This window comes from Lolium perenne, chromosome 4 (genome assembly GCF_019359855.2).
Source record: "Lolium perenne isolate Kyuss_39 chromosome 4, Kyuss_2.0, whole genome shotgun sequence".
Classification (NCBI taxonomy): domain Eukaryota; kingdom Viridiplantae; phylum Streptophyta; class Magnoliopsida; order Poales; family Poaceae; genus Lolium; species Lolium perenne.
The window spans coordinates 171,957,106-172,028,272 of NC_067247.2; the positions used below are offsets into that span (position 1 = coordinate 171,957,106).

The 71,167-nt window shown below is 43.6% G+C and overlaps 4 protein-coding genes and 1 long non-coding RNA gene across 7 annotated transcripts; 3 read left to right on the forward strand and 2 right to left on the reverse strand.

The window, feature by feature from the left end:
- The first annotated feature begins 17,239 nt into the window (after nucleotides 1-17,239).
- On the forward strand, nucleotides 17,240-18,308 carry LOC127294687 (uncharacterized). Its single transcript, XR_007846910.1, has 2 exons — nucleotides 17,240-17,544; nucleotides 17,611-18,308. It is a non-coding gene; the product is annotated as an uncharacterized lncRNA (long non-coding RNA).
- Nucleotides 18,309-28,727: 10,419 nt separating this feature from the next.
- LOC127294685 (aquaporin SIP1-2) lies at nucleotides 28,728-30,654 on the forward strand. The gene is made up of 3 exons (XM_051324554.2): nucleotides 28,728-29,131; nucleotides 29,224-29,496; nucleotides 30,343-30,654. Exons 1-3 carry the CDS (start codon nucleotides 28,826-28,828, stop codon nucleotides 30,496-30,498), a joined length of 735 nt encoding a protein of 244 aa, XP_051180514.1. The 5' UTR covers nucleotides 28,728-28,825; the 3' UTR covers nucleotides 30,499-30,654.
- Nucleotides 30,655-31,173: 519 nt separating this feature from the next.
- On the forward strand, nucleotides 31,174-35,958 carry LOC127294684 (probable staphylococcal-like nuclease CAN3). Its single transcript, XM_051324553.2, has 9 exons — nucleotides 31,174-32,112; nucleotides 32,798-32,853; nucleotides 33,647-33,761; nucleotides 34,027-34,137; nucleotides 34,238-34,425; nucleotides 35,084-35,140; nucleotides 35,230-35,389; nucleotides 35,484-35,552; nucleotides 35,645-35,958. Exons 1-9 carry the CDS (start codon nucleotides 31,918-31,920, stop codon nucleotides 35,753-35,755), a joined length of 1,062 nt encoding a protein of 353 aa, XP_051180513.1. The 5' UTR covers nucleotides 31,174-31,917; the 3' UTR covers nucleotides 35,756-35,958.
- A 201-nt stretch (nucleotides 35,959-36,159) lies between these two features.
- On the reverse strand, nucleotides 36,160-38,569 carry LOC127294683 (double-stranded RNA-binding protein 8). Of its 2 annotated transcripts, none has more exons than XM_051324552.2 (4): nucleotides 38,440-38,569; nucleotides 38,082-38,347; nucleotides 37,421-37,634; nucleotides 36,160-37,295 (listed from the first exon to the last, which is right to left on the reverse strand). In XM_051324552.2, the coding sequence occupies exons 1-4, from the start codon at nucleotides 38,486-38,488 to the stop codon at nucleotides 36,598-36,600; spliced, it is 1,227 nt and encodes a 408-aa protein (XP_051180512.1). In that variant the 5' UTR covers nucleotides 38,489-38,569; the 3' UTR covers nucleotides 36,160-36,597. The 2 variants fall into 2 exon arrangements, with proteins under 2 accessions (XP_051180512.1, XP_051180510.1); XM_051324550.2 differs by having other exon boundaries at nucleotides 37,421-37,646.
- Nucleotides 38,570-42,051: 3,482 nt separating this feature from the next.
- LOC127294682 (uncharacterized) lies at nucleotides 42,052-45,319 on the reverse strand. Of its 2 annotated transcripts, none has more exons than XM_071818900.1 (9): nucleotides 45,137-45,319; nucleotides 44,949-45,024; nucleotides 44,133-44,271; nucleotides 43,828-44,032; nucleotides 43,575-43,703; nucleotides 43,418-43,467; nucleotides 43,245-43,342; nucleotides 42,884-43,171; nucleotides 42,052-42,786 (listed from the first exon to the last, which is right to left on the reverse strand). In XM_071818900.1, the coding sequence occupies exons 2-9, from the start codon at nucleotides 44,988-44,990 to the stop codon at nucleotides 42,307-42,309; spliced, it is 1,431 nt and encodes a 476-aa protein (XP_071675001.1). In that variant the 5' UTR covers nucleotides 44,991-45,024; nucleotides 45,137-45,319; the 3' UTR covers nucleotides 42,052-42,306. The 2 variants fall into 2 exon arrangements, with proteins under 2 accessions (XP_071675001.1, XP_051180509.1); XM_051324549.2 differs by having other exon boundaries at nucleotides 44,949-45,032; nucleotides 45,137-45,268.
- Between the last annotated feature and the right edge of the window lie 25,848 nt (nucleotides 45,320-71,167).

Below are 71,167 nucleotides of genomic sequence, written 5' to 3' on the forward strand. Positions count from 1 at the left end.
ACCAATTGAAATAGAGCATGATTCTCCAAGAGTAACAGAGTATGACGAAGAAACATCACAAAAAGCTCGGGAGGATGATATGGACGCACTCAACGAAGCTCGAGATGAAGTACTTTCACGAGTCACCAAATACCAGCAAGACCTCAAAAACTACCACAGTCGATGGTTAAGGCCAAGATCTTTTCAAGTTGGGGATTTGGTCTTGCGGTTAAATCAAAAAAGTACCGAGAAGCTCGAATCACCATGGTTGGGGCCTTACGTTGTCACGGAAGTCATCGACGGAGGCGCATACAGGATCAAGGACAAGAAGACAGGGGGTCCCGAGAAAAACCCCTGGAACGTGGCGCAGCTCAGGCGGTTCTACGCCTAGAGCTGATATATAGTCCTTTTCTGTAAAAAATACAATGTACTGAAACGCTCGCGAGTTTTCAGACGCACTCTTTTCCTTTTCAGGGCACCGAGTGGGGCCGGAAAGGTTTTTAATGAGGCGGGCTCGCGGTGCTGCAATATAATAAAGATAGTGGAGATATACATCTTATTCTTCGACACGCTCGGGGGCTCAACGCCTTGAAGTCTCAAAATACGTACAATATAGACAAACTAGACTTACCGAAATATTTCGCCTTGGTACACTAATACCTCGCCAAATATAAAAATCGGAAGCTAACAATTATAAATATAGTGTACACGTCAAAAATCTTATTGCTTTGGTCCAAGAACCTCGCAACAAAAATATAGAACTTCGACACTAAGATACTCGAGGGCTTGCAACCCATCAATGAAAAAACAAAGATGTCTTATTACAACAGAAGGAAAAATCTTCGAGATGGAAAAAACAGTACAAACTCTAGCCAGAAGGCTCGGGGGCTCCAACAATATAGAGCACTTTGCAATATACAACAAATTTCTTCGGAAATAAAAAAAAAATCAAAAAAGATAGAAACACAAGGTTTTGCAATATGGTACAAATCAGTCAAAGCCTAAAATACTATCTATGGACAAGCCTCTGGTTGTTTTATGTTCAGCATAGGACCCCTTGACGAAGAATTCTGAGTCCATCCGAAGTAGCTCATCTATCATCGACTCGGCCACAGGAGTCACCATCTCATTGATTGTGTCAATATCATTTTTTCGCCGCGATTTCTTGGCCAGGCAATCAGCAACAATCTTCGTCAGGTCTAATTTTGGATGACAAATATTTATCATAATCATGGCGAACCTTGCTCCAGCAGTCAATTGAGCTCGCACAAAATTATGAATGCGGGGAGCATCTCTGAATATCTCCAGCAATCCAGGAAGAGTTTTGGGAACCTCATTTCGAGGAAACAAAGTCTTGTAAACAAGGGTTAATGTTGTCGTGCAAAAATTGAGAAATTCGCGCACTTGGCAAGCACGATCTTGGAACCTGAAAATTTGCTGGGTTCGTTCAGGGGTGGCCCAGAATAAACAGCCATGGTTAAGGGAAAGAATAAACAGCCATGGTTAAGTATTTCAGAATTATTCTTCCTTCCTCGGGTGTGAAGTATTAGCTTGTACACGAAGGAATACTTCGCTTGTATTCTTCCTTCCTCGCTTGGAAGGAAGAATAATTCCTGAAATACTTCGCTTGTATTAGCTTTGAAATAATTCGACGATCCAAAGCTTTCACAGTGATCAAAGTTATGAACCAATTCGACGATCCAAAGCTTTCACATTGATCAAAGTTATACAAGCGAAGTATTTCAGGCGTTATGCAAAGGTGTGTCACACCCGAGGAAGGAAGAATAATTCTGAAGGATGTACACGAAGGAACATGTGGCCACCACGCAAGTAGTCGAGCTATTGCAGCCAAAGTTTTTCGGGCAGGATTCTATTGGTTGACAACAATCGAGGATGCCAAGGAAATAGTAAGAACTTGCGACGCGTGTCAAAGATTTGCCGCAAAACCTCACTCTCCAGCGGCGGAATTAACACCAATACCATTGTCGTGGCCCTTTGCCCAATGGGGACTTGATATGGTGGGCAAGTTGCACAAAGCTTCGCCAGGAGGGTATGAGTACTTGCTGGTCGCTGTTGATAAATTCACCAAGTGGGTAGAAGCGAAGCCAATAAATTCACCAGATGCAGTATCGGCAATAAAGTTTGTGAAAGGCCTGGTTTTTCGGTTTGGAGTGCCTCATAGCATTGTCACAGATAATGGTTCAAACTTCACATCCAAGGAATTCAAGGAATACTGTGCAGAAGTAGGCATTAAATTGCACTTTGCGTCAGTTGGGCACCCGCAAACTAACGGACAAGTCGAGAAAGCCAATGGAATCATCTGCAACGGCCTCAAAAAGCGCCTGCTAGGACCGCTTGAAAAAGCTCGACATACTTGGCCAGAGGAATTGCCAAGTGTTTTGTGGAGCATCCGAACAACACCAAATACGGCGACACAAGAAACTCCATTTTTTCTCGTCCACGGAGCCGAAGCAGTACTACCAATTGAAATAGAGCATGATTCTCCAAGAGTAACAGAGTATGACGAAGAAACATCACAAAAAGCTCGGGAGGATGATATGGACGCACTCGACGAAGCTCGAGATGAAGTACTTTCACGAGTCACCAAATACCAGCAAGACCTCAAAAACTACCACAGTCGACGGTTAAGGCCAAGATCTTTTCAAGTTGGGGATTTGGTCTTGCGGTTAAATCAAAAAAGTACCGAGAAGCTCGAATCACCATGGTTGGGGCCTTACGTTGTCACGGAAGTCATCGACGGAGGCGCATACAGGATCAAGGACAAGAAGACAGGGGCTCCCGAGAAAAACCCATGGAACGTGGCGCAGCTCAGGCGGTTCTACGCCTAGAGCTGATATATAGTCCTTTTCTGTAAAAATACAATGTACTGAAACGCTCACGAGTTTTCAGACGCACTCTTTTCCTTTTCGGGGCACCGAGTGGGGCCGGAAAGGTTTTTAATGACGCGGGCTTGCGGTGCTGCAATATAATAAAGATAGTGGAGATATACATCTTATTCTTCGACACGCTCGGGGGCTCAACGCCTTGAAGTCTCAAAATACGTACAATATAGACAAACTAGACTTACCGAAATATTTCGCCTTGGTACACTAATACCTCGCCAAATATAAAAATCGTAAGCTAACAATTATAAATATAGTGTACACGTCAAAAATCTTATTGCTTTGGTCCAAGAACCTCGCAACAAAAATATAGAACTTCGACACTAAGATACTCGAGGGCTTGCAACCCATCAATGAAAAAACAAAGATGTCTTATTACAACAGAAGGAAAAATCTTCGAGATGGAAAAAACAGTACAAACTCTAGCCAGAAGGCTCGGGGGCTCCAACAATATAGAGCACTTTGCAATATACAACAAATTTCTTCAGAAATAAAAAAGAAATCAAAAAAGATAGAAACACAAGGTTTTGCAATATGGTACAAATCAGTCAAAGCCTAAAATACTATCTATGGACAAGCCTCTGGTTGTTTTATGTTCAGCATAGGACCCCTTGACGAAGAATTCTGAGTCCATCCGAAGAAGCTCATCTATCATCGACTCGGCCACAGGAGTCACCATCTCATTGATTGTGTCAATATCATTTTTTCGCCGCGATTTCTTGGCCAGGCAATCAGCAACAATCTTCGTTAGGTCTAATTTTGGATGACAAATATTTATCATAATCATGGCGAACCTTGCTCCAGCAGTCAATTGAGCTCGCACAAAATTATGAATGCGGGGAGCATCTCTGAATATCTCCAGCAATTCAGGAAGAGTTTTGGGAACCTCATTTCGAGGAAACAAAGTCTTGTAAATAAGGGTTAATGTTGTCGTGCAAAAATTGAGAAATTCGCGCACTTGGCAAGCACGATCTTGGAACCTGACAATTTGCTGGGTTCGTTCAGGGGTGGCCCAGAATAAACAGCCATGGTTAAGGGAAAGATTGACAAGAAGATTTGTTCTCTCGTTTACTCTTCGATCTTCGGCGGCAGCATCAAGAACCGAGCCTATTAAGCGACAAGGCAAGAAATTTGAAGGGGGGCACAGCAAAATAAAGAGGAGGCATTGTGAGGTTGAAAAAACATACCTAACATATCTGTGCTAGCTTCCAACATTAGCTCGAGCATGCTATTTTCTCGGGTAGTTGCTCCCTTTGCTTCCAATACAGCAGTATCCTTGGCAGCCATAGCCTCTTTGGCTTGTTGGAGAGCAAGTTTTTCTTGTTCGGACGCTTTCCGAGATTGTTCCATCATTGCCAGAGTTTGTTTCTTCATGGATTGAAGTTGTTGTCGAAGTTCTTGCAAATCTTCCGACAAATGTTTGCTTGAAGAACCTTCGAGGGGATTATCATCGACTAGTATTTTCTTCGAGAAGGAAGACACAGGTGAAGCATCGGCAGAGCAAGGGTTGGTCGAATAATTATCAAATATTAACTGGAAAAGAAAGTCCCAGGATCAATGATAGTACCAAGAGGAATTTCATTGATTTCTAGAAAGTTTACACGGACATTACAAAAGAAGTTCTCCAAAGGGACTAACAGGGTAATTGTTGCCAAGGCTAAAATGGCGACAACAGCAAAAGAAATAGAGAAAGCAAAGGAAAGAAAAAGCAAAGGCATTCAACTAGACCTCCGGCCTTGATGAGCTAGGAGTTGAAGATGGCTTGATCCCGAGATAGGCCAGGATTTTCTTCGTGTTGGGCTTGGCTGCCTTGATCAACGACCTCCATTTTGATTGTTCTATCTGCTCGGTGTCGCCTACCTTCATCCAGTCAACAGTTTGTTGACTGTTAGCGACCAAGGCAATAGTATTCTCAACAGCAACCTTCATGTTCTCCTGGCGCATCTTCAGTCCAAGATCCTCTGGTGGATTGAAGTCCTTGGCAAGGGCAAGGAAAGTCTTAGGCTCCTCTTTCTTCGGGAAGAAGTAGGGGAACAACTTCGACAATCCTGCGTCAGCATTCACCACGCCTTCGCGAATTTCTTGGCCATGAAACTCCAGATAAGACAGTGCGTCAAGCAGAGGATCATTGGTGGGATTCTCAAGGTCAAAATCTTGGCTTGTTTGACCTGCCATAGAAATTATATGTTAGTCGACAGCAAGTAAAACCAAAAGAAAGCAAGTCTTAAGAAAAATAGAAGGGATCAACAAAGTTACCGAGGAAGCGACGATTTTGTGTGTTCAAGCGCTTGAGGATTCCCTTTTCACGGGTGTCCTGTGCGGCTTTGTGCTCGTTTAAAGCAGCTTCAGCATCATCAAGTTTCTTCTGCAGTTCTTCGACACTAGCAGCTTTTGCTTTGGCCTCATCAGCCTCTACTTTTGCTTGGCTAGCATCAAGTTCGGCTTTCTTGCGAGCCGTTTCACTTTGCTCCAATTTCTGAGCAAGAGTGTCGGCAAGCCTGTTGGCCTCTGCAAGTTTCTCTGCCAAAATAGAAAAGAACAGTCAAAATTGCGACAAAAATAGGAGCAAGAAGATTAGAAACAATGACAGCAAAAAAGTTGTTACCTTCAGTCCTGCTGGCATATTCACGGTACCCAACGAATTGGGATCCAATGCGAACAAGCTCTTTGATCATGGGCTGTCAAAGAAGAACAGAGAAAGAAAATATCGGTACGAGAAAAATATGAAGGCACAAAAAGAAGTAAACAGAGGAAATATAGATACTAGCAGGAAAGTCAAAAACTTACATCATCTAAGAGCGAATGAGAAGAGCTACCCAATTGAGGGGCAGGCTCGATGATCGTTTCAACCCTTGTCCTTTTTGGTGAAGGAGCAAGGGGGCTTGAAGGAGGAGTGGTGGTGACGACGTTTTGTTGAGGAGGCGAGGATTCTTCTCCTTCAATTGGCGTCTCCGAAGCAAGTAAAGTGTGTGACGCGCTCGTCCGAGGAGCCACGTCACGAGTTGGTACTTCTTCCTCATCATCACTGTGATTAAAGATCGACAGCATAAAAAGCAAGATGAGACAAAAAACTTCGACTACAGAAATAAGGGGAAGTCAAGGTGACTTACGAGCTGACGAGGGATGCGAGATATGGATCATAAGTTGCCTTCTGACGTGAAGGATCAACTTCTTCGGCTTTGGAAGTGCCGGAATCTTCGACGTCATTCTTCTTCCTTTTGCCTTTTGGAGAAACAGCGGGAGGAGGAGATAGTGCCGACGCAGTGCCTTCGGAAGATCCCGCAGATTTTCGAGAATCCACGGGTTCATTCACAAAAGACGGAGCTTCTTGATTGTCATCAGTGACAATGGCCCTTTCTTCGACTTCTCCACCTTCAGGAAGAGGAGGAAGCGAGACAAGGTCTGGATGATTCTGTGCAAAATAAAACAGGGAGAGATGTCAGAAAAGAAATTACAAAAAAGATAGCAAAGCAACAACAAGACAATAGACAAAGATTACCTTGGGAAGTGGATTGGCGGCGCTGAATGGTGTCACACGGCAAGAAGAAGGGACAGCATCTTTTTTGCTGAGAGATGAAATTTTTCGGACAAGTCTTTCTAAATCCTTGACCTCCAAATTCACCGACAGCCGATCTACGTCCTTGTCGCCGGCATATTTCCAGAGAGGATATTTGCGAGCCTGAAGCGGCTACACTCTAGTCCTAAGAAAGTATGCAGTGATTTGGACACTCGATAACTCTTTGCCGCGAGTATTTTGCAACTCGTGGATACGAGCCATCAAGGCTTCTGTCGACGCCCTTTCTTCTTCGGTGGCCTCCGCGTCCCAGGAGCGGCGGCGAAAGATTTTCTCGGCGCCATCAAAAGGAGGGATGTTGTCCTCTGCACATCCATGGTTCTCCTCCTGAATGTACAACCACTTCTTGCGCCATCCCTGAACTGAGTCAGGAAGCTTGACGTCGAAGTAGTCAACAGTGGGCCGAACAGAAATTACAACGCCGCCTATATTATAGGCGACATTGGGCGAGCCATTACGGCGGCAGAAGAAAATGCGCTTCCATAGCGCCCAGTTAGGCTGGATGCCAAGGAAGGCCTCGCAAAGAGTGATGAAAATGGAGATGTGAAGAATGGAGTTTGGCGTGAGGTGGTGGAGATGCAGACCGTAGATAAAAAGAAGTCCACGGAGAAAAGGATGAATGGGGGCGGACAGACCGCGGATGAGGTGATCGACAAAACTTACCCAGTAACCCATTGGAGGGGTTGGGTAGCTCTCCTCACTGGGGAAGCACAATGCCTTGGGTTTCTTGCTGATCCCCAGCTTTTTCAGCATGTTGATGTCTTGAGTGGAAATTTTCGATCTTTCCCACTCCGCCGCCCCAAGATCCACGGCGGCCATGGAGGATTCCGGTGTGCTGTGCCTTGTCAATCGACGCGGTGGCATCAACAATGGCGCAGGGTTTTCATTTTGGAGGTGAGGAGTTCAGGAGGTTGTGGGTCGCAGGAGGAAATTTGCAGATGAGAGAAGGAGGACGGCGCGAGCGGAAGTGCTCAAGGAGGAAGAAGTAGATCTTATATAGGGGTGCGGTGAAACGACGAACCGTTGGATAAGGAAAATGTGTGACAGATGATAGCCACGTGGCAACAAGGGTAAAAAAGTAACTCAACGTTGGGGAAGTTACGGTGCGTGCGCCAGAAAAAGCGGAGGACGTGTGTCCCCCACTTGCACGACGTGTCAAGATAGTGGGTCAATTGGGCCCGCATGGCAGCGAGAAAAGACTTGTCGCAAATTTCTGACTAGCAATTGTGGCTATCGTCAGCAATAACGTCACCTTGGCAGAAAAAAAAAATCAATTGAATAGCTTCATAAAAGGCGACACGGAAAAATAATGCTGAGCCTTTGATCAAATACAAGTTTTTGATCAAATGCTCGGGGGCTACTTTGGGAAAAAGGAAAAGATCTAGAATGACAAGATAGAAATGGCGTGAGCCTATGACCAAATACAAATATTTGTTCATAGCCTCGGGGGCTACTCCCATCGGGAGCGTTGTTCGCGCACCCGAGAAATTATAAAACTTCGGGAGATAAAAGAAGATATAGCGGCATAAGGCGTGGAGCCTACACCCAAGTACAAGTCCTTGGCTGTAGCCTCGGGGGCTACTCCCATCGGGAACGCTGTTCGCGTGCCCGATGAAATTATAAAAAAGAAAGAAAGAAAGAGAAAAAGAAAGATAGAAGAGCAAAAAACTATATTTCGAGTTATAATTAACTCTACATACACTCCCATCGGGAGGGCAATATAAGTCATTTTCGACTCGATAAAATGTGCCATTCCAACAGCTGAAAAAGCACTCGACAATATATTCTCAGAACGCCGAAGTTGCGATCAATTTCTTAATGTCGCAAATTTGCGAAGGTAAGACCCCAGATCCGTTCTGCTGGGCGTGGCATCGCCAAAGACTGCGCTCTGCTACTTTTATCCGTATGAACAGATACGAAGAAAAATCCTAACGGACGCGTTAGGTACCCGATAAATTTTACTGGGACTCGACAGAATGGTAAGACCTTAAGCGGCACCTGTCAAAGTTTACACCAGTATCCCGAGGTCATGTCCAGGAACGTGATCTTGAAGTAGGTTTTTGCGAATTGCCACTAGAGCAGTTAACTAGTACCTGATCCGTCAGATGAACTAGCCCCAACTGCTATCATCCCTGTACAATATAGATGTTTATGAGAAGAAATATAGAAAAAGTCGAAGCTGTCGAATAAAAATAAACAGTAGAGATTTTCCTTGACCCTACGATTCAAGCAAAATCTCGGGGGCTACTGACATAGGCATCCCAAATGGGCCTGCCGAAGATAGTACCCGGGGTTTACTGAAGGCCCATTACCCGAAGAATAAGAAGATTCGGAAGCCCAAGATATTATTAAGGAAAGCTAGAGTTGTAATAGAAAGTCTTATTTGTAATCTTACGGGATGAGTTAGAAACCTTCCCGGACTTTGTAACTTGTACAACACGAATCCCTCGGCTCCGCCTCCTATATAAGGGGAAGTCGAGGGACGCAGAGATCATCGAATCATTGTTTACAAACCCTAGTTTTCATAATCATCGAGTACTTTTCGGCTGAAACCTTCGAGATCTACTTGCCCTCTACTTCCAACTAAACCCTAGCCTTCAATCCATAGGCATTGACAAGTTGATACCTTGTCACTATCCAAGTACAACCAGACCACACTAGCCCTTCTAAGACCATCAGAATATAGACACTTATATGTCTATTTTCATTTCAACATCAATTATACTGGAAGCCATATGACTACCAGTAATATTGCACAGTAGCATACAGAAGAGGTAGGAGCAACCTTTACTAGCACATCAAGCATTGCTAGGGTCACAACAACTACCTAGCCACACAGAAAAGCCAAAAGAGAAGCATATCATCACTCCAAGGAGTTCATGCATCACAGGAGGTGCCAACACATGTTGGTTTCCATCCAGATAGGGCATAGGATGCACCAGTCTACTACAGTATCAAGTAGATCATGTCTATTGTCAGAAATAGGAAGCCAAGCTTCACTGACAAGCATAGATAAATAAAAAACAACCACACATTAAGCCAAGCAATTGTATCATTACTCAGATTGAGTTCAAAGAGGAGCTAGGGTCCCCAACCACTGTTGGCATCCCTCTAGCTCAATCCAACTCATTATAAGAATCATCACTGCAAGCAGTTCATCTCATTTATCCACTTAGTCAAGCAAGACAACACAGATAAATGAATATCCAAGAAATCCACACACCAGAGCCTTGCAGTGGATCCAAGTGATCACAGCAAGCAACAACAATTACCTGAGCCAATCACAGCACACACCAGCACAAGGCATGGTGATGCACAGTCACCAGAATAAGTCCAGAAAGGCATAGGCAGTAAGTAAAGCAAGCAATAATCAAGCAGCTGATGATCACTGGATCACCAGAGCTTGCTAAAGCATGCTAGCACCCAATTCTAGCATCACACTGACCATAGATAATTAAATAACCATACATAATCAACAGTTGCTTCACAGATAATCAAATAGATGATATATGATTGTATCCAGAAGCACATCAAGAGCTTGATGAACCCCTGGATCTTGCTAAACAACTAAAGCACATACCAGCAATCACTGAATCATGCAGTTAAGCCAATAGCAATGCTCAGATAAGCCTGCTCATGAATTTGAGCACAAGAACTAGCCACAGGAGCTCTGGCACTTGCAAATTTGCAAGAATTGCATACTGCAATTAAGCCATTGAAACCATATGAATACACTGGAATGTCAGGCAATCATAGAAACAAGACAGGGGCACAGGGAAGAAGTCTGGCAAGAACTGCAAGCTTAACAGGCGCATAGCTTAGCAAACTAGCACAGCAGCACACGCAGTACATCAGCAGCGCGGCAGCAGCAAGCCAGCCATAGAGCAGCATAGGCACCAGGAACAGCAAGCCATGGCTAGAGCTACTGGAGAGAGGAAGAAGAACAAGCACATGAGAGAGAAGAAGAAGTGGCGAACGTACCAGGGTCGAGCAGGCAGACCACCATGGCGGCCACGGCGGCACACGCCAGGGCGCGGCGGCACCAGGCCAAGCCAGCCAATGGCGACGCCACATCACCACCCCCATCACGGCAGCATAGCCAAGGCGGCGCCATCACGCCAGGAGCTTGGGGAGCCGCGGGATCACGCGGATCCCGCAACCCTAGCCATGGTGAAGCGGGTCGAGGACGAGCGGGAGCGGCGTCAGCTCCAGATCGACGCAGATGGAACGGATCGCCGTCGCCTGGCGGTTCGATTGCGCCCCATGGCGAGGGCCATGGCGGCCGGAGACCGCCGGAATCGGGCGGCGACGGTGAGGGCGACACAGATCGCCAGAGAACGAAAGGGGAATTAGGGTTAGGTCGAAGCAGCGCGAGGAGGTGAGGGAGTGAGCGACCGCTCGGGTCGGTTGGACCCGAGCTGGTCTAGCCCAACCCACTGGGCTCCACTGACAGGTGGGCCCAGGGGCAATTGTGACCTTTCACAATTCAATTAAAAACCAGAAACTTTAAAATCCAATAGAAAATTGAGAAAAGCTCTAAAAAAATAATTAAAAATATGAAAATTGATCAGTATAAAATTCTCTATTTAAATAAAATAGCAAAGAGAATTTTTGAAAACAAATAAGAATAAGTCTTAATTTGAGGACTTAAATAAGGATTTAAATCACACATATTATTTTCAATAAAGAAAATAAGTCCATTAATGCATTTGGACTTTAAAAACATCTTGATAATATTTCAAGATTGTATTTACCCTAAGATAAGTATCTCCAAACCATTCTTAGTAATTACCTCTCACATAAAATAATAAGTCATCGGAAAGGGGGGAACAAACCCTAAAAATGGAAAGCATGCATAATTGCTTCTTTAACCATTGCCCTTATCGGACAATGATGCTATTTTTCAGAGACAGAGGACAAGGGTCAGTCCACACCTTCCAACTGCAAAACTTTGCAGTGTTCAGGCAAGTTCATCACTTGCTCATGTCATTTGATTATTTCTATCAAATTACTTGCAAAGTACTATGGTTATCACTATTGCATAAAAACCAAAACCACTACTTTCATAACTATGAATATGACTATGTGGTGGGCAATGGAACCATGGATTGTGTGGATATGGTGGAGGTTCCATTGCACGGGTTTATATCCATCTATGATTAAACAACAAATGTCGCCAGTGATTCTTGTGCCGTAATACCCGTGTTAACCATAAGATCCGGAGTGGAACGGAGTAGTCAAAAGTGTTTCCACCTCTCGTTCATCAACGGATGCGCTTACCGTAGCAGTTGTATCTGGCGGAACAACCGGAGGGTGGGGATCCCATTCTAATTCCCCACGGTAATGCAATGCATACCGTAGCAGTTGTGTCTTGCGGAACAACCGGAGGGTGGGGATCCCATTCTAATTCCCCACGGTAATGCGGTCTATGATGGGTTGCAGCTACCGGCGTAGGAGTGTATGGTAGAGCCCAGCACTATCGTCGTGGTCGGGGTCCACCTTGAAATCTACAGGAATAATGGGACCGGCGTGGACCCAGGGTCGGGGCATGCAACAAAGGGTGGGTGTTCGAGGTAGCGGAGGAACATGATTGGCTAGACCTTATACCGGGCCTCACACCAAAGGAAGTGTGGACGGGAAAGCTGCCCGGTTGGCACCAAGGTTAAGATCTCTTATGGGTAAAGCAACACACCTCTGCAGAGTGTAAAGAACTGTGACCTGTCACTCCCTATTCCGGGATAAGGAACTGCGAACGCGGCCGAAAAGGAGCTCCATGAAGTTCTAGTAAACCGGTGAAGGCTGACGGACATAGCTCTTTGGAATAAAAGCAATCTCTTAAAGAAATGTTTATCAAAACTTGCATTGGTATTAGACTTTCTGGTCTAATATCGTAGCTAGTGCATTAAACACCTCTTATCTATAATGAACTTGTTGAGTACGCTCGTACTCATACCACTCTTAAATCCCATGCTTAGATTGTCTGAATCGTCTGGAGGAGGACTACGACAACAATGAAGGAGCCGAGATCATCGGCTATGAAGAACCAGACCTCTCTGGAGGTATCGAAGGCGTAGACTACCTCATCGTCTACGGAACCGGGGAGGCTTCCGGAGGAGATCAAGCCTAGAAACATCCAGTAGTAGTAGTAACCGAGCAGCCCGAACTCTTAGTATTTAGCTGCTCGAGAAAATAAATGTATAACTTAATGAGACTCTTATATTGTAAGCTAAGTTGGGTTCGCCTCGAACCCAGGAGTATTCCTCTTAGGACCCAAGAGGAGCTCCGAGACGATATGTGTATGATATTTGTAATAATAAATGAATGAGTTATGGACCTGCTATGTTCTGTTGTACTACTCTGAGGGATGTAATGTTTGCGGAATGGTACTTCGTGAATGTTATATCAACGACTGGCATACTACAACATGCAGTGGTATGTAGGGTCACCACATGAGTACCCCACCATTGAGAGAGCTCATGAGATATAGTGCATTTCTGAGGAACTTGAGCACTTTATCTCTGTGTTACCTGATAAGTTTATTGCCGGAGATATCATTATCAAGATTTCTCCTTCATGGGTAATTTTGTTACCTCTCTAGAGCACAATAGAGCACAATAGACAAGAGTTCTGTGTTACGTATCTCATTGGGTCCCTTGATGTGGAATAAAATTAGAGAGAAAAGGACACACATGCTCGAGTTGTCGAGGAAGGTTCTAGTACCAACTTGTTACGAAAGAAAAACTTCCAATCCTACATGTATAAGAACAAGAACAAGTATGATGGCAAAGGAAAATTTGCTGCGAATAGTCTACCAACTTCAAGAAGAATACCAATAATAATAATAGAGTGTGCCACGATCTACGGTGATCTTGATCATTGGGCTCCACCTGCCCAAATTGATTTGATAAGCGTCAATAAGGAAAGAGCAGCAGGATCGCCAATACTATCATTGGAGATTCTGAGATGAAGGATGCTGGGTTGCAGGGACTTCATCCGTGTTAATTGGAAACGGCTCACATGTTGTTGTTCATGGTATTGGTATGGTCGATCTGAAGTTCACTTCAAGGAAAAATCGTGCTCCTGAAGAACGTACATCATGTTATGTCATCAATAAAAATCTTGTTAGAGGATATCTTCTGTGTCAAGATAGCTAGAAGATAGTTTTCGAGTCCAAGAAATTTGTTCGATTTGGAACTTCCATTGGTAAAGGCTATGAGTACGAAGGCTTGTTCCACCTATCTTTTTCAAACGTTTGTGATAAAGCTATTAATCATACTTACACCAATATTGATACAAATGTTTGACATTCACGTCTTTGTCATGTTAATTTTTGTTCACAAGAGGGCTAGCTAAAATGAACCTAATCCCGAGTTTCACTACTATCAAGGGTTCTAAGTGTCAAGTTTCACTACTATCGAGGAGTGGGAGAAGAAAAGGTTAAAGTTCTCTTACCTACGGACTTGGGGCTATTTGGCAAAAGTCATTGTGCCAATTCACAAGAAGCGCAAGCTTAGAGCAAAGAGTGTGGATTGTGTTTTTCTGGGCTATGCTTTTCATCATTGGGCTATAGATTCTTGATAGTAAAATCTGAGGTAACCAATATGCATGTTGGTACAATCATGGAGTCGAATGATGCTACTTTCTTTTAGGATATCTTTCCCATGAAGGAGATACCTAGCTCATCGAATCAGGAGATCCCTATTACATCTAGAGGAATCAACTACAACTTCTGAACCTACCATTCTGATGGATACCTCAAAAATCCTATGGAGGATGACAATGGAGCTGTTTCATTGTGTACCTCGTGGATGATATTCCCACTACTATTTCAGAAGTCTATGCATTCTCGAATGATGACTATTGAAAGGAACTCGTCCATAGTGAGATGGATTCCATTTTGGATAACGGAACTTGGAAGATCACTGACTGTCCTTATGGGTGCAAACCTTTACTATGTAAGTATCTGTTTAAGAAAATGTTTGCCCGACAATACAATTAAAAAAAATACAAAGCACGACTTTTAGCCAAAGGTTATACCCAAAAGAAAGGTGAAAATTTCTTTGGTACTTACTCACCTATAGCCAGATTAACTACCATTCGAGTACTACTATCATTGGCTCCCTCATACGTGTTCTCGTTCATTAAATGGATATCAAGATGAAATTTTCTAATTAAATGGAGAATTGGATGAGAAAATTTACATGGAGTAGCCAAATGGTTTTGTAGTAAATGTTCAAAAAGGAAATGTGTGCAAGTTGTTGAAGTCTTTATATACTCTTAAGAAAGCTCCTAAACAGTGGTACGAGCCTCGTTTCAAAAAAAATAAACAGTGGTACGCGAAGTTTGAAAGAACTTTGACTGCTAAAGACTTTATTATAAACGAAGCTGACAAGTGTGTAATATCGCCATGGTGGGAACAAAGGAGCCATTCTTTGCTTATACGTCGACGACATTGATTTTCAGAACCAACCTTGGTGTGATTAAGGAGGCCAAAGTTGATATGTTACTAACATGGGACTTGCTCGATCTAAGTTCTCTACAAAATCAATTGCATGCTTAGATGCCTCTCTGGTTATATTGATGTGGCTTATTTCCAGCCGCAGGTTGAGCTCTTGTTTATCATATGATCACCTAAGTTGTTTTTTCATCTCAATGCATGATTCCAAACTGATTTCATGTGTTTTATGAGGCGCTTAAGTGTGTTTCCTACTTTCTGAACATATATTAAACTTGGGTTGCCTAATTGTTTGCTCTGCATATTAGCTACTTGCATAGCCAGTGATCATCTCATATGCTTTCTGTCATTTCTCCTCATCTATCTTTGAGAAGAACATATGCTACGTTTGGCTTATAGCTCCCTCATTTTTCCTCATTAATGATGGAAACCATTCTAATCTTAACAACAACTTTCTTCCGTTTTTTCTATTCCTTTTGTGGTTAAAGGAAAAATAGGAAGATCAATATAAGAGGGGCTTTATTTTCTTCTTTTGTAATATTACTTTGTTCATTTTGTACCTTATAGTATCCCAAAAATTGTTGTCAAAATATTTCAATATTCAATAAAGTCTCGAATTATTCATTTCATATTTCTGTACAATTTTGTGCCATTTATATAAATCATGTTTTATTTTTAAATTATTATTGAATATTGTTAATTGAAAGTTTAATCTCCAAGTTTATACTCAAATTTATGTGTGATTATGCATTAATGCTTTATGCACCTTTAATTATTGTAATCTCATTTATTTGATTTGTGTTTAAAAGTAAGAAATTTGGCAAAGATCACGTCAAAATTTATCGCACTCATCAAATCAACATTCTAACCCTAACATGTTAACTTCAAAAAAAACTTTGATCCCATCAACAAGTTTGATCAAAAAGTTTTTAACTTTCTAGATATTTCAAATGTATGAATGTAATGCACATTCCTAGTCTACCTTGTTCGAGTATCTTAGGTAGGTGATCTGACACTAGGAGCGCTAGGGTTTGGCTGCTCATTTGGCAGATGGGGAACAACATGGAGGCATAATAATATTTTCTTTACTATGTAGTACCTTCTTGTGCTAGGATGCGATTAAGCCTAATCATATAGAAATTTCGCTACAAGGGACATATATAGCCAACCCCTGTTGTTTTTTGCTCGGCTGATGATAATAATGTACTGAAATATCTAAAAAAAAGTAAAACCTTCGCGAAGGGAACGCCGAGCTCTATGTGTCCTCCACGTGGTGCCAGAAACTAAGTGCAAGTGGTCTCCATGCATGACACTTGTCGCATGGGGAAGCCGAGTGGAGATGAGGGATGATAGATGAACCCAGGAGGATGGGATGACTCCTTTTTCTTGAAGATTTGAATTTTCAAAAGAACCACTCGTGCAAATTACAGAAGGTTTTCACTTTCAAGCTCCTCTCATCGAGATCTTCAACACTAGATCATTGTCGATCGGTTTAGTGTAGAAAAAACTTGTACTTCCAAAACTACTACGGTTGTACTATGGATTAGAGTATGTGTACTTGGGTTTCAATAAAGTTGTACTTTGGTTTTTAGTGTAGTTTCTACTATTTACTTCGGGGTTTCAGTGTACTTTTGGCAGTATACTGTGTACTTCGATTTTCATTACTTGATTAGTGCTCTTTGTATTATGTAATTCCTTTTTAATATAGTTTGTACAGTTGTACTTAAGTTTTTTCTTTTACATTATACTTCTGTTTTAGTATAGCTTATTACCTTATACTTTTCTGTTTGCTATAGTTGTACTTTGAATGCATTGCGGATGTACACTCGTGCGCGAAAGTAGGCTCATGGGGAACGCTTCACGTGCGACACGTGTCAACACGACAATGCCTCGCGCTGCACCAATGTGATACGAGAGCATTTCACACAACACCAACAAGGCAACAAGTCTTCACGCACGACAGGTATCAACACCAGAGCGCTCCACACTGCACCAACGTTGGCTTCATGAAGATTGGCCTTTTTACCTTGTTTCGTTAAATTTATCTAAAATTTATCAAAATTTGGATGTATTTTTGTGTCTAGATACACCCAAATTTTAACCAATCTCCAACAAACTTTGTGAGACAGAAAGAGTTGTCTTGAGATAGAACTTCCTCACACTTCATTTCATTGTTTGTTGGTATCGAAAACTTGTTTTTACAGTTGCCGGTATGTGTAGTAGTCTAATCGACCGTCCAGGTGCTTTTAGATGCGTGTAGTAGTCCACCCAGCATATGTTTGGTAGTTTTTCTACCCAGCCCCTCTGTATCTCTCTTATTAGGACCCTCTCTTCATCTTTCCCCAGATCGAAACCGAAGAGGCGGTCAGCGAGATGACGCCTAGCCACCGGAGATCTCAGGCCAGAGGCCCTGGAACGGAGGGCCGCAGGAGACACAGCTTTTGTGGCTAGGAGAGGGAGCAGCACCACCTGCGCCGTCCTTCATGAGGGCCGCGCGTCATCCCGGACTCCGGCTTCCCTCCACGCGCCTCCACTGTTAGCCGCCGCAGCACCCAACTCCGTCGTCCTTCGTCATCTGTGCGCCGCCCTGCTCGAATCCGCCGTCTGTCTGCCCCCGCTCCTCGAAGATGAAGGTAAGGTAGCTATAATATTCAGCTATGGATTGTATAGCCTTGTGATTTGAGGATTTTGTTTTCTAGGATCAAGCTGCCGCAAGAACCCAGCAGCACCAGGAGGATGAGCAGGAATTGCCCGTCCTTTATTCTCGAGCAAGTACAAGGAGCAGCCTGCCAAGAGGATGTAGCAGTTTGTTGCTGTTGTTGAAAAGGGAGCGGCAGTCGCCCCCGCATCGCCTGCCTGGCTCCGGCGCCGATTGTTTGCAGGGAAGTGCGTTAGGTTCTCTGGATTCAGATATAAAGTTCAGATTTTCACACCTTCTGCTAATTTTTCTCATATCTATTTGATTCAGATTTTTAAATAAGTGTGTGCTGCTACGATGAACGATGAACGGAAAGTTCCAGGTTGTTTACCAAGAAAATTATTTGATCCTTACTTGCTCAAATGCACGCAGTTTCTGTAGACCTCTTGCTAAGCTACAGGCTATTCGTCTAAAAGCCAAAAAGAACAAGTTCACGATGCAACTTGGCACATCCAGTGAAACATGGTTCAGAATTATGTGCTTCTTGGTTGAGATGTCACTTAGTTATTTCAGCAAGAAGAAGTTCGTGGTTTAGGCTTGGCCTCGAGTATTTAGTTTCTTCAATTTGTAAATACGAGCTTTTGGAGTTTAGCAGTTTTACCTAAACAACGTAATTTGTTTTTCAAATCTTTGTGTAATACAGTTATATAGTTCTGAACAATTGTGAAACTGGAATGGATGAAGAGTAACTTGTGTGAATTTTGTGAGATATGTTTGTAGATAATTATAAATAGGAATGAGAGGCAGTTGAAATTATGGTGAAATGTATGTAAATTTCAGTTTTGTCATGAATTACAATGTAGTTTCTCTGAGGTTGTGGAGATTTTTATGAGTTACACTTGTTTCATTATGTCGTTTTCACAAGGATTTCACATAGGAACCACAATGCTCGGTACAAACGAAAATAGCGAGCAAAAAATAACAAATGGTTACGTGGCTAGGCCAAGACCCGTTTTGACTGTTCCAAACCAACTATAGCTAGAATTCTAGATAATGAAAAGATCGTGTATTAACTCTCTTGGTTTCTCTTTAAAATGTAAAATCGCTCGACACTAATTAAGGAAAACAAACAATGGGATTTTTGTATGGTGATCCCTTTTTGAAACACAACCAAAAAGGCATATGCATTATAGAAACACCATTGATCTATTTGAAACTAAAGTGAAACATGGACGATGAACTGAAACACTATAAAGATTGCATGGTCAACGTGTTAAACACAATCCTATAGCCCATGAAAGAAACACCGGTCAGCCATTTGTAACTAACGTGAAACACATCCGGAGAACTAAAATACTAGAAGGATTCCATGATCAACTTGTGAAACACGATTTTATTGACCATGCATAATTGAAACACCATCCAACCATTTATAATCTAATGTGAAATATACTTGTCGAACTGAAACACTAGAAGGATCCCATGGTGAACTTGTGAAATATTTGAAGGATTCTATGTTCCAATTGTGGAACATAATGAAATAGCCCATGCATTGATGAAACACCGGCCATACATTTGTAACTAATATGAAACGTGCCCGGAGAACTGAAACACTAGAAGGATCCCATGGTAACCTTGTGAAATACGATTGTATAGTCCATGCATTATTGAAACACCATCCATCCATTTATAATATAATATGAAACAAACCCGACGAACTAAAACACTAGAAGGATCCCATGCTGAATTTGTGAAACATTTGAAAGATTCTATGTTTAACATGTGAAACATAATGAAATAGCCCATGCATTAATGAAAAACCATAAATTCATTTATAACTGATGTGAAACATGGACAACGAACTGAAGTAGTAGAAGGAACCCATGGGGAACTTGTGAAACACGATCGTCTAACTGATGCATTATTAAAATATTTGTGAACCAACAACTTAATTATGGAAATGAAACAAGGGGGTCATTTATATGGTGAACCATTTTATGAAACATAGTCAAATAGGCCCATGCATTATAGAAACACATCGGTGATCCATTTGAAGTTAATGTGAAACATGGCCGACAAACTGAAACACTAGAAAGATTCCATCATCAAAGTGTGAAAACACAATCCTATAGCTCATGAATTATTGAAACGACGGCCATCCATTTGTAACTATAATGCCCAGAGAACTGAAACACTAGAAGGATTTCATGGTCAACTTGTGGAACCTGAATGTATAATCAATGCATTAATGGAACAACGTCGATCCATTCATAATATAATGTGAAACATACCCAACAAACTAAAACAATAGAAGTATCCCATGGTGAACTTGTGAAACATTTAAAGGATTATATGTTCCATTTGTGAAACATAATGAAATAGCCCATGCATTAATGAAACACCATCCATGCATTTCTAAATAATGTGAAACATGAACGATGAACTGAAACATTAGAAGGATCCCGTGGTGAACTTGTGAAACACGATCCTATATATAGGTGATGCATCATTGAAATTATTGTGTATGAGCAATTTATTTATGGAAATGAAACAACGTGATTTTTATATGGTGATCCAGTTTTTGAAACACAATCAAATAGGCCTATGCATTATAGAAACACCGTTGATCTATTTGGAACTAAAGTGTAACATGGCCGACAAACTGAAACACTAGAAGAATTCCATGGTCAATGTGTTAAACACAATCTTATAGCCCATGAATTATTGAAACACCGGTCAACCATTTGTAACTAATGTGAAACACATCCAGATAATTAAAATACTAGAACGATTCTATGGTCAACTTGTGAAACACGATTTATAGTCCATGCATTATAGAAATACCATTTATAACCTAATCTGAAATATACTCGCCGAACTAACACTAGAAGGATCCCATGGTGAACATGTGAAACATTTGAAGGATTCGAGCCCATGCATTGATGAAATACTTGTCATACATTTGAAACTAATGTGAATCCTGCCCGGAGAACTGAAACACTAGAAGGATGCCATGGTAACCTTGTGAAACACGACTGTATAGTCCATGCATTATTGAAACACAGTCCATCCATTTATAATCTAATGTGAAACATACCCGACGAACTGAAACACTATAATGATCCCATGCTGAACTTGTGAAACATTTGAAGGATTCTATGTTCAACTTGTGAAACATAATGAAAGATCCCATGCATTAATGAAACACCATCAATTCATTTGTAACTAATGTGAAACATGGACAAGGAACTGAAGCAGTAGAAGGATCCCATGGTGAACTTGTGAAACACAATCATATAACTGATATATGATTGAAATATTTGTGTACCAACACCTTAATTGCGGAAATGAAACAAGGGGATCGTATATATGGTGATCCATTTTATGAAACACACCCAAATAGGCCCATGCATTATAGAAACATCGTTGCTCCATTTGAAGCTAATATTAAACATGGCGATGAACTGAAACACTAGAAGGATTCCATGGTCAATGTGTGAAACACAATCCTGTAGCCCATGAATTATTGAAACACCGATCATCCATTTGTAACCAATGTGAAACATGCCCAGAGAACTGAAAGAGTAGAAAGATTACATGGTCTTATTGTGAAAAACGAATGTATAGTCGATGTTTTATTGAAACAACGTCGATCCATTCATAATATAATGTGAAACATACCACAATGCTCGGTACAAATGAAAATAGCGAGCAGAAAATAACAAATGGTTACGTGGCTAGGCCAAGACCTGTTTTAACGGTTCCAAACCAACTACAGCTAGAATTCTAGATAATCAAAAGATCGTGTATTTACTCTCTTGGTTTCTCTTTAAAATGTAAAATCGTTCGACACTAACACAACCCAATAAAACTTTTGGGAAAACATTAGTTGTGTGCGATATTTGATGAAACACCGGTCATACATTTGAAATACTTGTGGAACATAATGAAATAGCCCATGCATTGATGAAACACCGGTCATACATTTGTAACTAATGTGAAATATGCCCGGAGAACTGTAACACTAGAAGGATCCCATGTTAACATTGTGAAACACGATTGTATTGTCCATGCAATATTGAAACACCATCCATCCATTTATAATATAATGTGAAACATACCCGACGAACCGAAACACTAGAAGGATCCCATGCCGAGCTTGTGAAACATTTGAAGGATTCTATGTTCAACTTGTGAAACATAATGAAATAGCCCGTGCATTAATGAAACACCATAATTTCATTTGTAACTTATGTGAAACATGGACAACAAACTAAAGTAGTAGAAGGATCCCATGGTGAACTTGTGAAACACGATCGTCTAACTGATGCATCATTGAAATATTTGTGAACCAACAACTTAATTACGAAAATGATACTAGGAGGTCATTTATATGGTGACCCATTTTATGAAACACGGTCAAATAGGCCAATGCATTATATAAACACCGTTGATCTACTTGAAGCTAATGTGAAACATGGCCGACGAACTGAAACACTAGAAGGATTCCTTCGTCAAAGTGTGAAACACAATCCTATAGCTCATGAATTATTGAAATGGAGGCAATCCATTTGTAAATTGTGAAACATGCCTTGAGAACTGAAACACTAGAAGGATTCCATGGTCAACTTGTACAACGTGAATGATAGTCAGTGCATTACTGGAACACCGTCGATCCATTCATAATCTAATGTGAAACATACCCGACAAACTAAAACACTAGAAGGATCCCATGGTGAACTTGTGAAACATTTGAAGGATTATATATTCCACTTGTGAAACATAATGAAATAGCCCATGCATTAATGAAACACCATCCATTCATTTCAAAATAATGTGAAACATGGACAATGAACTGAAACGTTAGAAGGATCGCATGGTGAACTTGTGAAACACGACCCTATATATAGGTGATGCATCATTGAAATAATTGTGCATGAGCAACTTAATTAAGGAAAAGAAACAACGGAATTTTTGTATGGTGTTCCCTTTTTGAAACACAACCAAATAGGCATATGCATTATAGAAACACCGTTGATATATTTCAAACTAAAGTGAAACATGGACGACGAACTGAAACACTATAAAGATTGCATGGTCAACATGTTAAACACAATCCTATAGCCCATGAAAGAAACACCGGTCATCCATTTGTAACTAACGTGAAACACGCCCGGAGAACTAAAATACTAGAAGGATTCCATGGTCAACTTGTGAAACACGATTTTATTGACCATGCATAATTGAAACACCATCCAACCATTTATAATCTAATGTGAAATATACTTGTCGAACTGAAACACTAGAAGGATCCCATGGTGAACTTGTGAAATATTTGAAGGATTCTATGTTCCAATTGTGGAACATAATGAAATAGCCCATGCATTGATGAAACACCGACCATACATTTGTAACTAATGTGAAACGTGCCCGGAGAACTGAAACACTAGAAGGATCCCATGGTAACCTTGTGAAACACGATTGTATAGTCCATGCATTATTGAAACACCATCCATCCATTTATAATATAATATGAAACAAACCCAACGAACTAAAACACTAGAAGGATCCCATGCTGAATTTGTGAAACATTTGAAAGATTCTATGTTCAACTTGTGAAACGTAATGAAATAGCCCATGCATTAATGAAAAACCATGAATTCATTTGTAACTGATGTGAAACATGGACAACGAACTGAAGTAGTACAAGGATCCCATGGTGAACTTGTGAAACACGATCGTCTAACTGATGCATTATTAAAATATTTGTGAACCAACAAGTTAATTATGGAAATGAAACAAGGGGATCATTTATATGGTGTACCATTTTATGAAACATAGTCAAATAGGCCCATGCATTATAGAAACACATCGGTGATCCATTTGAAGTTAATGTGAAAACATGGCCGACGAACTGAAACACTAGAAAGATTCCATCATCAAAGTGTGAAAACACAATCCTATAGCTCATGAATTATTGAAACGGTGGTCATCCATTAGTAACTAATGTGAACATGCCTGGAGAACTGAAACACTAGAAGGATTCCATGGTCAACTTGTGGAACCTGAATGTATAATCAATGCATTACTAGAACACCGTCGATCCATTCATAATATAATGTGAAACATACCCAACAAACTAAAACAATAGAAGTATCCCATGGTGAACTTGTGAAACATTTAAAGGATGCTATGTTCCATTTGTAAAACATAATGAAATAGCCCATGCATTAGTGAAACACCATCCATGCATTTCTAAATAATGTGAAACATGGACGATGAACTGAAACATTAGAAGGATCCCGTGGTGAACTTGTGAAACACGATCCTATATATAGGTGATGCATCATTGAAATTATTATGTATGAGCAACTTATTTAAGGAAACGAAACAACGGGATTTTTATATGGTGATCCAGTTTTTGAAACACAATCAAATAGGCCTATGCATTATAGAAACACCGTTGATCTATTTGGAACTAAAGTGTAACATGGCTGACGAACTGAAACACTAGAGGAATCCCATGGTCAACGTGTTAAACACAATCCTATAGCCCATGAATTATTGAAACATCGGTCAACCATTTTGTAACTAATGTGAAACACATACGGAGAATTAAAATACTAGAACGATTCCATGGTGAACTTGTGAAACATGATTTATAGTCCATGCATTATAAAATACCATTTATAACCTAATCTGAAATATACTCGCCGAACTAAAACACTAGAAGGATCCCATGGTGAACTTGTGAAACATTTGAAGGATTTGAGGAGCCCATGCATTGATGAAACACTTGTCATACATTTGAAACTAATGTGAATCCTGCCCGGAGAACTGAAACACTAGAAGGATGCCATGGTAACCTTGTGAAACACGATTGTATAGTCCATGCATTATTGAAACACAGTCCATCCATTTATAATCTAATGTGAAACATACCCGACGAACTGAAACACTACAAGGATCATATGCTGAACTTGTGAAACATTTGAAGGATTCTATGTTCAACTTGTGAAACATAATGAAAGAGCCCATGCATTAATGAAACTCCATCAATTCATTTGTAACTAATGTGAAACATGGACAAGGAACTAAAGCAATAGAAGGATCTCATGGTGAACTTGTGAAACACAATCATATAACTGTGCATGATTGAAATATTTGTGAACCAACACCTTAATTGTGGAAATCAAACAAGGGGATCGTATATATGGTGATCCATTTTATGAAACACACCCAAATAGGCCCATGCATTATAGAAACACCGTTGTTCCATTTGAAGCTAATATTAAACATGGCGATGAACTGAAACACTAGAAGGATTCCATGGTCAATGTGTGAAACACAATCCTGTAGCCCATGAATTATTGAAACATCGATCATCCATTTGTAACTAATGTGAAACATGCCCGGAGAACTGAAAGAGTAGAAAGATTCCATGGTCTTATTGTGAAAGACGAATGTATAGTCGATGCTTTATTGAAACAAGGATCCCATGGTGAACTTGTGAAACATTTGATGGATTTTATGTTAAACTTGTAAAACATAATAAAATAGCATGCATTAAGGAAACACCATCCATTATTTTGTGATTAATTTGAAACATAGACGACGAACTGAAACACCAGAAGGATCCCATGATGATCTTGTAAAACACAATCATGTAGCCCTAGTATCATTGAAAAATTTGTGAAACAATGGGTTAATTGTGTAAATGAAACAAGGAGATTATTTATATGCATGGTGATCCAATTTGTGAAACACGGTCAAATAGTATAGTCCATGCATTATTGAAACACCGTCTACCATTTGTAAGTAATGTGAAACATGTGAGACGAATTAAAATACTAGAAAGATTCCATGGTGAAATTCTGAAACAGTTGAAGGATTACATGTTCTACTTGCGAAACATAATCAAATAGACCCCCGCAAAAAATCAAATAGCCCATGCATGTGAACTAATGTGAAGCATGGACGGTGAACTGAAATAATAGAAGGATCCATGGTCAAGGATTCCCATAGCTCATGCCTCATCGAAATATTTCTGAAACTGCAACTTAATTGTGTAAATATTTCTTGACTTATCTAAACCGATTGTTAGCATGGTTCAGTTTTGTCAATGATATCTGAAGTTGCAGCGAAACATGAAACCTTGTGAAGGCGAGAATCAGACGTTCCACAAATTTCATTGAGACATCAAGGGAGGCTATTTCAAAATTAGAATTTTCTAATAAAACTAAAGTAACGACAAATGAACATCTGTTTAAGGAATGGATAAGAAGGAAGTGTGGGACATGTTCTGGCTAGAACGGGTTGTGGGTTTCAAATATATATACAACACTCCTGCCACCATATGTTGGTACATATAAAGTCTTAGTAGTTTAACAGATTTTTCAGAATAGTCTCGGGAGAGTCATTTATCTATGTTTATCCAAAGAAGTTTGCAAAAGGACATTGGTTTAACATATATTTAAAATTGGTTTTATGATATTTTTGTTAATTTCAATAATAATTCATAAAGGTTTCGTAATACGGCATTAGCTTCATTTTTTCATATAGGTTTCATCCAGATTCCACAAAATTTGCATTATTTTACTTTTGTTTCGGAATTGTTTATGAGAAATTCCATTTATTTCACACAAAGTTTCAAATAGTTATCATGAGGCTTCATAAAAAATTAAAAAGTTCCATTAAAGTTATTAAATCCATTCAATAAAAGGATTCATTTGGAGTAAAATTCCATTAGAAATAAAAAAATTCAAACAAACGACGATAAAAAATTCTCACCACGTAATTCATCCATTCCAAACTTATCACTACATTACATAAAATATTTTAAAATAGTTAACCAATGTTTAAGTGTTCAACTAGAACTATTGCATGTAGTTTTACAAAAAAAAGTATGACAAGGTGGAGATTTGAGTCAATATCATACAAGATTGCGTCAGATTCACTTGCAGACCAATAATTGTTTTGTAGTATCTCGAGCAACTCTGTGCATCTTAGGAAAAAGCGATCAAATAATTATCTTGATGAACATGTAACATTATTCTTGATGCAATAAAGAACATGACTTGAGAAAGGTTTAACAAAAGTTTCATATGGAGAAAATCTGATTCTCAAATGATAACCCATGAAAACTCACTAATATATGTCCTTCTGGACATTCCACATCAGACAAGTTTACACAAATTTTAGATATTTTTCGGTGGATTCCAAAAATATTTGGGACATTTCAATTGATTGCAAGCATGCATTAAATGAATTTCCTAAGCATGGCGGTCATTTTCACATAATTTTCATAAACTAGGCCATGTTTTGGGGGAATTTGAGAACAATACCAGAATCATTACATATTTTCGCTAGATTAATTAAAACGTAGGTCAAACTAGAACAGGTTTTCGAATTTGAGAGAGAGGTCAAATCTGAAAACAATAGCATCATTCAACTTTAGAAACATTTTTCACATACATTTCAAACAAACAGATTCTTACAAACATGATTGAATTGATTAGCTCACAGCAGCAGTCGCACTAAAAGTATAATACATTTGAGAAAGTAAAGGAGTAGCAGCAATTACTAGCTCGTAGCAGCACTAGTAACAATAAAATCAGAATACGGTAGACAGAGAAAAAGGAGTAGTCAATCACCTGCCTACGAAGGCCGGCCGGCGTGACCAAGAGAAGCTTGAAGCGTGGAGCCCAATTTTACAAGTTAGCGAAGCATCTAGCAGATCCAGCCCGGTATCGTCGACGAGTAGCTGTCGTCCTCGGGTTGGCCGGATTTACTACCGCGGAGGCCGAATCGGGATCTTGTGCGGAGCGCTGCGTCGAGGAGGACGAGCGCGTCAGTACCTTCTTGCGCCTCGCCGTCGTTCAGCCAGATCGAGTGCGTGCGAGCTCATGCTCCTGTAGGGCGTCGTCGTTTTGACAGCCACCTCGCTCCACCGGCGCAGCTCGTGCTGCTGCGAAGCGTTCTCGTTCCGGCCCCCATCTCTATGTACCTACGCAGGCGACGACGCGGTTGCCCGCCATGGCAAAACGGGATGCATCGGAGGAGGATGGCCAGAAGAGCGAGAGAGATGAGAGACGGACCAGCAAGCCTAGCACTGTCGGGGACTCTGGAGGCCGGCCGGCCAGCCGCGCCGCCGTATGCTCAAGATCTATCCACAACTAGAACGAGAAAGTTGTGGAGGAGTAGGTTCTTTTTGGGTGTTTTTGCAATTTACCAAGTTGGTTCCCGAAACTACAGGTTTGACCAGGCGCAAATCTCAAACTGGCAACGAAAGGCGGATTAGACTCCTGCATATACCGTTGCCGGTAAAATCGCCGCTCTCTTGTTGGTATGAGGTTGCTTATCACGTGTACCACGCGATCTCTCATTATTTCGGACCAAGACGTACAAGGATCAATCAATATCCCTTTTTGAATTAACGTCCATGTTGTGTACATACAGTAGGATAGCAAAGCAGCATATCGGGTTTGGTTGGGGGGTTGTTAGGCTGGTGCCAACGCGGGCGGCAGCCGGGGCGCTACCGCCCGGGGCGGGGCGGGAGAGGGGCTGGAGGCGGGCGGGACGGGAGGGAGGGGCGCCGGCGGCGCCGGCGGTAGCGCCCGCTCCCGCCGCCAGCGCCCGCGTTGGCGGCGGGAGGGAGGCGGGAGAGGGGCGGGAGGCGGGGCGGCGCGATGGCGACGCGGGCGGGAGGAGGGGCGAGAGGTAGAAGAAGAGACCTGGTCGGTTTTTTTTCTTTTTTTCTTTTTTTCTTTCCTTCTTTTATTCTTTAAATGTCAGTTTTTATTTTATTTTCTTTCCTTCTTTTATTTTCTTTCCTTTTTTTACTCTTTCAGTTCAAAATACAAACACAAGTACACACTTGTCATATAGGCTATTTAGAAAAATAAGAAACATAATTAGTATTTTTATTAATTATTATGTAATCGGTAACATTTTTAGTTGAATAATTTCTTGCATTATTTTGAATGTCTAAACAAAATCGAGTGAAATAACTTAATGTGGAAAAGAAATGGTGATGTGGAGGAGAGAGAAGTGAGAGTGGGGACTATAGCCCATGCATTGGCACCGTATGGTGAGAGTGGGGTGAGAGTGGGGTGAGAGTGGGCCAAAAGCTGACGTGGCGGGGCGGGAGCGGGGCGGTGCGTTGGCACCAGCCTTAGACGAGAGGGACGGAGTGCGTGCTTCCAATCCAATCTCTTCTTTCTCCTTCATCATTCTGCCTTCTGTGCCCAACCACAGCACACGGAAGGAACGCTGCGATGGCGATGGGCGCGGCTGTGCGGGCGGCGGCGGCGGACGGCGTCGTGACCTTTCTGTGGGTGCTCTGCGTCTCCTCCCTCGGCGCCTCCACGGCCGCCGTCACCACCTACCTCAGCCTGCACGAGGGGATCCACTACGCCCTCCTCGTCACCGTCTCCATCCTCACCCTCTTGCTCTTCGCCTTCAACCTCCTCTGCGACGCCCTCGGCGGCGCCAGCTTCAACCCCACCGGCGTCGCCGCCTTCTACGCCGCGGGCCTCACCAACCCCTCGCTCTTCTCCATCGCGCTCCGCCTACCAGCGCAGGTCTGTCTCTCTGTGATTTCGCCTTCTCTATCTGACGGATCAGATCAGCCAGCAAGCAAGACGACCAGAATTTGAATCTGTGTTGGTGGTAGGCCGCCGGCGCCGTGGGCGGAGCTCTGGCCATCTCGGAGCTCATGCCGGACAAGTACAAGCACATGCTCGGCGGGCCCTCGCTCAAGGTGGATCCCCACACCGGCGCCGTCGCCGAGGGGGTGCTCACCTTCGTCATCACTTTCGCCGTCCTCTGCATCATCGTCAAGGGACCCCGCAACCCCATCGTCAAGACTGCCATGCTCTCCGTCTCCACCGTCAGCCTCGTCCTCACCGGCGCCGCATACACCGGACCATCAATGAACCCTGCCAACGTACACTTCACTAAACTCACTCACTCCTCATTTGATTGCCAAGCTTATCTATTGAACTGCAACACCCGACACTGAACTGAACCCCAATCAGAGTTGTCAAGCTGATTTATTCTCCTTTTGGGGGACCACTGACTGATCTAGTGATGCAGATGCAACTTATTCGTTTCAGTTCCCCTTCGATCTGTTCATCTGCATTTGGGCAGTCAAAGCCTATATGTCTCTGAAATATAACATCAAGATACAATCTGTATCCTCACTTGCCACACTGAAAAACATGGTTACCTAAGCACAGAACCTACAAGTCAACCAAATCCAAGCCTTGTAGACAGCTGTAATGTACTGTTCTCACTTGCCATACTGAAAAGCATTGCTGTTAACTGCCACACCTGAGCCATAAATAACTGGATGAGGCTTGGAAATGCTACTACAGTTATGTGCTAGTATTTGGAAATTTTATGGACACCAAATAAAAGGGGCACACATATGCAATAGACACACCTATGCAATGAGCATTCACTGCTACTACATCACTAGTGAATTCTTAATAATGAACCTACCAATGCAACAATTTACTTTTGACTCGATTGATGAAACGTTGTGAAGAAGTCAACGTTTCAAACTTTAGAAGAGAAAATGCCCACACTGGATAACATTGATACCGCATAATAAAAGAAAAACATTCTTGCTAAAATTTCGATTCATGCTGATGTATGCCATTGCTCATCCAATATAATCTGATTCGAGCATTCAAGTTGATTCTCATTTTGAATAGCACGGAAAGCCTTGTGTCTTCTCATTCTTTGCATGGTTTCCTGGCAACTGATTTTGTTGAAATGTCATGTACAGGCGTTTGGATGGGCTTATGTTAACGATCGACACAACACCTGGGAGCAGCTGTATGTCTACTGGATATGCCCCTTTATTGGTGCCATTCTTGCTGCGTGGATCTTCAAGGCCGTGTTCCTACGACCACCGCCTAAGCCCAAGGCCAAGAAAGCATAAGAACTCGAGCAAAAACTTCAACTCAGCAATTGGTCACAAATATTGATTAGGAAGTAGCCGACATTGGGTTGCTAGAAGAACACAGGGAATAATTTATGGTTGTATTTAATCACCTCAACCTTGCACCAATATTTAACTTGCTGTGGTGATCTATCAGTCGTTCGCTTTCACTGTCTAATTTTATTTATCTTTTCTTTCTACCATGTTAAGATAATATAGTACAGGGCGAACTAGTTAAAAAAGTGACTTCCAGAAAAGAATTTACCTGATTCTGAGCATGGTTTATTCTGACTTCGTGAGGACCAGTTTTTCCATGGGATCTTCAGGTTCATAATCTGAAGTCAACGGGCCAAATGAGGGCGATGATATGGCAAATTCTACTTACTGAAATGACAATTTTTCCCGTCAAACTGGCTGCAAGGGACATATATAATAGCCAACCCCATGCTGCTTTTGCTCGGTGCTGACAACGCGTTAGGGCTCTTTTGATTTATACAATTTGTATAAAAATTGTATAGGATTTAGATTATATGGAAAATTTTGCTACATATGTTGTTTTTATAGGAACATATTCTATAGAAAGCAATCCTATAGAAATCTTGTAGTGTAAGTCTTATAGAAAAAACATTAGATCATACCTTATGAAAAAATCATTTGCTATAATCAAACACACTTCATGTTTCTACAGTTAAGTAGGCATGACATCCTAATCTTATATATTTTTTATTTCTATATTTTTCCTATCCTATAAATCAAAGGAACCTTTATCATGACTAAGTTTTGAGATAGAACTTCCGCACCATTCATTTCACTGCTTCGAACCTAGAACGTAGAAGCATCATAGAAAAAAGAAGAGATGACAAAAAAACATGGAAATTTGACCATTCCAAAATTCCTCTACAATCATGAGCTCCAATATGGAAAATGTCCGTAAGACCATGGGATGTGATTCTTTTGAGAAAATCTTGGGCTATAGCCTGGCAAGAAAAATCCCAAAGCCGTGAAATGAGAAACATATTAGTATTTTAAAATGATAAAGATGGTATGGATACAGATTTCTTTTTTGAGTCAATCATGTATAATACCATTATCAAATTGAAAAATTAAGCGGTCAACCCAAGTCAATCTTCTGCATTTTGTTTATCGTTTCTGCCAGCCACCCCGAGGCGAAGGTCTGTTGAAGTACTGCTGCTAGTCTAGTCTACTCTAATCTGTTCTTTCTTTTCTAGCAGCAGTTGGCCAGACCCCACCGTCGCATCACATCACTCTTTATTACTTTATAGTGTTCACTTCACTCCATGGGCTGGGTGGGAAGTGGGGAAAGCTCTGCCATCATCATACTCGTCAATACCAGAAGAGAAGTAGCAGGGGAGCTAGCTACAGGCACCAGTAGAGCAAGAAGAAGAATAATCCATCACCATGGGGAACATCCTGAAGTGCTTCAAGGGAGATGACGAGAAAGAAGACCAGTACCCCTACTACCGCCCAACCTCCAGGCCCCAATACCAGCCTCACTACCCGCAGCAGCAGCAGCAGCAGCAGCAGCAGGAAGCTCATGGCCATGGCGTCGCCGCACTGGCGCACGACCTCCTCAACTTCGAGACCCTCTCCATGGTAACTACCAATCTGCATATTCATCTTGTGCATGCATGCCTTGTCAGTCATACTAAGTCTTCCTAGGTGATGCAGGCTAATTATTACTAGGTGTTTCAGCTAATCTGCGTGAATGGTCACAGATTATGCAGACTAATCATCTGACTACAAGATTGTTAACGATGGGGACATAATTCCTTAATTTAGCGTGTGTTCCATGTGTAAATTTGGGATGAGGATGGTAGAAGTTACATCACCTCTTATGCCCCTTTTTCCTCTCCACCTTTGGCCTTTCTAGTACAGCAATGAAACATTCATCCTTCAATAAAAAAATTAGATGAAGAAAAACATCTGCACTCCTAGAAAATCAAAGGTTAGGACCATAATCGTAACACTTATGCGGTTTTTCCCACTGCATGCACATGATTTGTTTGGGAAATTATGCAAACCCACTTTTTTTTTTGAGTCCGCTTTCATTCTTCTTTGTACCCTGTTCTAACTGACATATGGATTCATTAGTAAATATAGAAATTGAAGCATGCCACATTGCATCAACTAGCATTTCTATGAGCACTTGCAAACAATTTACAATTGATGATACAGCAACACATATGGAAAGTTCAGTAATCTCCTTTTGCCCCAAATTTTGCCTTTCATTTTCTTATGATGCGGCATGTGTGAGTGATATTTTGTTTGTCATTATTAGGTTCCTGAAGGGCTCCGACAGCACGTTACCGCGTCCAAGAAAGCACAAAATAAGTGGTATGCAGCAGATTCAAAAGGCTCTCACAGTTTATTTTGAGTAATTAGTACATTTGCTGTACCTATTGTCCATCGAGTTATTGATAACAAAGTTTGTTTGGTTCCTCTAGGCTAATAGATTTAAGGCCTATAGCAGCTAGCAAAATTTGAATGGTCCGCACTGACTCAGACTCTACAAGTTGGGGTCACTATCAGAACGAAAATAAATTTCTTCATAGGACCCCTCCCAAATGCCTTTTGACTTTTCTTATGATATAATGATTGATTCATATCTATCCAAACATGTGATTTGAGATTGCGAGAGAAAGAGAGCTTAACAAAAAAAAGGCAGATTGGTGTCTTGGTGAGGTCTACCTAGTTTTTGGCATCGAGAAATCGGAAGTTTCTAACAAATTTTTCCATTGTGCATGGATGTACTTTTCTGACAGAAGATTGAGGATGATTTGTTGATCAATCATGATTAGATGAGGAGGGGACATGCAAACTTAATTTTGTCCTTACTTTCATTCAGACATAGTTTTATACACTTTGTGCTTGTTTTAGTGAAGACTATTTCGAACAGCATAGACATGCGCAAATGCATGGATAACACTGCCTATACTTGTCTGTTCGCCACAAGGAAGAATTAGAAGAAGGTGCTTGAAGTTTTTTAGAAGGGGAAGAGCAAGAAGGGTAGTAGTAACTGGCATATCTTGATAGAAATAGTAGGTGTATGCTATTGATATACTAACTTGAATATTCACTGAACAGAACTAATGCAAATAGTTTGATCTTTTAATCTGCACAAAAATAGGTACCAGAATATGTTGGAGGCATATAAGAATGCCAGAACCCCGCCGAGAACACCTGCAGAGGCTGCCCAACTAATTGTAACAGCCCTAAACTGGATCCAGAGAGCTGATTTGGAGGTAACTTGTTTCTTTTTTTAGATCCTAAAATAGTTTAGGTGAGTATAGGACTAATACTCATTTCTATGTTTAAAATATGGAATTTTTAAGTGCAAGTTTGCAAAATTTGTTATAGTTTAGCATTTAATTTTTATACTACTACCAGTTTTTTTCCTTACAAACCAAAACCATAAACCCAGGAAACTGCTGTTTGCATTCAAATTTTGCTGTCAAATGTGATCATATATGTTCATTCATTCCTCCAGAAAAAATGTTTTTTCCTCAGGGTATCCTCGAATTCTACAACTTACCGATTCCATCACTACCTGCAACATCCTCAAGCCACCGTCCATCCTCACTACCAGAGGGCGTGCAATTTGTCTTGAATACTTTGCCGGTCAGACGTGATCAGCTATTATGAAAAATATGCTTACCACCAATATAAATATTTTAATAGCGATGATTTTGACAGATCACTGTCTCGCTGGTGTTATCAGGTTAATAACCAAAACATTGGAGATGGTGATGGCTTTACTGCTTACGTTGCCACAACCGATCCAAGGGAGTCTGCAATTGTGCCAATAGAAGTGCATGAGATGGTGATCGCGAGGACTGAAGCACGGAATCGTAGGGATTACCAGAGTGCTGATGCACTTCAAAGTAGAATTACTGAGGCTGGATACAAGTATTAAAGCTGAACCATTCCTGATTTTCGTTCTTAATATCATAATTCATAAATGAATTCAACAGGGTTGTTTCATATTTAGATTCACTTACATTGGATTCCACAAGTCCTAAAAGTACTACATTTCTTCCTTTTAACTAAGATACATTCTAAATTCACTTTGTCTGTTCACACTGGTACTAGAATCTAGAATGGGTTTACTTCATCATCTTAAGATTTTTCTGTTATGGAACAGTGCAGATACCTGTTATAGTACCACTAGAAAAATAGTGCAGACTAATAATAAATTGTGCACTGACAATTAACAGAATTAAGAGTAACACATAATAGAATAATATGTAGAAAAACCTTCCTGTGACTAATTGGCAGTTTTGTACTTATCTAGTAATCCGAAACATGGCAGGGGGGAGGGGGGATTTTTAAGCAGCTGTATGAGATCATGATGGCTACCGATGTACCGTTGTGTCAGTTCTATTTGGCTCTTGTTTTTATCATATCACATGAAGACAAAGAAACTGTTATGGTTTTACTTTAATGAATGGAACCGGGGAGAGTCCTCCCAGTTGATCTAAAAAAAATCATGTGAACACGCATCCACTTGTTTTTATTTTGGAATGGCATGAAAGCATAACTTAATAGTAATATTTTTCATGAGCAGGATACTCGTCTGTTCAGACGAAGAGGTCCTAGCAAGGAAATACCGAATCAGAATGAGGTATATGTTGCTCAAGATTGCACATTATATTCCATAGTAAAATAATTGGAATACTGTTGTGAAGTGTATGTTTTTCCATGAGTTAAAAGGGGAATCGATGCACCGGAGCTTAAGATGCCATACGGGAAGGAATCGAGGAATGCTTTGGTGAAGCTCATTGGTGGGAAAAGAACCACAATTCATGTGTATTGTCAGGACCAGTTTGAGCGCTACGTTGGCGACATTTATTGCAATAACGTGTTCATCCAGGTGAAACAGGAAATGATGACATGCCTTTGGTCAATTTTATTGCTTTAATTCTGATGAAAGCGACTGTGTGTCTGCATTTGTGTGAGTGCTTCAGGAGAAAATGCTGAAGAATGGTCATGCATGGCATTTCACGACTTACGACAAACGCCCGGAGTTTGCTAAAGTAAGAAAAAATATATTAGAAATATATTATGCCCTTCCTTACATTATATGCCGGCTGAGAGATCTTGACTTGCTCTGTGATGGACGGTGCAGTGGGAGAGAGAGGCAAGAGCTGCCAACCTAGGGCTTTTTGCATCACTGAACCCTGAGAAGCCGTGGGATTGGAGAAGAGAGCGACGGAATGGCGGTATTCCAGCCTACTAATGTCTCCATCCATCCATGTCTCAGAATTGGTGTGTATAGTTTGGTAACTAGGATCTATCTTGAACAGCATCAGCATGCTGCAAATACAATATGTATATTATGCAAGTGCTTTGTCCAGAAGTGCAGTATGCCATACCTGATGAGTATGCAGATATGAACTGTGAGGAGCAAGCGCCAATATATTGTTCCACGCTACTTTGCTACCTCCTCCTGCTCGACAGCATGTCTCCCTGAAGTGGTCAGGACAATCACATGAAGATGTGCAAGTAGCTATATATCGAGTGCTGTTTGTTTTGCACATGTTAGCATTTGAAATATATATGGAACTATTGGTGCCAACAATGACTATTATTGAATAGCATCAATTAGGACCCAGCAACAACATCAAACTCAAGACACCTGAATGAATCACAAGCCTCAGTTTCCTTCCTTAGTGGCCTCTTAAAAATCCTCGCAAAAAAGAGAACAGAAAATAAAAACTATCTGGCAAGCATACAATTGACTGATGTCAAGCAAGGGCTAGCTATCCTCACTCCATACAAGTGCAAATTGTATCTCTCTATGCTAGCTGCATAGCCACCTGTATATACTCAGGTTTCACTTCTTCCAAGATCAACACATTCTAAACACTACAAGGCTACCACATTCAGTTCATTCTGTGAACATAGAGTTGGATGAATATGATCTGAAATCGTTGCTGCCATATCCACAAAACAATTCTTTGTCTCAAGGTCCTTGTTGTTTTGCAGCAGTGAAGCATTTCCTGGTGGCTCCTGGTTTGCACAGCTTCCTCGTTCTGCTGCAGCGTTGTTCCATGGGCCCCCCCTCCATGTCAGCAGTTTCTACATTAGGTTGCACCGGCTCTGTGAATCATGCTTCTTGGTTCTAGCTGCCCTGAAATGGCGTGCCATCGCAGTCTCACCTAGTTGCTCCTGGTTTATACATCCAACTTCCTCATTCGGTTGCACCATTCCAGAATCTCTGGGCGGCTCCCGTTCTACTCTTCTAGCTTCTTTACCATGTTGCAGCATTACAGTGTCACTGCCTGGTACCTGTTCTACTCTTCTAGCTCCGTTATCAGGTTGCAGCATTGCAGTGCCACTGCCTTGCACCTGTTCTACTCTTCTATCTTCCTGATAGGGATTCAGCATTGCAATGTCTGGCTCTAGCTCTGCTCTTCTAGCTTGCTTATCAGGCTTTGCAGTGTCTGAATCCAGCTCCGCTCTTCTAGGTTCCTTACCAGATTGCAGCATTACTGTGTCACCACTTGGTTCCTGTACTGATTTACTAGCATCATTATCATGTTTCATCATCACACTACTAACATCTCCAGCCGCTCTAGTTTCGTTCTTTTCCAAATCAACTGCTCTGTGTTTCCTGTTCAGGAATTTCCTCCTGTTCCATTTCCTCTTGAAACCACCTTTCTTCACCTCAAGTTGTTTGAGGGTTTCAATTGCATTTTTCTCTGCCTCACTGCTTTGCCGTTTGCCAGGAACCACAATATACTTTGTGGCACTACTTGCACGACCCTCTAATTGACCTGCACAAAATAATTTCACGCGTGATCCAGACCCCGCACACGGAAGGAAGAAATCAATACAATTTCAGCATCAAATGCAACAATTTGATAAGAAACGTGCCCCTAAAATAGGAAAAGAAAAATACCTTTGATTGCAAGAAGAGCAGTCCAGGCAGCTTTTATCTCTGCGTCTTTCTTTGACCTGCCTGCATGACCGATGTATTGCGTACCACCAATCTCTATGGTGCATGTATAAGGAGATTTGCCTGAAGCTTGCCTGGTCCAGGTATATGATGGAATTGACTGATTCATCTCCTGAGCATACTCTTGAAGAAGATTATTCCACAGGCCAGTTTGTTGCTGGAAAGCATACTAATAAGCGTAAGAAAAAAAGCGGACAAATCATGGGAATAGACTAGAATATTATTCTAATTTAGTCATCTTAACTCACAAGCATTGGCTGTGGTTTTCAAATTTGGGCAATATGAGTTTCGCAGGCACATATACTATTAGGGAATCAGGGGGTCACCGTGTCAGGACCACGAAGCAGATTTCTGATAGTTCCACATTATTACAGATTGAATCGAAGAAAACAATGTTGCAGGCATTTTTATATAATTCCAGGAATGTAGAAGGGAGCAGAAAAAAAGGTGACTTTTGCTACATAATTGAGATATTGTCTTCTTCCCAGGTAGTCAGGATCAAGAATGCTGATCATCACCATCCACATACATGCTTATATGGAGATTCTACAGACTGACAGGCAAAATCAGGGATGCTGAATCAAGAGATGAGTTTAAGCCTTACATCTGCTGGGATTCTCTTAGTGGTTGGGATGGATTCGAGAATTTCCATGAGCGCGGCTTCAGCAGCCGACTGTTCCGCGGCCTTCCGGTTGAAAAATCCGGGCAGCGAGTCGTACTTGGCGCCGTCGATTGCCACCGTGGACCTGAAGACGGGCCCGTGGGCAGGCCCCTCCTTCACCGTTTGATATTCTGGAGCTGGGAGATCGGCTTTCTCCGCGTACTCCTGCAGCCAGCTCTTGAAGGCGTAGCATTTCGGAAGCCCTGAAGCTGTGAAGGCGCACCAAAACTCAGAACCAGGGCGAGGAAACGACCTGTAGCGAGATGGTACAGGAGCAGCCGAGCAGTAGAGAAAGTCTTACTGATTCCGCCGGCGTTGGGCGCAGTCGTGGACTCCGGCGGCGCCGCCATTCCAGCGTCCGTACTGACAGAGCCGCCGCCTCGTGCGAATGCTGGGTTTTTTGTTTTGTGTGTGTGACCCGGCAGGAGCGCACGTTACAATTCTGAGAAAACAAAGAGTAAAATAGGCAGAATAGCCACGGAAATGCATTTTGGCTCGTAGGCGTAGAGCCGTAGATACACCCATTATATACAAATTATATTTTGAAATGTTAAAAAATCTGGAAGAAAATCTAGGTCTACATCCGTGTATTCAAATATCTGCACACAAAGTTTTGCGAAAAAATGACATTTTTTTGACTCATGTAAAATAAATAAATATTGGTGCTCTAAAATGGATTTTCAGGAGATATTTATTTGTCTTTTTACACAGCTCAGAAAAAATGTCCTTTCTCCACAAATTTTTGTGTACTAACTACTAACATAGTTTGTCCGGATGTACGTTCAGGATTTTTTTTCCAGATTTTTTAAACATTTTTATGTACATTTAAAATTCATTTTTTTAATAGGTGCATTTGGAACTACGAGGCAAAACACCATGTCCAGTTAGCCGGTACAACTTTGTCATTCGGATTTCGGAGACTTCATATTTTTATTGATGGTTTTGATCATGCGGTGCAATACATACACTTAGTCCTCCTTAAATCAGATTGCTTTAAAGCACATTGCAGTATTTTGCACAACTGGCTTTGACAATGTTTCAATTTTTTCGGCAACAACAAATTAATCCTGCAAAACCAGGCCGGTCTAGCACTTCGTCCACGTTCATAGCCAGTTTGTTCGCAAAAATTCATGCATTCGTCAAGATGGCAGGGAATTGTTCCACTATAGCCGCAAAACTCGGTCCATTCGAGAATGCCTATACCATAAAAAAGAGATAAAACATAGTTAACAAATTGGACAAAACATCACTTCAAAGTGAAACACTGATTTCAAACTGCAAACACACATGTAAAAACTAAAATAAATAGAGGTTTAAATCAAGAGAGGCACATACCTTTGTGGTCTTTGGATGAATGACACAATATGAAAGTGAAAGATACGATCACGAGAGCCCCCAAGCATATACTGCTTGCGGTGTTCTTTATAGAAACCATGAGGAGAAGATATTCTTTTCCACTTCCTATGTTTGTGTTTGGCCGTTGCTACGTCTCTCTTAACCTTGTCTTTGTATGGAGACCTTATGATAACTCTCAATCAATCACTTCCTTCTTTTAGTATATATTCTGCATTAATGATTTCTTCATACTCCTGAGAAACATTATGCGCTTTTATATAGTGAGACATTATGAATATTTATCAGGCATTAAAACGATCCACATATACTTTCTCCGATTCATATTACTTGTTGCTAGTATGAATGTATACAGAACTAAATTATTGTCTAGATATATTCATATTAGATAGAATTAATATGGATCGGAGAGAGTACATTTTATTAGTCAATCATGTACCTAGGGGATACATGCCCAATACTATGGGCTCAGACGGTGAAGGAGAGAGCTAGAAATCGGGAGGGCCCAAGACAGTATGATAGGTGTTTTTGGATACCCGAAACCCCGCTCGGGAGGGTCCCTGTTAGAGTGTGTGGCGGCTATGAGCTGCCCAAGGTTGATTCCCTCACCCCTAGAAACTCTTGGATTCACCGTCTTCCAACTTGAAAAACGAATAAGAACGAGAATCAAGATACATAGGAGAGGGATAAAAATATACATGAACACAAAAAGTAGTAGACTGATTATGCCATTGGTGTTGATTCAATCGTACATCACCTCTCAGGCTGGTCATAGTGGGGAGTAACTTAGACTAGTAATATATGCTATGTTACTAGTTTAGGTTACTACCTTCATAGTGGGTAGTAACTTATACGTGGTGTCATGCATTGTATCATTTATTATGTTGTAGATTCATCTTGCTTTGAGGTGTGTGATGTTATGGTAACATAGCTAGTTACCATCTCACTCTCTTTGTTCATTTATTAGCATGCCATGTCACCAAAATGTATTGAGATGTGTGATGTCACTAGCTATGTTACTCCCACTATGAGCAGTCTCATGTGTATATGAGGTGGTTGGACTTCCTGTGCAAAAAATGACTAGAAAACCCTTTCCAACAAATATTTCCTTATGCAATAAAATGGCAAACAACCATGTCGAAATCCCTAAATCCAGCCAAATTCGGATAAGGAGTCATGTATGCATAAACAAGCTCGGACAGCCCGCGCAAAACAATAGGGTCGCAGACAAACTGCGGGTAGAAGGTCGACAGTCCGCAGTTGCTTATGTCCTGCTGCTTGTTTTGCTTCTTGAGATTGACCTAAGATTGAGATGATAAAAAAAAGCAAACTTGTTTGTCTCAAAGAGGTTCACAACTTTTATGCTCAACAATTTTCCACTGGAAGTCATCTCGTCGTAACTCTATGTTGATATTCTTGGAGAGGGCTATCTAATGGTGAACTTTAATCTTCAATTTGATTCCATTAAACTTTAATCTACAGACTGACAAAGCAAAACCAGGAATGCTGAATCAACGGGAGAGTTTAAGCTTTACATGTGCTTTTTGGAGCCTCGGATTTTTTCGATAAGGGGCGCTTTATTACTCAAAAAGTTTTAAGCAATACACCCAGCCTCTGCATAACTAAGATGCACACAGCCGTTCTAAGAGTTTAGGATCCATCAAAAAATGATACAATAAAAGATAAAAGCCAACTACGTACGAGTTTTCCTCCGAATATGCAGCCACCCATGTTGGGAAATAAACTCCGTAGCCGTGTTCTCCAATCGTGTAGACACCTCCATAAAGAGGTCTCGATCCTCCAAGCGCTGAAGTGGTGACCATGAACGGAGCAAAGCCGTACACCGGTAGATGACCTGCATAAGAGAATAATTTTTATCATTAAAAACCTTGTCATTTCTACATAGCCAAATCGATCATGCAACCCCAATCGCTCTTACTCTGATAATCGTTTTGTACCTAGAATCCACCCATTAAGAATTACCAAAAATATTTGCAATGCTTGGAGCCTGGGATGGACTCGATAATTTCCATGAGCGCGGCTTCAGCAGCCGACTGTTCCGCGGCCTTCCGGTTGAAAAATCCGGGCAGCGAGTCGTACTTTGGCGCCGTCGATTGCCACCACCACCATGGACCTGAAGACGGGTTCGTGGCAGGCCCCTCCTCCAGCCAGTTTGTGAAGGCGTGGCATTTCACAAGCCCTGAAGATCAGGGCGAGGAACCAACCTGCCGCGACAGGACGCAGAAGCAGGGCAGAAAGTATTACTGATTTCGCCGGCGCGCAGTCTTACTGATTTTGTACGTGGGAGTGTGCGCGCGCATTGGCAAGCTGCACTTCCGAGAAGACCGGGAATGTAAACCAGCTGAGAAATAAGGCATCTCCAGAAATATTCCCCATTTCCTGACAAAACACAAAGTATTTGAAAAAAGAATTCCGTTACCAGCTGTTCCTTCTCAAAAAGAAATTCACTTACAACTCGACAGTCCTGATTTTACATTAGCAATGGCAGGACCAGATCACCAGATGCAGCAGGGGTTTTACCTTCACAAACTTCTGCAGAGACGTACAAAAAAGCTTACTTGGACAGTTGGACAAGTGTGACGGGCAGATCACACGTGTACTGATTATTGACACTTCCCTTTCCTGATCTCAAAAAAAAAAAAAAACACTTCCCTTTCCTTAACCAGAAGACCAGAACCAGTTTTCAACAAATGATAGGATGATAGGATCTGGTTTCCAAACACAGTTCCCTAAAGCCAACAACCTAGTCAATCTACAGTTACATAAATCTACCAGGACAGCTCTAACATGTTCCTTATTCGTCTTTCATGGCTGACTCATGCCTCCGTTTCTGCGCAACCTCGACGAGCAGAGTCAGCAGGGCTTCGCACACCTGCGACGTGTCTGCCTGATCTCCGGGCTCCTCGTTCATCGAAGAATACACCATCCACGCGTGGTCCAGCTTCCGCTCTGGTCGGACCGCCAGTGATCCAGGAACCTCGGCATCCTTCCTTGTCACAAGACCGTCGCTCTTCTCACCGTACCTTGCCACCAGCACCTGTGAGCATGCTGCTAGTGCAGCTGAAAGCGGCATCACGACCGGGATCCTCGCAGGGTTGCCGGCAGTGGCTGGGAGCTCCACGTGTGCGACATGAGAGAGGGCTGTCAGTACACTTGGGGTGATGCTTGCCTCTGTGTGGAATGATACGACTGGAACCTCGGGGGGCAACGGGTGCTGCGACAGAAATTCTTTCCTCCTTTCGTATGTCAGATCTTCCAGGGCCTGCAAATCACCCTGGAGAAACACTAACGATTATCATGAGAACTAAGATAACTGCCGTCCACTCTGTAGGCAGAGACATTGTGATGATTGCAATGATCGAGGTAAGTACCTTGAGGACTTTGGAAACCAAAATCTCCATAACTTTGCGTAACATGACATAGTCACCAAGTTGCCCCTCTCTCAGGATATCTGAAGCGACTGGGCTTCCTCCGTATGGGCTTTGAGCTATTACCAGACCTGCAACCTTGTCTTTCAGTTGTGGCCAGTAGAGTGACAGAGCTGCCGCTGAATCCACACCACCCTTGCTATGACCAAGAAGCAGCACACGTTTCCTTGATCCCCAGTATATTTCTTCAATGTATTCCTTTATCTCCCTTGCGTTTTTACTTACTGAAGACTGCAGGTAATTTTATATATTACTTGATGAAAACGGTATCAAGAGAAAAGCACAAATTAATAAAGGTAAGTACCTCACTGTGAATTTTGGCAATGTGACAAACCAGACCCATCTTAGAGAAGTATGCTTTTGTCTTCACAAAGTACAGTGGCCCATGGTTACTAAATAAACCTGTAAGAGTAACAAGATCTGTAACCGCAAAAGTTTGGTAAACTGCTTTTACTATCGAAGTAGCATTAGACTAACCTGGAACTAACAAATACACCACCGAATCAGGTAGCTTGTGCTCATTTTTTCTGGTGAGGAGTGAAATAAATAGTTAACATAAAGCTCATAACACAGCTATTAGGAAAAACATTCTTCACATATATAAAGCTGAGATTCGGTTTTTATTTGTGCTAACCTCACAGAGTCAAGAATCTCCAAAAATCTGGTCGTCCCATCCTCAGTTGAAGGTAAGCTTTGAATACGCTGGAGCCATCCAATATCATCTGCTGAACCACGTACAGTTTTCCGAGCACGGTCTACGAGACTGTATAGAAATATAAACGGTCCATTATTATACTTTGTCCAATTTAATCTAAAAGTTATGGTTTTCAATTAAAAATAGATATAAATGAAAAGTATAATATGCAAATGCCAGATCAATTATCTACCCTTGAAATAGTGAAGCTCCATTCTGAAAAACACCAAATGGTGCCATCTGCCCTGAGGTTTCCTGAGAGGTACTTCCACTGATATTTATTTCAGTGGTAGACAAGCTACTGCCATCCAACTCCGCAGAAGAAGTCTGAAGAGCAGGCCTGCCAGAAGTCGAGACAGGCGGAAGTATTGCTAGTTCTTGGCCTTCCTCGGGTATTCCTTCAATAAAGAGTAAACGAAATAAAGGAGTTCAAACATATTAATGACATGAACAAAATTTGCTTATGCATGAGTCGTCTGTCAAAATAAGAATGCTAACCTGCATAACCAGGCACTGGGAGGCACTGGGTAAAATATGAAGCTATTTCGGCAAGATTGGACGCAGCTTGGTTTAATGCTGGGATAGTGGGGAAGAGTTGTAAATCTTCAGCCCTATTGACTGATTGGCTATCGTCAACCTAGATTTATGATTTAGCAGTGACTATTTTGTTAGCGAAAAGAGAGAAAAAACAATTATGACCACAGGGGCCTAAAGATAGCTGTTCATATGCATAGGTGAATGATTTTCCCTAACGAATGCATAAGTAAAAACCCTGTGCTAGGATTAGGGTCAAGTTAGTCAAATCACTTAGCAACTTGGATCAGAGTTATTGTGGACGTTAATAGCACACACGGCAAGAAAATTTGGTTTAGAATATTGCAGGAATTTCCACTTGATCATTCGCGTTGGATACAATGGCTACACGTAGCAGGATAATTTCCTAGTGACACGAATGTGAACTCTCAGACATGAAGCGCATCAATTGAATACTTCAGCTAGTGACGGACTGAGGGGCATGCTTACATTTTTACAGATACATAGTACGATTAAGAATATAAGTGCGTACAATGTGTAAAATAACAAAGAGCGGCACTGATATAGGATAAGGATATGCAGTTGAATGATCAGGTTCAGTATGGCAGGCAGTTAGGCAATAAGTATGGCTGCCTCATACCATACCTAGCATGACAAGAAAAGATATTCTAGATTCCTAACCGAGCCAGGTGATATCTGAACATCAAATTCCTCAAGGCATAGGAAGGTGGGTAGTAAGTAGTAACAGCAGAAGTAGAAATCAACACGCGTACTACGTACCGATGCAGAAGTAGAGGGCTCTCCCTGTGCTGAAGGCTCCATGCTCGGCCGATGGATCCGGCAGCCCCAGCTAGTCCTAACGCGCTGTAAGAACAGGGATTGAGAGGAGCACGAGCAATACAAGCAAGAAGAGGAAAAGAGTAAATTAGGAAAACAAGAACAGAAGGGAGGTATCTCGATCGACTGACGGAGTCCAAATGAAGGGAATCGAAGCCGCGAATCGGTGGATCCAGGAGGAAGCGTCACGGCGGAGGTGGGGCGGGGTGGGGTGGCGGCGGGAGAGGAGAAATTCCGATTCGTGGGGAGGGAAGAGAGCCGGCGTCAGTTTCTGCGGCAAGCGGGGGAGGACGAGGACGACTTGTCCCACTCGGACACGCGGCGGTTCAACATCCAACTCGGCATGATGACTTGCCGTCTTGAACCCGTAGCTGGCAACGGGCCGCCCAGGCACGGCAAGCACTAAACAGGCGTGGCCCGGCACAGACCGCGACGGCCACTTTATAAACAGGTCCAGTCTTGCCGCAAATTGCGGCCCAGGAACGGCCCATGTGCCAGCTGGCCCACATGCTTTCCGGCCTTTTGGGTCGTCTCTAGGTACTCCCTCCGTTCGTAATTAATCGATGCGGGGTCATGTCAGAAGTAAACAACGTCCAGGCAGAGTGCGCGTCAATTAATTCAGACCAGATTAGTATTTTTGGGCATTTTGGGTTAATATTTTTGAGAAGTACTTCAGAAAAAAGGGTGTGTCATGTCGGCACGCTAGCCTCAAGTCACAGCCCAGTCTTGGCACGGTGGTGTTCCACGGGCCGGCCCGAACTGTTTAGTGGTGTGTCAGTTCAGGCCCTTGATGGACCGAGCACGCGTGCTTCTAGGACAACCCGCAAAGCACACTCGTTTGCTAGCTATAATCCTAGATAGTTCATACAACGCTACATGCCATTCGGCGACGGAAAGGGTGATGATAATATAAATGTCACGAACATGAAATTGCAGTTCCCTTAGACCTTACTTGTACTAGAGGTTTCGGGGGGAATAGTTACGATAATCCCTTGGGGATTGGGTCAACGCCCTACTTTCACCCACTTTCATCCAATCCCCTCAAATCTTCATATAACCCCAACCCAAAGCATTTGGAAGAGGTATGTAGTGTATTGGGTATTGAAGAGAATGCATTAGGCTTTTTTTTTGGAATTCCGGGAGAATGTAGAGATAAAACTGACCTATCCGATCCATGATTGTAAACTTTTAGATACTTAAAACATTGTAATAAATAAAAAGTTGTGTGCATCTATTGATGCAAAGGCTGGGGTTTTCCCCCATTTCGAAAAAAAATCACCAAAATCAAACATGTTTTTAGGCTTCAATTCCTACCCACCGGATGTGAAAACAACAAAAACTTCCCCACGTATGCGACATATTATTTCACGTACTACTCGCCCCTCCTCCATCCTCTTTGGTTTGGGTTCAACTTGAGGGAAAATAGTCTAAGTGCAAATGCCTGATTGTGTGAGCAATACTGCTTCTGTTTTTGTCATGTTCAGGGTTTGGAATGTTCAGAATAGTGGCTTGGACTATCTTTTTTCAGAGAAGTGGCTCAATAAGTTTGGTTCGATGTTCTTAAATTGTACCCGTAGTGAATGTTAATTTCTCTTTCATGTGCCAATCAGTAGTGAAAGTAGTTACTATTTTTTTCTTTCTCATCGCATTGCCCATGAAAGTGCATATGCAGTGTTAATAAAGGTGTCAGAACAATCCATCCATGAAATGTAAATTTGTGGGGAAGTGTAATTTGGACTTGTAATTATAAGTAGAATTTTTGGTTCAGAAAATCATTTTCCATGCTTTTTTTTCAAATTTCCCTAGGAGAATATACATTGTATACATTATGCGATGTTGATCAACAAAAGGATATTTTATTCAGTTGCAAAACATAACGTGTGAGAAAATCACTTTGACAACACAACTGGCTATCTATCTTTGATTACTTTTGTGAGAAATTGTAGGGCAGTGACCCAAATAATAAAAGGTACAATGATACATGTTTGGGTTATGAGTTCAAACTTTAGGGCATCTCTAGCGGTCCGGCACAAATGAACCGCCTATCCGTTTTGGTATGCGAGGACAAGTGGACACCAAAACCCCAACCCAACGGCCTAACGAAAAAGGACTGGCATGTCTGTGCGATCCATTTGCCACCCAAATTTGGGCAGCAAATGCGTTGACATGCACGGACACGATGCGGATAGCGCACGTGTCTCCGTCTTGTACTCCTGGGGCCCGTCCGTCAGTGGCACACAATCCACTCGTCACCTTGGTCGCACCCTTACCTCTACGAGACACCCTACCGCAATACCGCCGCATGCCCCACCCACCGCCATTGTTGGTGCCGCCGTTCGCGCTGCTGATCGCCGGATGCCACAATTCAATTGTTGATTGAGCCGCAGGCTGAAGCATCATCGTTTACCTCCACATGCATCATGAGCTCCGTAATCGCCACGCTCATGGTCAATTTCAAGCGGATGTGATTGAGCATTAGTGGGTATTGGCAGGCAAGGAGTACTCATCACATCTCCTTTTATTTGTTTTATTGTTTTTTTAACTACATTATCTAGTACTATGATTTGGGAGTCGGAGTCGGCCGTGTACGATCCGGTATACACTTTCAGCTCGATCGGCCGATCTTAATTAGCAACAACTTTGGCAAATTATTAGGTTTCGAGAAGAAAGCTAGCCCCGGCCCGTCGATCGTCCCTAAATTCCGAGTACCGCGCGATGGCAGGGATCGCTTTCCGGCATCTCCTCTCTCGCTGGACGGTCACCAGCGCCATGAGCAAGGCCGCCGCCAACAAGCTCCGCCAGGTTAATTATCTCAATCGTCGTCTTTTTTAATCTCTTTCTTTTTTTTCCCTTCTTATACCATGGGAGCTGAGGCTGCGTGATCTGTGGCAGGGCCAGCGGTCGTGGTTTCGATCGTCCCGGAGGACCTATTTTGGCTTCTTCGACGAGTCGGCTAGGGCTGAAGCCAAAAGGCTGCTAGACCACGAGACCTACATGAAGTAAGTAAGAGCATGTCTAACATGCTCCTTAAAATTCGCCCATCCCGTAAAATTTCGGTGGGATATGAGGTAGGCGTGGTTTCGGCCGTCTAGCAGACCCCGTATTCTGGCCAGCCCGTTTTGGCGGAATACGGGGCCCAAGAAATCCGCACCGCCGCCCCCTACTTATACCGGGCGAAGGTGCGAGTGAGGTGTTAACCCCTCACTCGCAACCCTAGCTCCATCGTGCGCCGCCGCCTCCCCACTTAGCTCCGGCGAGAAATCCCGCGCTGCTCGCCTCCGCATTTCGCCCGCCGGTCGCCATATACGGACGCCGCAGCAGTACCGCGTCGCCCGCGAGCGGATCGAAGCGATCCCGCTCGCCGGACACCGTCGAGGAGGCGTGGCGGCTCCAATGCAAGCGGTCCGCCGCCGGGAGCCGGCGTGCGGCGTGCAGGTACACCGACGCCCTGTACGTGACGCCGAAGCTCCATGAGTTCGCCATGGGCGGGCGCTGGTACAAGGAAGATCCGCTGCTCAAGCCGATGAGCGGCCCCGAGTTCGATAAGCGGCGCGCCGAGTGGGAGCGGAACCGCCGGGCGAAGGCGGCATGGGACCAGGGCCGGCCCTGGGGAGGGTCTGGCGGGGCGGCCGCCCCGGGCCCAGAAATATTGGGGGCCCATATTTCCTGTATAGGCTTACTATACATTGCAGAAAAAAAGAACAATTTTACGATTTTAGATGGGTTTGGTCTACAGTTGGATCTTTTCTTTTCCTATTGGTTTCTAATCCGGCTGGCCAACCACGAATTGAGCCAGCGCCTGAAATCTGTTCCATCTATCGATATGTGAAATGTCGCCAATTTGCCCGAGCCCGACGCCTCGATTCCCTGCCTGCCCCTCTCGCGGTTTGTGGCTATCGCCCAGGCCGCTTGGTTCCTGGCCTCGCTCTCGCAGATCGCGACCGACCAACCGCGAGACGATCTGCTGGCTGCTGCCCTCCTGCGGACTACGGTGCTGCCTGCTAGTCCACCGGCCAGTGGCCATCGCAGTTGGCAGTCCCAGTCCGGCCATCGTCAATCAAATCATCCAATCAGCATATTAGATCAAGATAGAAGGTAAGAACGTCCGTTGCAGTTCTCTTGGAATTCTACTATATGCTCGTCTATAATTCAGGTTCTGAATTTTGATTAGTAGTTGTTGTTCTTATTTGTAGGAGCAAGGTTAACTGGTTTGGCAACTCTATACATCGACAAGAAGTTAGTGAACGAGTTTGGTATTGATTACATCGTCATGGACTTTGCTTCTAGGAATTGGCGGAGAAAATTTTAAGGTATCATGTAAACATTGTTTTATATGAATATTGAAGTTGTGTATACTTAAAAGTATTTACTTTTCATCATCTCATGCGAAAAAAGTAGTAAGAGGGGCCCAAAATTTTAGTTTCGCCCGGGCCTCCAAAATCTCAGGACCGGTCCTGCATGGGACGCGCGCATCGGGAGCACCAGCGGTGTAGGAGCTCCGCTCGCCGGCAAGGAGGAAGAGGAGGAGGAGGAGGGGAAAGACCCCCTCTTCTTGCAGGCGATAGCCACGTCCCTCAAGGACGACACCGACAAGAAGAGGGCGGAGGAAGAAGAGAAGGCGGCGGCCATCGCCACGGTGAAGGAGGCGCAGGCGCGGGAGGCGGAGGCGGACGCATGAACTATGAACAAATTTCTCGGGGTTTTAAAATTTTCAAATATACGGGGTGAAATATGGAGTCTGCTAGACGGAATGATCTAGCTACGAGCATTTTTTTATACAGGATAAAATACTCGCGTTTTACTTGTTAAGACATGCTCTAAGTAAATGACAAACGATTGATTTCCTTATAGTTTTGATGTCACAGATAGCTAGCAGCAGAAGCCGCTAATTCCATCACCGCGTACATGTTGTCAATCTGCAGGTTACGAGAGCTAGAGCAGTTACGTCTTGACCGAACCATCCGCCGTCTTAAATCTGTATTTTCATGGCTGGAATCGGACTCCTTTTCGCTGGGGTCTATGTTATTGCACCGCCAAGCACACACTACTACTACTACTGCTCCTACTACTTCCTCTGTGGAAGTGTAATAGTACAAATGTTGTTACAGCCGGTATAGTTTCTAATTCGTTGTAATAGTATACTATATTACACAGCTTTAATACATTACAAGATACTTACTATGAATAAGACGTTTGTATATGTATTGTTAGAGATATATTAGGTAGTATTAGATGTCACAGGATTTGTATAGGATTTGTCATTCATCTCCTGCCTTATCTCTAGGAGAGCTTCTTAGCCTCCAAGTCTTGTACCCTATATATACTCGCCCATGAGGCGCAATACAACATCTAGCATATTCCGCCAATCTCTCTCCCTCTCTATCCTTCCACATGGTATCAGACGCAAGTTCCTGACCTAGCCGCCGCACAGCTTCCGCGCCGCGCCGCCCCCGGGGAGGTCTCTCCATGGCCTACTCCGGGGGCCGCGCAACCCGTATGAGGGTTCGTCCGCCGATCTGTTGATCCGCTGCCCTCGAGTCCTTTTTTTTCCAATCCGTAGATTGGTTTTCTTTTTTGCTCCGCCGGTCGCTCGACCGGCGTTTTCTTTTTTTTGGTTTTGCCGATCATAGATCGGATTGAGTCGCCCACCGCCGTCGTCATCACGCGCCTCTACTCCAACCTCGGCATCGACTGCATCGGCCATCTTCATCAACCGCGCGGCACGGCCGCACGCGTCACACACGGGACGCCTACGTGAGACGCAGCAGGCTGTCTCGCACGCGGGGTCTCCATCGCTGGTCCGTCTTCGCCGTCATCGCCCGGGACATCACCGACAACGTCGCCAACGACTCCAATCTGCGGCACGTCGTCCACGCCATGGCGCGTACAGCGCCGCCGTCGGTCTGATCAACCGACCGCGCGCACGTCTCCGCCAAGCACGTCCCCGAGCACGCGCCTACCACCGATCGAGCTACGGGCTGCCGCTGCGTCGCCCCTTCGGGCCGCAGCGCCGCCGCCTTTGGTCCATGCTACCGGCCTCCGACGCGCCTTCCAAGACGCGTACGTCGCTGGTGGCATCCCGCTGCTGCACCGACTCGCGCCCTACAGCTACGCCGGCCCCTCAGGCCGTGGCGTCGCCGCACGCGGTCGCCTTCGCCGTCCCCCGCGCGTCGATGTCCGAGGCCACCACAGCGCCGCCCCTTCGGCGCGGGTCGCCTCCATCCGCGCATGGTCTTCGTCACGCCGCTGGGTCTTCCTCGCCTACTTCGTGTACCGCCGCTGCGCCCCCACCCCAGGTCGCCGCTAGGCTCGCCAACCGCTCCAGGTCGCGCTGAGCTCGCCGACCACCGCAACGCCCGTCTAGGCGTCCAGCATGACCACCCCTGGTCACCGCTGGGTTAGCCGCCTTCTACGTCTTCGTACACTACAGCTTCGCCGCCAGCGTCCTCGCTTCTTCCCCGACTACGTCACCTGCTACTCTACTCCGACACCCGTCGTCGAGACTCGCCTCTTCCCCGACTACACCACCTGCTCCTCTTCTCCGACACCCGTCGTCGAGACCTCCTCTACTAGTCTACTCCGACATGGCGCGCACTTTGTAATGTTCCCTACCCTCGCATGCCCGGTACTGGCAACACCGGAAGTGCCTTCGTCCCCGACACATTCCCGAGTCTGGCAAACTCGCGCCGGACGTCTCGTCTTCATCGGCTTCGACAACGTCTTCTTCGGCATCGCCTCTACGACTGCCTCGACCGCGTCACCGACTTCTTCTATGTGTACTCGGTTCTGGCAAAACCGAAGTATGCCTTCGTCCCCGACGTGCGCCTGGTTCTGGCAAAACTAGGGCCGCACCTCGTCCTCGACGGCTCGGACTGCATTGACTTCGGCATCGACAACCTCCACGACTGCCTCGACGCGTCTCCGTCACTCTCCTCGCGCACTACGCGCTTGCGGCTACATCTACACCGGCACCCGCCCACGACATCGATGACATGGGCATTACCCTTTGGGTAACCAGTATTGCCTTATCTGGTATTGACAAATTGGAGGCCCATGAAGATACCTGAAGGCGAGATGGGCCACTAGGTCGGCGCATCAGAAGATTCCTTGACGGGCAAAACAAGGAAAGATTGGATCTAAACTACTGTAAACCTAGTCATCCTCGGTTAGGACCCTTGAGACCTGGCCTCCTATATAAAGGCCAGGAGAGGGGCTGCCGAGGGAGACGAACAATCTTAGCAACCTTAGCCAGGAAAAGCTTAGAGCTAGGTAACCCTAGCAACAGCAATCTCGACTAGATCTCAGCCGAACTATTCGGCACCCCATTGTAACCCATTATCTTCATAATCAAAGAACAGACAGGCAGGACGTAAGGGTTTTACCTCATCGAGGGCCCCGAACCTGGGTAAATCGCTCTCCCCGCTTGTCTGTGAACCGATGTCTCGTGTCAGCCTACAGGATTCCATCAACCCTAAGCCCCTATCAGAGGGCATTGGCGAGGAGTACCCTCGACAATTGGCGTCGTCTGTGGGAAATCTGTCGGCACAAGGCAGGTCATCGGCAGCACCAGTTACGTCCGCGGCATTCTTACTTGAGTCACCGACGCCAGCAAAGTCAAGAGACCCAATCCGCTGCGGATCCTTCGAATTTATGCCGCACCACGAAGAGCTTCACCCGAATTTTATGGCATCGTCTCGCAACACGGAAGCTGTTTTCGGTGGTGTCCACTTCGTCGTCGACTCCGGAGGTTTTCTCCGCCTCCCCGGGGCCGGCGCGTCCCACTCAAAGGCTGAGCCTCAGAAAGGTATCTCATCAGCAGCAACCCTAAAGACTCCGCCCAGAAGCATACGAGAGAGCAACCGGGAAAATCTCGACGCCGCGGCTGGACTAAGAAAGAGACGAAGGAGTTTGCACCGTGATGAGGAAGGCCAAACAGCAGTCCACTCTCGATGCTATGACATGTCATCAATCAGAGGACGCACCCGTTCTCCACACCTCTCAGCTACAGAGCAACTTGAAGCACCGTGTTATCTCCACTCTTATTTCGATCCTAAGGATGGTCGGGAAAAGTCCAGCCATCTGTTAAGGAACTGCCGACACTTCCTTGAGATTCGGCAGTTCTGCGACGATCTTAGAGCTGAAGCCACATCAAGAGTTCGCATAATGGAAGAGAAAGCGAGGTCCTGTGGTCATCAGCCAGAGCCATATGTACCAGAACCATACGAGCCAATGGAAAAAGACGAATATGAACCAGTCGAGGCATTCCCAGCACTGCGTGGACAGATCAACATGATCCACAAAACCAGCTTTTCGAAAAGAGAAATAAAAAAGTTCTCCCGAGAAGTAAAATACGCAGAAGTTGCCATGGTTGATACGCTGGATTTTATCGATTGGTCAGATCAGAGCATCACCTTCAGCAGGGCGGATCACCCGAAGGCCGTCCCAAGGCCCGGTCACGCGGCCCTCATTCTGGAAGCACAGATTGGAGGATACAATATGGGCAAAGTATTTATGGACGGTGGAAGCGGCTTGAACCTGTTATTCGCCAGCACAATGAGGGCAATGGGTTTAACAGTCGACATGCTAAAAGAATCCGACACAGGGTTCCACGGCATCATACCGACTCGACCCGCCTACTCGCTGGGTAAAACATCATTGGACGTAGTCTTCGGCACGCCCAGTAATTTCAGGAAAGAAAGGATTGAGTTCGAGGTAGTCGACTGGGAATCTCAGTACCACGTCATCCTCGGCAGACCTGCGTTTGCCAAATTCATGGCCGTGCCTCATTATGCATACTTGAAGCTAAAGATGCCAGGCAACAACGGGACCCCAATAACCGTTCACGGCAGCTTCGCTCGGTCAGACAACTGTGACAGGGAATTTCAGAAGATCGCCTCGAAATTTGGAGCCAAGGAAGAACTCAACGCGATCGACGCCATTACAGATTACACACAGCCACCAGCCGACAATCGAAACGCAAGATCCGATGAGTTCGATACTGCAAAAGAAACCAAGAAACTACAGGTGCACCCTACTGATCCAAAGAAGACGGTCAATACTTCGGCTGACCTTACTGACGCATAGGAAAGCGCGCTCATCGAGTTCCTCCGTGAGCGCTGGGAGATATTTGCATGGGAACCATCCGATATGCCAGGTATCCCCAGGGAACTCGCTGAGCACGCCCTAAATGTTGACCCAACAGCCAAACCGGTACAGCAATCAATGCGACGATTCTCTGAACCAAAGAGAAGAGCAATTGGAGAGGAAGTTAATCGGCTCCGCAAGGCGGGATTTATTCGGGAGCTTAAGGAATCTGAATGGGTGGCCAATCCCGTCATGGTGCCAAAGAAGGACACAACCGCCCTCCGCATGTGCATTGATTACACCGGCCTTAACAAGCATTGCCCGAAAGATCATTTCCCATTACCTCGAATAGACCAGATAGTCGACTCCACGGCCGGGTGCGATCGTCTTTCTTTCCTCGATGCATACTCTGGTTACAATCAGATCAAGCTGAAGAAGGAAGACCAAGAGCTAACCGCGTTCATCACCCCGCACGGCGTTTTTTGTTACAACGTCATGACCTTCGGGCTGAAAAATGCGGGAGCCACTTACCAACGCTGCATGCAAGCTTGCCTTGCGGAGCAGATTGGAAGAAATATTGAGGTTTACATCGACGACATCGTGGTGAAAACAAAGCACGCAGCCACACTCGTCGATGACTTACGGGAAACCTTCGACAATCTGGACAGATACAAAATCAAGTTGAATCCCAAAAAATGCTTCTTCGGAGTACCGGGAGGACAAGTACTTGGGTACTTCATATCAGCCAGAGGAATCGAAGCCAATCCCCTAAAGATCAAAGCTATTCTTGATATGGAGCCGCCAAAGAATCTGCACCAAGTGCAGCAGTTGGCAGGCCGGCTAGCAGCACTCAGCAGGTTCATTGCGAAACTAGGGGAGAAAGCCTTGCCCTTCTACAACCTGATGAAGAAATCGGAAAAATTCGAGTGGACTAAGGAGGCACAGGAATCCTTCGACAACTTGAAGAAAATCTTATCGACCTCCCCAGTACTCGTGACTCCGTGCGAGAAGGAGACGTTGCTCATGTACATAGCTGCAACAACACAAGTCTTCAGTAGCGTCCTAGTCGTCGAGCGAGAGGAAGCAGGGAGAGTTCACGGTGTGCAGATACCCGTTTACTACCTCAGCGAAGTGCTCACTCCTGCAAGGCAGAGGTATCCCCATCACCAGAAGCTAGCGTATGCAGTGTGGCGGTCGGCTCGCAAGTTGTGGCACTACTTCACGGAGCACCCGATTAAAGTCGTCAGCGAAGCACCCCTGAAGAGCATAATGACCAATCCGGAAGCCACGGGTCGAGTATCCCAATGGGCTATTGAACTAGCACCACACGACATAACTTACGTTAATCGAACGGCGATAAAATCCCAAATCCTCCCAGACTTCGTGGCAGATTGGATCCAATCTCAGACACCGGCAGTACCCGATATGTCAGGATCATGGATAATGTACTTCGACGGGTCAAAACGAAGCACGGGTGCAGGAGCAGGAGTGGTGCTGATATCACCGCAGGGAGATAAGATGAAGTACATACTGCGCATGAATTTCTCTCTGCCGACAAACAATGAAGCAGAATACGAAGCGCTGTTGCACGGAATGAAAATGGCAAAGGCGTGTGGTGCTACTCGTCTGGAGATCTACGGAGACTCAAACTTGGTGGTGCAGCAGTCGATGAACCTTTGCGACGCGGTCAGCGACAACATGATCGCCTATCAGCGGCTGTATCAGAACATGGAAGCTAAATTCGAAGGATGCGAGCTCAAACACATCGGCAGAGCCAGTAATGAGGAAGCCGACACTTTGGCGAATATCGGATCCACATGCTCTCCCATCCCAGATGGGGTGTTTTACAAAGTGATCACTCAACGATCGATAAAAGAAAAAACGTCGGCACCTCCAAAGTCATCGGCTGATGAATCAGAGGCAAGCTCACAGCAAACTCCTTCGGCTAAAGAATCCCCAACTCCTCCTGCCGAACAAGTCCTCCTCCTCGAGCCGCTATGGACCCAACCGTTCCTAGCGTATCTAACAAAGCAAGAGCTGCCAGAGGACTCTGCGGAAGCTAGGCGAATCATCAGACGTTCAAAGGCCTTCACTGTGATAAATGGTGAGCTTTACAAGCGTAGCATTTCAGGGATCTTCCAAAGATGCATTGCCATTGATGATGGAAAAGCACTGTTGCGCGAGATACACGAAGGAACCTGCGGACATCACGCAGGGAGCAGGGCCCTTGTGGCAAAAGTCTTCAGGGCAGGATTTTATTGGCCAACGGCAGCATCGGATGCTAGGGATCTAGTCATGAAGTGCGATCCCTGCCAATGTTTTTCACCAAAACCACACGCTCCTGCAACGGACCTAATGACAATACCCTTGGCATGGCCTTTCGCTCAATGGGGACTGGATCAAGTTGGGCCGCTGCCAAGATCATCACCCGGAGGGCACACGTACTTGTTGGTAGCAGTCGACAAATTCACTAAGTGGATCGAGGCGGTACCCGTGCGAAATCAAAAAGCTGAAACAGCGGTCCAATTTTTCAAAGGAATAACTTGTCGATTCGGTATGCCCCACAGCATCGTCACAGATAACGGCTCCAATTTTGATTCCAAGGAGTTTAGGAAATTTTGTGATAATGGAGGAATTAAATTGAAATTTGCATCAGTCTCTCATCCCCAGACCAACGGCCAGGTGGAAAGGATCAATGGCTTAATAGGAGATGGCCTTAAGAAACGCCTTAAAGGCGCAGCCGGAGCCTGGGTCAAAGAGTTACCATCTGTACTCTGGAGTTTGCGTACTACACCCAATAGATCGACTCAATATACACCATTCTTCTTGGTGCATGGAGCCGAAGCAGTCTTACCAGCTGACGTCAGATTTGAAGCGCCTCGTGTAACAGCATACACAGAGTCCTCCTCCAACACCGCACTACAAGATGCTGTCGATCTCCTTGACGAAGCACGAGATATCGCCTTGGCAAGAACAACGGTGTACCAGCAAGCGTTGAGAAACTACCACAGCCGATGAATACGCAGTCGAAGTTTCAATGTTGGGGATATGGTACTACGACTGAAGCAAAAAAGACCCTTGAAGCTAGAATCCCCATGGGAAGGACCATACATCATCACCGAAGTGATACCAGGAGGAGCCTATCGGCTCAAAAATCCAGATTCAGGGAAAGACGTTGAGAATCCATGGAACATCGCGCAATTGCGACGGTTCTATGCGTAGGACACGATTGTTCTGTCGACGGCCTATAAGGTTGCTTTTACATTACGAATAAAGATCTAATCAGATTGTCTCCCTTTTCTCTTGCTTCAGGCTTCAGCATCCGAACATAACGTTTGGAGCCCCTACCATCGGCTATAACTCCCATCGGGAGCTCGGGCCCAAAAGCAATATGCTTACACAGTGTCATTAATTAAATACTCTCAGCGAGAGCTAAGATTAATGACACCCAAAAAACAACCAATCCAAGCCTCGAAAAATACGTGAGCACTGCAGTCGATGGTTACATTATGACAACATAAGGCTCAAACCGGTGCACCGAGTGACGAAGCCAAACTCTCGAATAAACTACACATCGACTTCGCAATAACATTGCGTAAAATTCAACGAAGTCGTCGAGAAAGCAGGTTGAACTGATCACTCAGCCGCACTCGACAACAAAATATCAATCCAACTAACATAGCGTGCAGCGTACGCAGTAAACAATCTTATGCAGATACAAGGTTATTATATTTATAATCGGGTTCCCTGGTCCCAATGGGCCTTCAGTTCCTTTTCAAGGCATGATTCCATCCGAGAAACGACGGTGTAAGCAGGACCTCTAGCAACATCATAGTACTGGCTTAAATCTCTTTCAGTATTTGCTACGGTTCCCAAGTCTAGAGTTGGATGGCACGCCAATATTGAAGCAAAGGCAAGCTCAGCACCAACCAGAAGCTCTTTCCGCACCAACTGTCGAATCCTCTCAGGGGACTTGAATCGGGTGAATAAGCCAGACAAAGTTTCGGGTGCCTGATCCAGAGGAAACAAGGTGTGCCAAACCATCGTAAGAAGGGCATAGTATTTGTCAAAATAATAGTGTGCCTTCATCACCCGGTACTTGAACTTCGCCATGATGACGGCCTTCGGACGATGCAGCCATAAACCATGTGTTGGGTGCGCAGCGTCGGTCATCGCCTCAACCTCTTCATGAATCTTCTTGTCCTCTTCAGCTGCATCCGAAGCCACGACTGGAAAAGGAACGAATGTTAGAACATTCAAGCTATACCTAGAATCAGAAGGCAGGCTAACACTCATAGTTCAAACTTTCGGTAGCAACATGAAGACCATCAAGAGCGTATTATTCAATGGCAGTCGCTATTTCTCCCTTCACCAAGGCAGCCATCGCACGAAGGGAAGTAATGTCTTTATTTAGACTAGACACCTGGTCACGTAACTGACGAACAAGGCCTGATTCATCATTACCCGAAGGATTCGGAAAGAGCTCGGCACGGGAAGAAGATGACGGAATCTGCAGCACGTCCTCACTTCAGACCAAGCATTAATATAAAAAAGAAACTCCCATCGGGAGCATTGAGTGCACATCATACAGGCAAAAGGATGTTTGGCAACAGAGCCGAATTTAAAAAATATTATGAAAATATTATGTACAACAAATCAAATAACAGTTCAAGGATTAGCCGACGCTGAACCAGGGGCTGACTCAGGAGCAGGCTCGGCTTGTGCTTCATCCACCAACTTCAGAAGCCGGTTGGCGCAAGTGATTGCCGACCTTTTGAAAGGCTTAAGGTTGACTAGATGATTTTCATCATCAACATGCAGCGCCTTAGAGAACTCTTCCAATTCCGACCCCATCCCGTGGCCCATAAGCAACTGGAAAGTAAGAACCGCACCAATCATGCGGCTGCGATGTTTCAGTACCTCTACAGGATCGGAGGGATCGACAAGGAAGGCTTCAGCCATCTCGTCGAGAGTCTTGTCCAGCTTCGCCTTAGGGAAGATCATCGAGTATAACTTCGACAGTGCTCCCTTGGACTTCTGCAGCAATCTGAGGATCTGGACATTTGACTCAGCAGCAAGTGACAAGGCGTCGGCCGTAGAATCCTCCCGAAGCTGATGACGTCGATCGACGCTAAATTGGCGGCCTCTGAAAAAGAGATGTATCAGTAATCAATGGAGAAAGCATCAAGAAAGGAGCGGAACACCATAAGGATTCTCTACCCAGTAAATCCTTGACGGATTCGCGGAGGACACCTTCCTTCTTATCAATTGCAGCCGCCGCTGCACGCCTGGCATCTTGATCATCTTTTATCTGACGCTTCAGCCTCGTTACCTCCTCCTTCAACAAGGCGTTTTCACTCTTGGCATCGGCAGCGATCCTGTTGGCTTCGATCACTTGATCAGCCGAAGACTTGACAGCCTTGTGAAGTTGGGCATTTTCGACCTCTAGGCGAGTAAATTGTTCAGCAAAATCCGCCACAGCATCGACTGTAGCGTAAATCGGCTGCAGCCAGGAAAAAACAAGAAGGAGTCAGGTGATGGAGATTCAGCAAAGCCAGACAGTTTAAGTACTTACGTGATCGTGGCCAGCCGGCGGGGTGGGAGCATCATCAGAAGGAATAACTCTCGATAATGGGACCTTCCCTACACCCGTTCGGGATGGAGGTGTCGACTTGGCAGGAGAAGGGTTCGATTCCTTAGCCGATGCTACTCTTTCAGAGGCCAGTTTAGCCCTCTTTGCGAGAGGAACATCGTCATCGTCATCGGCAGAGCTGTTCAAGTACGGCGAGCAGTTAGCATACAAGGTGACAAGAAATAAAAGTAACAAAGAGTATAAATGCTCACAGGTCCAGATCATCTTCGTCCACGAAGAAACTTGTTGAACCCTTCTTAGCAGGAGGAGGCGAAGCAGCTTCGTCGGCATCATTATCTCCTCCTGTAGAACTTGATTCAGCCGAAGCGATAAGATCATCATGTACCTGCTTGCGACGTCTGCTCTTGAGGAAGGCGTCATCTTCAGCAGTTTCCTCCTCTTGGACATCGCTGTCCTCAAGGGCGTACTGAGCATCTTCGGTTCCCTCAGAATCGTCATCATCGTCCTCTAATACCACTCCGCTCTCGGGTGAGGGAGGATAACATTGGGCGACAGCAGGAACCTGCGGAAGGATAGAAAACACGTAAGGCACAAACAGAAAAAAGAAGTAATGACAGTAAACGAAGAACGATAAGGTTACCTCGGACGGAAGATGCTTGAAATCATAAGGAGGGCGCGCCGATGTCAAGACAATAGTGTCCTTGCTGCTGAGGCATGTCAGGCGACGAACTTCGTTCTGGAGTTCATCCGCGCCAGTCGGCAGAGTTGACCCTCGACTTGTCGTTTTTGCCAGTGAAAAGCCACAGCTGGTGAGGGCGAGACATCAGCGGCTGCACTCGACGTTGTAGGAAAACTGAAACTACTTCAGTACCACGCATCGTCATGCCCCCTGAATTCTTCAAAGTGACAATTTGCTTGAAAAGGTCGTCGGCTGTCGCCTTTTCTTCGGGAGAAAGGGCGTTGTTCCAAGACTTCTTCTTGTGAGCCACCAAGACATCGTCAAAAGGAGGAAGATTTGAACGCCGCCCAGAAACAGCGGGATCTCGCAGGTAGAACCACTTGTTGCGCCAGCCTTGGACGGATTCTTTCATCGGATAGTCGAAGTAGTCGACTTCCTTCCTGACGACGAAGCCGACGCCACCGACGACAGGGGGGCCATTGCTGTCATTGTGACGCTTCACATAAAAAATCTTCCTCCAAAGGCCCCAGTGAGGCTCAATGCCGAGGAAGGCCTCGCAGACAGTGATAAATATGGAAAGGTGAAGGATGGAATTTGGGGTCAGCTGCCAGAGCTGAATCCCATAGAAGAAAAGGAGGGAGCGAAGAAACTCGTGAGCCGGAAGAGAAAGACCACGAAACAGGAAAGCAGCAAACATGACGGTGAAACCCTTCGGGGGCTTTGGGCGAGTAACTGAACCTGGGAGACGAATGTCTTCCTCAGATGCGGAGATGAAGCCAAGGGCGCGAAGCTTATTAATACCGCGATTGGAAATGGCGGAGGCACTCCAATCACGGCTAACTTTGGCTGCCTCCGAGGTGCTGCCACTCTTCTTCTTGCCCATGGTGAGCGGAGCTTCTGCTGAAGAGGCGGAGGAACAAGGAGGCTTGAGGAAGAAGATAGGCAGTAAGCGGGGTAAAAAAATAAAAAAGAGAAGAGGCTCCCTATTTATCCCGTAAGAATTTGTGCCCAATCGTGGCCATAACTCCACAAAGCGTCGTGGGGGGTGGGGCAGATCTGACTGTACACGTGGCGCTTGAAGAAGGAGTGGAACCGGCGGCCCATTATTCCCACGTCGTGCGAAAATCGAGGAGGCGCCTCGATCGCCACGCGTGCATTGGTCAAGCCCTAAAAACTGCCTGCGCAGAGCTAGGGTGGGCCCGTCAGGTCAAGTCTTGTCAATCAGGCCACAGAAGTTACACGTCAACAGTGATGTCATAAAAAAAAAACTTGAAGCATTCGAAGGAAAAAAGAAGAGTTATCGGATGAAGGATTTGAGTCTACGCCCGGCTGCAGACATCCGTACCTAGACTCGGGGGCTACTCCCATCGGGAGCACTGACGCGCACCCGGTAAAATGAAGACTCGACAGAATGAGCAGTCGAAGGAAGAAGGTTTGAGTCAGCACTCGGTTGCAAAGCGCTCGCACCCGGGCACTCGGGGGCTATTACTCCCATCGGGAGCTCGTGATGCATATCTGATAGAAGTTTTTTGCACTCCAGGATCATGCCCGGGGACTTGATTCTGTGTAGGGTAACGGTGTTTTGCCATCGGCAGTTAACCAAACAACAGTTGGGCACGTTACTCATTATCCTTTGCATAAAAAGAAAATATATCGGATGACTTATGAAGATCTCAGCAGAGGAAAGTATTCGAGTAGTACAACTTGAGTCTATGCACGGATTGCAAGCATCCGTACCTAGACTCGGGGGCTACTCCCATCGGGAGCGCTGACGCGCACCCGATAAAAAGATGAAGCATAATCAAGATGAACAAGAGCAATGAAGGAGAAGAATGTCAGGAGAAAACATGCATTAGTCTCTACCCGAATTATCTTCGGCTAGACACTCGGGGGCTACTGACGTGGGCATTACCCTTCGGGTAACCAGTATTGCCCTATCTGGTATTGACAAATTGGAGGCCCATGAAGATACCTGAAGGCGAGATGGGCCACTAGGTCGGCGCATCAGAAGATTCCTTGACGGGCAAAACAAGGAAAGATTGGATCTAAACTACTGTAAACCTAGTCATCCTCGGTTAGGACCCTTGAGACCTGGCCTCCTATATAAAGGCCAGGAGAGGGGCTGCCGAGGGAGACGAACAATCTTAGCAACCTTAGCCAGGAAAAGCTTAGAGCTAGGTAACCCTAGCAACAGCAATCTCGACTAGATCTCAGCCGAACTATTCGGCACCCCATTGTAACCCATTATCTTCATAATCAAAGAACAGACAGGCAGGACGTAAGGGTTTTACCTCATCGAGGTCCCCGAACCTGGGTAAATCGCTCTCCCCGCTTGTCTGTGAACCGATGTCTCGTGTCAGCCTACAGGATTCCATCAACCCTAAGCCCCTCTCAGAGGGCATTGGCGAGGAGTGATGACCCACAAGTATAGGGGGTGTATCGTAGTATCTTCGATAAGTAAGAATGTCGATCCCAACGAGGAGCAGAAGGTGTTGACAAGCAGTTTCGATGAAGGATTCACTGTAAATGCTCACAGACAAGTATTCAGGGGGTTTTGATGTAACAGTTGAATAAAGTACGAGTATGTAAAGTGCGAGAGTAACAATTGCAGCGAGTGGCCCAATCCTTTTTAGCACAAAGGACAAGCCGGTTTGTTTACTTATAATGACCAAACGTTCTCGAGGACACACGGGATTTTAGTCTAGTGCTTTCGCTACATACGGCTAAATAATCTTCATTGTTATGATAAGTGTTGTGTGGGTGAACCTATGCTAATGTACCGCCCTTCCTAGGACTAATACATACTTGTGATTATACCCCTTGCAAGCATCCGCAACTACAAGAAAGTAATTAAGAATAAATCTAACCACAGCCTTAAACTCTGAGATCCTGCGATCCCTCCTGCATCGATATACCAACGGGGGTTTAGGTTTCTGTCACTCCGGCAACCCCGCAATTGGCAAACGAGTACAAGATGCATTCCCCTAGGCCCATAAATGGTGAAGTGTCATGTAGTCGACGTTCACATGACACCACTAGAAGAATAACACCACAACTTAAATATCACACCATTGAATATTACTCAACCATAGTTCACTACTAACATTTAGACTTCACCCATGTCCTCAAGAACTAAACGAACTACTCACGAGACATCATACGGAACATGATCAGAGGTGATATGATGATGAATAACAATCTGAACATAAACTTGGTTCAATGGTTTCACTCAATAGCATCAACAACAAGTAGAGATCGATACCGGGAGAGTTTCCCCTATCAAACAATCAAGATCAAACCCAAATTGCTACGGCGGTGACGGTGTCCAGCGGTGATGACGGCGGTGATGATGGTGGAGATGATGATGATGGTGATGGCGATGATGTCCAGCTCGATGACGGTGACGATGGCGTCGATTTCCCCCTCCCGGAGGGAATTTCCCCGGCGGATTCCTGCCCGCCGGAGAGCTCTTTTCTCTCTGGTGTTCTCCGCCCCGCAGAGGCGGCTGTAACTCTTCGCGAGGTACCCTCTGTGGCTTAGGTTTTCGGGACGAAGGATTTCGCGAAGAAAAGGAGGCGAAAGGGGTTGTGGGCCCTCCACACCACATGGCGGCGCGGCCAGGGCCTGGGCCGCGCCGCCCTAGGGTGTGGGCCCACCCTGGGTCCTCCTGGCTCCTCCTTCTGGCTTCCTTCGTCATCTTGAAAAATAGGATTTTTGGTGTAATTTCCTCCCACAGTTGATCTTCCGAAATATTGCGTTCTGACGGTGCTTTTTCCAGCGAATCCACGGCTCCGGTGCTTGATCCTCCAATAATGATGAAACATGCAAAATAGATGAAATAACATAAGTATTGTGTCCCAATATGAAATATATCAATGAATAACAGCAAATTATGATATAAAATAGTGATGCAAATTGGACGTATCAACTCCCCCCAAGCTTAGACTTCGCTTGTCCCCAAGCGAAACTGAACTCGATAGACATGACCACATGTTTATGGAGTGAAGAGTCGATAAATAAAATACGGACAAGAAGCATCATATTCATTCACACAGGACATTATAGTAAACAACTTCCTCATATAACTCAACTTGAAACAAGTATAAGGTAATCACAAATAAAGGTGCATAAGAAATCATAATTGGTGATGGCAAACTTCGTTCTTGGTCAGAGAACAATTACCAGATTATATTTATCTCATTGAGCAGCGCTCTCATGTTAAAGTTTATAAGGCACAACTTGCATACTCAATCATAATGGTCTTCTCATGATCATTGATAACTTGCAAAGATATATTCATTCAGATAAAACTTGCACTAAACAAGGAAGAATAAAAGACATGATGTAGCAAATCACAATATAATGGTTTGATCACAACTACTCAAATGCTTGCTTGAGATGGAGGGAAATAAGTTTACTGACTCAACATAAAGTAAAAGACAGGCCCTTCGCAGAGGGAAGCAGGGATTAAATCATGTGCTAGAGCTTTTTCAGTTTTGCAATCATATAAAGAGAATAAAAGTAACATTTTGAGAGGTGTTTGTTGTTGTCAACGACTGGTAGCGGGTACTCTAACCCCCTTGCCAGACAACCTCCTAAGAGCGGCTCCCATATTATTTTCATTTTGTGTGGCACTCCTTCCAACCTTTCTTTCACAAACCATGGCTAACCGAATCCTCGGGTGCCTGCCAACAATCTCATACCATGAAGGAGTGCCTTTTTATTTTAGTTTTATTATGATGATGACACTCCCCCCAACCTTTGCTTACACAAGCCATGGCTAACCGAATCCTTCGGGTGCCGTCCATCAATCACATACCATGGAGGAGTGTCTATTTAGTTTAATTAATTTGGGACCTGGAATCCCATTGCCACTCTTTTTGCAAAATTATTGGATAAGCGGATGAAGCCACTAGTCCATTGGTGGAAGTTGCCCAACAAGATTGAAAGATAAAACACCACATACTTCCTCATGAGCTATGAAACATTAACACAAATAAGAGATACTAAGTTTTGAATTGTTTAAAGGTAGCACATGAAGTATTTACTTGGAATGGCAGAAAATACCATGTAGTAGGTAGGTATGGTGGACACAAATGACATAGGTTTGGTTTAAGGTTTGGATGCACGAGAAGTATTCCCTCTCAGTACAGGTCTTTGGCTAGCAAGGTTAATTAGCAAGCATAAGAGTCGAGGGAAACAAACAAATATACATATGATAAAAACAATCATGCATCTTCCTTGTAAGCACAAACAATTTTAACTTCAGAATAGTAAGCTATGAGCTAACAAGAAAGACAATGAAACATCTACATGTATTTCTCTTTTCTATTTAAACCTCAAAGTGTTGTTGCTATTGACCAATGCTAAGTTTGCCAAAACCAAATAGATTTATTCAATGCTCCCAAAGTGATACCAATACTAACAACAAGGTGAATCATATAGTAGAGATTGCAAACTAAAATAAGATGTGCAATATGTAAATGATAAGACTTCTCATTAATATTCCATAACGATAACTCACACCAAGGGATACATAGATAACCAACTAAAGGAGAGATACTTCCAAACGCAACCCATCTTATATGATAACTTCCCTACTCATGATATGACACTACTTGACAATAAAAGTAAAAGGTAGTGATAATGTGATACCGCGGCACTCCCCCAAGCTTGGAACAAACCAAGGGGATGCCAATACCGATGACGAATTACTCCTGCAGCGATGATGGTGATGAATTCCCGTCATCAAACTTCCAAGGAAGAGGCTCTCCATCAAGAAACGACATCTTGGTCTCGGGGATCCTGAAACTAGCAGCACGGCTTATGTATTTAAACCTGTTTTCATACTCACGGTTACGATTACGAAAATCATAGAGTTGTGCTTGGAGTTTGTTGGTGGTGTCGTGAAGTGAGAGGATGTCGCTCCAAAGCTTTGCAGTTTCCTTCTCATGTTCAGCAATGAGTTCAGACACAATCCTGTGGAAGATATCCACCTCACGCTCAGCCATCTTCTTGTACTTGAAAACCTCTTGTTCTAGCTTCTCCATCCTGTCTTCCAGGCTTCCTTCTCCTTTAGGACCCTGGACATCCTTGACCTGCAATTCTCCTTCGACGAGCAGCAACTCCTTGGGGTGCATCCTCAACTCCTCCATGTACAAGTTGCCAACATCCTTGCTGGAGCTATCCTTCGGAGTTTCCGACGAAGACATGATGGCTCTAGATCCGAAGCAAATCCTGGCAGAAACAACTCGAAACAAAACACGTCGAGAACACGATATACGGACCTCCAGGGGTCCGGGGGATTATATAGCAAAATTTTTCACGACAAACGGAAAGTACCAGATCGAACCAGAGTCGGAAAGGGGCGACGGGGCGGCCAAACCATAGGGCGGCGCGGGCCCTGGTCAGGCCGCGCCGGCCTATGGTGGCGCCCCCTCGTGCGTCCTTTCCACTCCGTTTCGAACTCGTAATTTCTCATATTTTCCAAAAACAGCGAAAATATTGTTCGGAAAGTAAATTGCGTACTTTTCATTACCGATCTTTATTACCTATTCAAAGTCGAGTTAAGTGATTTGTCAATTTGCCCTTTGATGAAAGCTTCCGGTGTTTCCACTTGAATAATATCAACATCAACATTATAAGAATCACCCGAGATATAATGCTTGAGACTTTGTCCATTCACCACTTGCGTAGCATTGCCTTGGAGAGAGCTAATTTTGATTGCTCCTGAATGATACACCTCCTCGACAACATACGGTCCTTCCCATTTCGAGAGTAATTTCCCTGCAAAGAATCTGAGACGAGACCGATACAATAGGACTTTATCCCCAATATTAAATTCTCTTTTGATAATCCTCCTATCATGCCATTTTTTAACTTTCTCTTTAAAGAGTTTAGCATTTTCATAAGCTTCACTTCTCCATTCATCTAGAGAACTCAATTGCAACAACCTCTTATCACCGGCAAGTTTAGGATCTTTATTTAATTCTCTAACAGCCCAATAAGCTTTGTGCTCTAGTTCTAAAGGTAAATGACAAGCTTTCCCATAAACCATTTTATAAGGTGACATTCCCATGGGATTTTTATAAGCAGTTCTATAAGCCCAAAGTGCATCCTTCAATTTACTAGCCCAATTCTTTCTAGTTTTATTAACAGTCTTTCCCAAAATAGATTTAATCTCTCTATTTGATAATTCTACTTGACCACTAGTTTGAGGATGATAAGCGGAAGCAATTCTATGATTAATACCATACTTAGCAAGAGTTTTTCTAAAACCTCCATGAATAAAGTGAGAACCTCCATCAGTCATAATATATCTAGGTACTCCAAATCTAGGAAAAATAATATCTAAAAGCATTCTTAAAGAGGTCTCACCATCAGCACTTTTTGTAGGTATAGCTTCCACCCATTTAGTAACATAATCAACAGCAACAAGTATATGAGTGTTACCTTCCGAAGACGGAAAAGGTCCCATGAAGTCAAATCCCCAACAATCAAACGGTTCAATAACAAGAGTATAACTCATGGGCATTTCATTGCGTCTGGAGATATTACCAACCCTTTGGCATTCATCACAAGATAAAATAAACTTTCTCGCATCCTTGAAGAGAGTTGGCCAATAAAAACCTGATTGTAGAACCTTTTGCGCGGTTCTTTCTCCGGCGTGATGTCCTCCATAAGCACTACCATGACATTTACTCAATATCTCCTGTTGTTCATATTCGGGAACACATCTTCGCATAATACCGTCCACTCCTTCTTTATATAAGTGTGGGTCATCCCAGAAATAATACCTCAAGTCATAAAAGAATTTCCTCCTTTGCTGAGCTGAAAAGGTTGGAGGCAAGTACTTGGAAACAATAAAGTTAGCATAATCAGCATACCAAGGACTGTCTCGCGAGCTCACCTTTATTACAGCCAATTGTTCATTTGGAAAACTATCATTAACAGGAACAGGATCATAAGCAATATTTTCCAATCTAGACAAATTATCAGCAACAGGATTATCAGCACCTTTCCTATCTACAATATGTAAATCAAATTCTTGCAAAAGAAGTACCCATCTAATAAGCCTCGGCTTAGCATCTTTTTTTGTCATTAGGTATCTAATTGCAGCATGATCAGTATGAATGGTAACTTTTGAATCAACAATATAAGATCTAAATTTATCACAAGCAAAGACTACAGCTAATAATTCCTTTTCAGTTGTAGCATAATTTCTTTGAGCAGCATCAAGAGTTTTACTAGCATAATGAATAACATTCAGTTTTTTATCTATTCATTTGTCCGAGAACAGCGCCTACAAAGAAATCACTAGCATCACACATAATTTCAAAGGGTAAGTTCCAATCAGGAGGTTCAACTATAGGAGCAGTTGTTAAGGCTTTCTTAAGAGTTTTAAAAGCTTCCTTACAATCATCATCAAAAACAAATGGTACATCTTTTTGAAGAAGATTAGTAAGAGGCTTTGAAATCTTGGAGAAATCTTTAATAAATCTCCTATAAAACCCAGCATGACCAAGAACACTACGAATACCTTTTACATCCCTAGGATAGGGCATCTTCTCAATTGCTTCAACTTTAGCTCTATCAACTTCAATACCTCTCTCAGAAATTTTATGTCCCAATACAATTCCTTCATTAACCATAAAGTGGCATTTCTCCCAATTAAGAACAAGGTTAGTTTCTTCACATCTCTGCAAAACTTTATCAAGGTTTCGCAAGCAACTATCAAAAGAATTCCCATAGACGGAAAAATCATCCATGAATACCTCTACAATACTTTCACAAAAACCATGAAAAATAGCAGACATGCATCTTTGAAAAGTAGCAGGAGCATTACATAAACCAAAAGGCATACGTCTATAAGCATAAGTTCCATAGGGACAAGTAAAAGTGGTTTTCTCTTGATCTTTAGCTTTAACAGCAATTTGTGAAAACCCAGAATAACCATCAAGAAAGCAAAAATGAGTATTTTTAGACAATCTTTCTAGCATTTGATTAATAAATGGTAAAGGGTAATGATCTTTCTTAGTAACTTTATTAACTTTTCGAAAATCAATGCACATTCTATACCCTACAACTACTCTTTGAGGGATGAGCTCATCATTATCATTAGGCACAACAGTCATACCTCCTTTCTTGGGAACGCAATGCACAGGACTAACCCATCTACTATCAGCAATAGGATATATAATACCAGCTTCAAGAAGTCGTAATACCTCATTCCTTACCACTTCCTTCATCTTTGGAATTAGACGACGCTGATGCTCAACAACAGGCTTTGCATCATCTTCCATATTAATAGCATGTTGGCAAATAGAAGGAGAAATCCCTTTCAAATCATCAAGAGTGTAGCCAATAGCGCATCGGTGCTTCTTCAATATTTCCAATAACCTTTCTTCCTCAATCTCTGAAAGCTTAGAACTAATAATAACAGGATATATTTTCTTATCATCAATATGAGCATATTTAAGATTATCAGGTAAAGGCTTTAAATCAAAAACAGGATCTTCCTTTGGTGGCGGTGTTGTACCCAAATCTTCCACCGGTAAATCATGCTTGAGAATAGGTTGGCGAAGAAAAATTTCCTCAAGCTCATCTCTTTCTTTCCTAAAAACTTCACTCTCGCTATCCTCCAAATGTTGCTGCAAAGGATTATTAGGAACAAGAACAATAGATGCACATTGCTCCATTTTAAAATCATTACTAGGCAAATCAGCTTTATAAGGAGTTTTAGTAAATTTAGAGAAGTTAAACTCATAAGATTCACCAGCAAATTTAGTCAAAATTTTCTCTTTCTTGCAATCTATAATAGCTCCACAAGTATTTAGAAAAGGTCTACCAAAAATAATAGGACAATAATCACTAGCAGCAGAACCAAGTACCAAAAAGTCAGCAGGATATTTAACCTTACCGCATAAAACTTCCACATCTCGAACAATACCAATTGGAGAAATAGTTTCTCTATTAGCCAGCTGAATAACCACATCAATATCTTCAAGTTCACAAGAATCAATTTCGTGCATAATCTCCGTGTAAAGCTCATACGGAATAGCACTAACACTTGCACCAATATCACATAATCCATAATAGCAATGATCACCAATTCTAACAGATAGCATAGGAACACTAGCTTGTTTGGGTTTATTAGGATGTGAAACAATATTAGAAGCATCTTCACAGAAAATAATATGACCATCTTCCACATTTTCAGTCACAAGATCTTTAATTATTGCAACAGCAGGTTCAACTTTTATTTGTTCTTCAGGTTCTACAGGTTTCTTTTCACTTTTATGAACCGCACTATTTATAACAGAGTACTCTTTCATTTTAGCAGGGAAAGGAGTTTTTTCAATATAAGCTTCAGGAATAACATGATCAGCAGTTTCAACTACAACGCATTTATTAATAGATGAATCAATTTTATCTTTATACGGTTCATGATACTTATCAAAATTCTTCTTTGGCAATTCATAATGAGAGGCAAAAGCTTTATAAAGATTTACAGCAACTTGAGAATCAAGACCATATGTAGCACTCATATTACGAAATTTATCAGTATCCATAAAAGCTTCAATGCATTTATAATCATAAATTATACCTGATTCTCTATCCTTGTCGTTCTCCCAACCTTCAGTATTTTCTTGGATTCGATCAAGAAGGTCCCTTTTAAACTCTTCTTTGTTGTGTGTAAATGATCCAGAACAAGAAGTATCCAGCAAGGTCTTGTCTTGAAAAGAAAGTCTTGCATAGAAATTATCAATAATAACATTACCAGGAAGCTCATGAATGGGGCATTTG

What these genes read in the sequence shown, in the direction of transcription:
- LOC127294682 (XM_071818900.1), bottom strand. Translation starts at nt 44,990, where the DNA reads ATGGAGCCTTCAGCACAGGGAGAGCCCTCTACTTCTGCATCG. An exon ending in TTGCCAAAATTCACAGTGAG is followed by an intron (nt 43,172 to 43,244) that starts GTACTTACCTTT and finishes AATTACCTGCAG; the next exon opens with TCTTCAGTAAGTAAAAACGC. An exon ending in TGGTTTCCAAAGTCCTCAAG is followed by an intron (nt 42,787 to 42,883) that starts GTACTTACCTCG and finishes GTGTTTCTCCAG; the next exon opens with GGTGATTTGCAGGCCCTGGA.
- LOC127294685 (XM_051324554.2), top strand. Translation starts at nt 28,826, where the DNA reads ATGGCGATGGGCGCGGCTGTGCGGGCGGCGGCGGCGGACGGCGTCGTG. An exon ending in CGCTCCGCCTACCAGCGCAG is followed by an intron (nt 29,132 to 29,223) that starts GTCTGTCTCTCT and finishes TGTTGGTGGTAG; the next exon opens with GCCGCCGGCGCCGTGGGCGG. An exon ending in CATCAATGAACCCTGCCAAC is followed by an intron (nt 29,497 to 30,342) that starts GTACACTTCACT and finishes TGTCATGTACAG; the next exon opens with GCGTTTGGATGGGCTTATGT.
- LOC127294683 (XM_051324550.2), bottom strand. Translation starts at nt 38,488, where the DNA reads ATGGCGGCGCCGCCGGAGTCCACGACTGCGCCCAACGCCGGCGGAATC. An exon ending in CTAAGAGAATCCCAGCAGAT is followed by an intron (nt 37,647 to 38,081) that starts GTAAGGCTTAAA and finishes TACGCTTATTAG; the next exon opens with TATGCTTTCCAGCAACAAAC. An exon ending in TGCTCTTCTTGCAATCAAAG is followed by an intron (nt 37,296 to 37,420) that starts GTATTTTTCTTT and finishes TATTTTGTGCAG; the next exon opens with GTCAATTAGAGGGTCGTGCA.
- LOC127294684 (XM_051324553.2), top strand. Translation starts at nt 31,918, where the DNA reads ATGGGGAACATCCTGAAGTGCTTCAAGGGAGATGACGAGAAAGAAGAC. An exon ending in TCCAGAGAGCTGATTTGGAG is followed by an intron (nt 33,762 to 34,026) that starts GTAACTTGTTTC and finishes TTTTTTCCTCAG; the next exon opens with GGTATCCTCGAATTCTACAA. An exon ending in ATTACTGAGGCTGGATACAA is followed by an intron (nt 34,426 to 35,083) that starts GTATTAAAGCTG and finishes TTTCATGAGCAG; the next exon opens with GATACTCGTCTGTTCAGACG.